Genomic DNA, 72,089 nt, shown 5'->3' with positions numbered 1-72,089 from the left:
CCTAATTCTAGCAATCCAAACGTATTGCTTGAAATCTTCACAACACTATTCTTGATACTAGGAGGAAATTGGAAAAAGAGTTTTACAACACGGGTAGGAAGTTATGGAGAGAGGAGGAACTCTCAAGGGACTGAAGTCCTGAGTAAATGGGTGCTATTGACGTGGACATCACCATGGAAGTGGGAAAGCTCCCCCAGATAGGGCTCAGGAATCAGGAAAGTTTCCTTGGGTTCAAATGTTGATGATGTGTGTAGAAAATGCCTACCAGTGTTTCTTCCTTCTGAATAATTAAATGCAAGATATAAAATGAGAGACATTCGTCACAAGCAATCCCTAACTCTAAAGGCAAACTCTCTGCATTTGAGTCAGCTCCACCTCTTAATGCTTCTATTCCTCTGGGAACTCACTGAACTCTGTGCCCTGGTTTTCTTATACATGAAAAAAAGTGTAAAAATAAGTAATTAATCTCAAAGGACTATAGTTATCTGATGTGTTTATTTCCCTCATCGCTCTCTTACACACACACACACACACACACACACACACACACACACACACACATTTGTTGGAATAAAGCCTAGAAATTTCTATTGTGTTTCTTGCCTGTACACCTTCTCTGAATTCCAAAGAATCATACAAACTTTGGAATACTCATTTCTATTTGCATGTCTGGCAGGTACTGTATTACTTTTAGTTTCCTTCTACCATTACAAATCAAAACTTGTAATTTAAAAGACCTTCAAATGGTTAGCTTATAATTCTTTATAAATTGGATGGTTAGCACAGGCCTCAGAAGAATAAAATCAAAGTGATGATAGAATGGATTCAGTTTCTTGGGGGCTCAAGACAAAAATCTGTTTTCTTGCTTTCTCTAGCCTCTAGCCTCTAGTCATTTCGTGGGTCACAAACCCCTCTTCATCTGCCACCTCATCTCTTACTCTGACTCTCTTCTATCTCCCCACCTCACTTTTTAAAAATAATTTAAGCTCCAATTCACATACCATAAAATTAGTCTATTTACAGTTGTCCAAGCATTATTGTAACCCAATTCTAGAATGATTCCATCATCTCAAAAGAACAGCCTATTCCCCATGTTGCCCATTCCCCATGTTTCCATTCCCTAGTCTTTGGCAACCGTGAATCTACTTTTTGTCCCTACAAATATGGTCATTTAAGACAGTTCACTCATGAGGTAACATAAGTTGTGTTTACAACTGGTTTCTTTTAGTAGCAAAATGCTTTTAGAGTTTGTTTATCAACGTAGTATGAATCAATATCTCATTACTTTTTATTGCAGAATAATATTTCATTTTATGGATACACTACATTTTGCTCACTTGGGTTGATGGGCACATAGATTCTTTCCATGTTTGGGCAACTATGAACATTCATATTTAAGTTTTGTGAGAATATCTTTTCAATACCTTGTGTATCCACTTAGTAGATCCATATGACAACACTATCCTTAACTGTGTTTATGAACTGTCAAACTATATAAAATTTACACTCCCACCAATAGTGTATAAGGACTACAATTTCTTCATTAGATTTTTGTTTTGTTTGATGTCATTGTGTCACTTTTTGAGATAGAGGGTCACCATGCATCCCAGGCTGGCTGGTCCTCTTCCTTTCTCTCCCAAGTGTTGAAGTTGTACACTACCGTACTTGTTACTTATTTCTTTAGTTTTTTCCTGCGTACATGTACATAGGTATATGTGCACATGTATACATGTGCAGATCAGCGATCATCATCAGGTGTCTTCCTTGTTCATTCTCTGCCTTATTTTTGGAGTCAGGGTCTCTCACTGAGTCTGGGACTCATCCCTTCAGCTGGACTGGCTAGCCAGTGAGCCCCGGGGATCCTGCATTTCCCCAGAGCTGATTACCCTGTGGCCATCACATGCAGCTTTAAATGGGTCTGGGATAGAATTCAGGTCCTCATGCTTGGCACTTGGCTGACAGAGCCATCTTCCCAGCCCTTGAGAAAAATGTTATAGCCATTCTAGTAACTGTGAAGAGGCATCCCATCATGGCTTTGATAGGCATGTACGTTATACAATGCTGAGTGCCTTTTCACACAATATTGGCCATTTATATAATTTAGTTGTTTTTGTTTGTTTGTTTGTTTGTTTTTTCGAGACAGGGTTTCTCTGTGTAGCTTTGGAGCCTATCCTGGCACTCGCTCTGGAGACCAGGCTGGCCTCGAACTCACAGAGATCCACCTGCCTCTGCTCCCGAGTGCTGGGATTAAAGGCGTGCGCCACCAATGCCTGACTATAATTTAGTTTTTATACAACTGTCCCAAACCAAACAAGACTTTCTCATCTTGAGTTTTGTAATTATTTTCATAACCTGAATTTTGGAGCCTTCTCAGATAGATGAAGTGGAAATATTTTCTCTCAGACGACAGGTTGTCTTTTCACTTTTTAAATGGTGTCTTTTGACGTGCAAATGCTTTATTTCAACAAAGTTCAATTTATCTATACACTGTGCTTTTGGCGTCTTATCTAAGATGAGTCAAGGGGCATGAAGATTCCCACTGGTTTTCTTCTAAGAATTTTATAATTTTGACTCTTGCATTTAATTATCTGACCTACGCTGAGGTAGGTTTCACATATGGTGTGAGGAAGCTTCTGTCACAGGGGTTTCAAGTTACTTCGGCAGCATTCATCCTTGCAACTGTTTCTTCCTCATTTAGATGGTGTCTCCAGACTAGCTGACCACATATCATGGTTTTCTTTATTGAATATTGTTCTACATAACACCGTGTTAATAACACGGTTCTGTTATTGTCGCTTTTAAGAGACCACGAGAGTTACTGTTCCTCAGGAGAGCTTGAAATTAGGAAGTTTGATCCCTCAAACTTATTGCTGCCTGGGGACCAGCCTTCAGCAGCACAAAGCTGAAAGGGAATTCATGGAGTTGGCTTACTATGACTTTTCTGGCTGAAGGGGTTAGGGGCAAGACACTCACACACTCTCTTGATGGTTTCCTTCAGATCTTTATTCTTCTTTTGTATTGAGAGTCTGTATTCTGTTTTCTCTTTTCTAATCTCTATCCAGAAATGTCCCTTCTGTCTCTCTTGATGCTTTCCTTCTACATCTCCTGAAGTTTTCCATCTAACTGTCTCACCCATGGTGTTTTTCTTCTAACTCATTTTAACTCTCTCATTCTTGATGTTTTCCTTCTAACTCATTTTTACTCTATCTTTATTCTTTCCCTTACAGCTTATATACCCTAGCAAAATCTTTCAGACAATATAAAAATTACAATGTGGTTACATTCTGTTTTTCAAATGAATTATTACAATGAACACAAGTAAAAAACAGCATGTTCCCCATATCCCTTAACATGATTAAGCATTTTACATATGACAGGTGAAAAAATTGTACCAAGAACCCATATGCATTCATACCTAAGTAACTTGTTATACATTAACAGTGTAGGCAAGTAATTCTTTTACTGTCACCCTGCATTTTGAGGTTACAAAGAAAGTACCAGTCACTTTATTACTTATCTTGAAAGATAATCTTATAAGGAATTTTAAAGGAATCACAAACTTATCCTTTTATGCATGGAAAACAGTTAGCTCTACTTTAAATCTTTAGGGTACATACCTAATCATCATTTTTTTATATATATCAGGAGGTTGAGGGCACAAATGGGTATAAAGACTTAATCATCACCTTTGGTCATCAACCAATTCTAGCAAGAAAGGTATGTCAGCTAATAATAATTGGGCTGCTTTGTTTTTGTTTCCTGACCTTAACGAGTTCCTCATTCAACTATGGGCCTTTCTGAAACTTTAGTTTGTCTTCTGGGGTTTTTCACCTCAAAGCCATTTGACAAAAACACCTTAGTCAAACTTTAAATTATTTTCAAAGCTTTGTTTCAGCTCTAATGCACTCTGAAACCTGTGAACCCATCTCCCAACATTAAGATTAAAAGAATTTAAACTGGCTAGGCTACTGGGACTCAATTGTTTTTCTTAATCATTAACCTGAGCCACCTTCTACATCAAGCTCTCAACCTGGGAGCCTTCGAAGGTATTCAGGTCTTTGACTTCTTTCAGCATAGGTCTTGCATATCCCTTGGTAATTTGTTTCTAAGTATTTTATTTTTTTCATTCTATTGTTAGGTTGTTTTCTTAATATTGTGTCTGCATAGCTAAGATATGTCAGTATCTTAGTTTTTGTTTTTTTTTTTACTTTTTTAAAATTTAAATTAGAAAAAAGCTTGTTTTGCATGTCAATCCCAGTTCCCTCTCCCTCACCTCCTCCCCTGCCTCCCACCAACCCCCTATCCCTCCCCTTTCTGCTCCCCAGGGAGGGTGAGGACTTCGGTGGGGGATCTTCAAAGTCTGTCATATCATTTAGAACAGGGCCTAGGCCGTCCCCCATGTTTCTAGGCTGAGAGAGTATCCCTCTATGTGGAATGGGCTCCCAAAGTCCATATGTATACTAGGGATAAATACTGATCCACTACCAGAGGCCCCATAAACTGCCCAGGCCTCCTAACTGACACCCATGTCAGGGGATCTGGGTCGGTCCTATGCTGGTTTCCCAGTTATCAGTCTAGGGTCCATGAGCGCCCCATTGTTCAGGTCAGCTGTTTCTGTGGGTTTCACCAGCCTGGTCTTGACCCCTTTGCTCATCACTCCCTGCTCTCTGCAACTGGATTGCAGGACTTCGGCTCAGTATTTAGCTGTGGGTGTCTGCGTTTGCTTCCATCAGCTACTGGATGAAGGCTCTAGGATGGCATATAAGGTAGTCATTAATCTCACTATCGGAGAAGGGTATTTCATTAGGAGAAGGGTATTTAAGGTAGCCTCTTCACTATTGCTTAGATTGTTAGTTGGGGTCATCCTTGTAGATCTCTGGACATTTCCCTAGTGCCAGATTTCTCTTTAAACCTATAATGGCTCCCTGTATTATGGTATCTCTTTTCTTGCTCTCTTCTGTTCTACACCTGACTCAAACTTCCTGCTCCCTCATGTCCTTCTCTCCCCTCCTCTTCTCCCCTTCTCTTTCTCCTAACTCCCTCTCCCCTGCCCCATGCTCCCAATTAACTCAGGAGATCTTGTCCCTTTCCCCTTCTTCAGGGGACCATGTATGTCTCTTTTAGGGTCCTCCTTGTTTATTAGCTTCTCTGGTGGTGTGGATTGTAGGCTAGTAATCCTTTGCGCTATGTCTAAAATCCATATATGAGTGAGTAAATACCGTGTTTGTCTTTTTGTGACTGGGTTGCCTCATTCAGGATGGTTTCTTCTAGTTCCATCCATTTGCCTTCGAATTTCAAGATTCCATTGTTTTTTCCACTGAGTAGTACTCCATTGTGTAAATGTACCACATTTTCTTGATCCATTCTTCAGTTGAGGGGCATCTAGGTTGCTCCAGGTTCTGGCTATTACAAATAATGCTGCTATGAACACAGTTGAACAGATGTCCTTGTTGTATGAATATGCATCTTTTAGGTACATGCCTAAGAGTGGAATTGCTGGATCTTATGGTAGCCTGATTCCCATTTTCCTGAGGAATCGCCATACAGATTTCCAAAGTGGCTAGACAAGTTGGCACTCCCACCAGCAGTGGAGGAGTGTTCCCCTTTCTCCACATCCTCTCCAGCATAATCTGTCATTGGTGTTTATGATTTTAGCCATTCAGACAGGTGTAAGATGGTATCTCAGAGTTGTTTTGATTTGCATTTCCCTGATGGCTAGGAATGTTGAACACTTTCTTATGTGTCTTTCAGCCATTTTAGATTCCTCTATTGAGAATTCTCTATTTTGTTCTGACCCTACTTTTTAATTGGATTATTTAGTGTATCTTAGTTTTCATATTGGCCTTTCAAATGTGTTAAATTTGTTAGTTTGAATAGTTCTTGTGGGATCTTTAGGGCCTTCTGTATATAAGGCCATGCTATCTCCAGTTGGAAATTGTTCACTTCTTCATTTCTTATTGAGCAGAAATGGTGATGGCTAACACACTTGGCTTTCTTAGGAGAAAGCTTTCAGGTGGTCATCATACACATAATGTTAGCTGTGAGTTTTTCATATATTCCCTTCCTCAGTTTGAGGAGGCTTTCATCTATCTCTACTTTCCTGAGTATTTTTGTCATCAAACTCGGCTGCATGTGGTTAAATGATGCTTACGCATCTGTTGAGAGGACCATACAGTGTCTTTTCTTTTGTCCTCTAAAATGCTCTAGAAAGACTCATTTTTGTCTGTTGAACCAACCTTGGATTCCTGGAATAAATCTCTCTTATATTGCCTATAATCAATGACAGATGGAAATGGGTTCTGGTGAATAGGTTCCATTGTAAATTCATAAAGGTATTGATAACTACTTTTCTTGTGATGTTCAGTCTGGAATTTGTCAGGATGATAGAGGCTTTACAGAATAAGTTAAGCAACGCTTGATTCTGATATTTGGAAGAGTTTTTGAGGCTCGGCACAAATTGCTCATTGGTTGTTTGTTGAAATTCATCAGGGAAGCCATCTGATCCTGGCATTTTCTTTGTTAGGAAATTTTTAGTTACTGGGTAAACTTTCTTATTTGTTTCAGCCAAGTCAGATATTCCATTTCTTTTTGAAATATAAGGTTCTTTGTATCTTTCTAAGAACCTGTGAATACTATTTAAATAATCTAACTTACTGACAAACTATTACTTATTTCATTAGAATCCTTTTGATTTCTGTAACGTTGATAGTAACACATATGTTACACGTACAACACGTACAACACACACATAGTTCTTTCCCAAATTTAGTAATTTAAGTCTTCTTTCTATTATAGCTCATCTAACATTTTGTAAATTTTATTGCTATCTTTAGAAAGATTTTCTGAATTATTCTTCTTTTCTGTATTTTATTATATATTCTATAACTGTATTCCAGTTAAAACATTATTTATTTCTGTTTGGTTTGGATTCAGTTTGCTCTTAATTTGTCTTGTTTCTGAAGGTGGAAGTTTTGGTTAGTTATTGGAACAATTTTTTCTTTAAAAGATAGCTATGTAGTATAAGTTGCCCTCTGATTGTTCCTTTCACTGGCTACCATATATGTTTAGCATATTGTGTGTTCACCTTCATTCACCCTAAAGCATTTTTTAATTTCCTTTGTGGCTTTTCCTTGATTCATTGGTTCTTTAGATGTATGTTGCTTAATTTCTGCAATGTGTAAATTTTCTAAATTTCCTTCTGTTTCTGATTTTCAGTTTCATTTCATTGTGGTCAAAAGGACATACTTTGTATGGTTTCAATCCTTTGAAAGCTGTACTTGTTTAATGGCCTAACATATGGTCTATCTTTGTGAATTTTCACCGAGTGCTTGTGAAGAATATTTACACTGCTATTGTTGGAAGAAGTGTTCTACAGATCTCTGTGGTGTATGGTTTGTATATAGTGCTTTTTTTCCCCAAGATCACTTTCCTGCCAATATTTATTTATGTACTATATGGACATTAGAGCTCAAATCCCTATGTATTATTAAATTGTCTGGACTTTTTTTGCTGTTATTGTTCTTGTTGAATTTTGTCATCTTTTGCTTCAAATATACTGCACCTCTGTTTGCATATATGTGTATAGGCATCCATGTCTAAATTTGTTGTAGCTTCCTTGTAGATTGACCTTTGATCACCAGAAAATTCTTGTTTCTGTCTACAATCGCAGTTTTTGATTTAAAGACCGTCTTGACAACTCTTTGGAAAACCACTGCAGATAAGTACTCTCTCTCCATCTCTCCTTCTTAGCCTTAACATACAAGGTAATAAACTTCACTATAGGATTTCCACACATATATGTCATTAAGCTTTGGCTTTTAAAAATAATTTATTTAACTTTATTAAATGTGCATTGATATGAAGGTATCAGATCCCCTGGAACTGGAGTTACAGACAGCTGTAAGCTGCCATGTGGGTGCTGGGAGTTAAACCTGCATTCTCTGGAAGAGCAGGAGTGCTCTTAACCTCTGAGCCATTTCTCCAGGCCGAAGCTTTGTTTTTACTCATCCCACTCCTCGTTGCCTTTCCTCAACTACCTACACCACTCTACCTGCCCCCTTCCTTCCCAACTGCTTCTTCATTCTGCTTTTACATCGCTTTCATTTTTCTCTATTCCCTTTCTTGAGATATTTTTCTCTCTACAGTGGTCTCCATTCTATTTTCTTTTTAGTTATGGCCATGCATGCATGCATGCAAGTACACACACACACACACACACACACACACACACACACACACACACTAAAATTGAGAGCGTAAATTAGAGAAGTTTGTTTTCCAGAGTCTAGCTTATTTTACTTAACATAATGATTTCTAATTTCAAGACGTTTTCCTACAAATGCCATGATTTTCTTTTTCTTTCTTTATGAATGAATACAACTTCACGTATTACATTTTAATCCATTCATCTGTGGATGGACATCTAGGTCAATTCCATCTCTTATTTGTTGTGAATGGAGCAGTCATCAACCTGGACAGTACTTGAGGTATCTCTTTTTCATTCTTTTACTTTAGTCTTCTTGGTACTGTTGGATCTAAAGAGATTCATACAAGCAGTATGTAATCAAATGAAAACTGAAAAAAAAAATAGACCTGTCAATCTCTGTCTTTTAAATGGAAAACCTAAGCCATTGGCATATTTTAGTATTGATAACATAAGATGTACATTTGTTGTTGGTTTTGAACTCACAGAGATCCGCCTGTCTCTGCCTCCTGAGTGCTGGGATTAAAGGTGTGTGCCACCACCGCCCAGCTTTGTTATTTTGTTTTTATATACCATGTTTTTGTTTACAAAGGCCTTCCTTTGGGTTAAGTAAATATTTGTGGTATACAATTTTAATTGTCTTTTAGCTCTTATTATCTACTTTATATTTCTGAACTTTCATCATTAACATTAATATATTCTTTTCTTTTTTATTTTTTAAGAAAGTGTCATACTACATAGCCAAGTTGGCCTGGAACTAACTATCCTCCTGCCTCAGTCACCAGAGTGATGGGATCACAGGTGTATTCTACCACATCCAGCTACAATTGGTATCCTAAGATATCAATTTAACAACCTTAATTCTGTCTATAACCTTAATGCCTCATTGGAATTACTTTTGCAAAATAAGTTTATCTATAGACTCTAAAGATTGGATTGGCATTGTAAATGGCCAATAATAACTAAAAGTAATTACCTCTAAGACCATTTTATTAGGTATGTGCAGTTAAACACATGAATAGACCCCTCAAAGTAAACAAATGAATCTTAAGGTTCTGGTGTTTTTCCTGTGCTCTCATCTGGCTGGAAGAGTCATCAATGTGTAGCAAGACCTAGGAGTCATGAACAACACCTTCCTCTCTCACCTTCCAAACTTTATTACCAGCTCCTAGTGATTTACTCTCCCAACTTGTCCACAATCCACTCTCTGTTCTGCATGTCTGTTTCCAAAACCCTAACCTATCTATCTCTTCATTATCATTTCATATAAAGCCTAAGGAATACCTTTTCCATCCACAAAATATTAATATTATGAACATACTATGTGGCTGTAATCCATGCATAAAAGAGTAAATATAAGACTTGCTCTTTTATTCAGTGAAGGATTAAGAATGGCTAAGTACAATCTCAATTAAAAGGTAAGTCAAAGGCCTGCAAGATGGTTGGCTCAGTGGGTAAAGGCAAGGCAAACCTGATGACTTGAGTTCAATAGCCAGAGCACACGTGAGGTGGAAAAAAAGAAATAAGTTCACAAAGTTGTTCTCTGACCTGAACATGCATATCATGGTACCTGTGATCCCCAACATCATGCATACATAAATAAGTAAATAAGTATTTTTAATAAGTTATTTATTTTTATTTTATGCACATGGGTGTTTTACGTGCATGTATGTCTGTATAAGGAACAGGAGTCACAGACAGCTGTGAGCTGCCATGTGGGTGCTGGGAATTGAACCTGGGTCCTCTAAAAGAGCAGTCAGTACTCTTAACCTCTGATCCATCACTCCTGGTGTGTTTTTTTTAATATATATAAATTAAAAACGACTGTTGGAGATGTAGCTCAATACTCGCTTATACCCAGCATGTGAAAGGCTCTATATTCAATCTTTGGTGCCATACTAATAATAATAGTAATAATAATAATAACCCTCATCATTTAACTTAACTTTAAAACTATTATATTTTGGTTGAGTGTGGTGGCACACACCTACAATCCCAGCACTTGCAAAGTAGAGGCAGGAGGATCAGAAAATTAAGGTCACTTCAGTTACATATAGAGTTTGAAGCCAGACTTAGCTACATAAACCCTATCTCAAGAATCCAAAACTAAAACAGAAACTTATTATGTACTAACTTTGAAAACAATTTATATGCTTATAAAAAACTTTAATGTATCAAATTAAATATGTGAGCAATCATACTAATATGTTATTTTTAAAAGTCATCCATGATAATTTGAGTCATTCAAACTGTAGTCTCTACAAAAGTACAAGTATTTAAAAATTAACTTCTTGAAAATTACTATGATTACTTTTAGTGAGCTTAACTTTTGATTTTTGCTTTATATGAGAAAATCTAACATATTTAGCAGCTAGAAATCTATTGTTATTGTTAACATTTTAAACATTTGTCAAAACAATGAGTCAGCTTTAACAAATTAAATATTATATATAAAACATGTCATTTTAATTCCCAAAGCCCAGTGTAAAAGTATGGGGATTGTGCCGGCTAGTGTCTAGTCAGCTTGACACACACAACAGTCTTTTTGGGCAGGGGGAACCTCAATTAAGAAAATGTTCCCACCAGAATGGCCTCCGAGCTACCTTGTGGAGCATTTTCATAATTAATGATAAATGTGGTGGGCTCAGATCACTGAAGGGTGATGGTCCTAGATGGCATAAGAAAGCAGGCTGAAATAAAAAAGGTATCTTGATAGATGGAGCCATTTGGGGGTTCCGGAGAAATCTGGTGCAAGAGAAATTCTTAGAAATCCACAAGGATGACACCAGCAAAGACTCCTAGCAATAGTGGAGAGGGTATCTGAATGGACCTTCCCCTTTAATCAGATTAGTGACTACACTAATTGTCATCATAAAACCTACATCCAGTAACTGATTATAAGCAGATGCGGTGACCCACAGCCAAGCACTGGGCTGAGCTCCTGGAGTTCAGTTGAAGACAGGGAGGAGGGATCATATGAACAAAGGGTTGGGTCAAGACCATGATGGGGAAAACCACAGAGACAGCTGACCCAAGCTAGTGGGATCTCATGGACTATGAACCTGCATGGGAACCTGCATGGGACCAAACTAGACCCTCTGAATGTGGATGACAGTTATGTGACTTGATCTGTTGGGGGGCCCCTGGCATTAGGACCAAGATCTAACCCTAATGTATAAACTGGCTTTTTGGAGCCCATTCCCTATGGTGGGATACCTTGCTCAGCCTTTATATACAGGGAGAGGAGCTTGGTTCTGCCTCAACTTGGTACTCCAGACTTTGTTGACTCCCCAAGGAAGGCCTTACCCACTGTGAGGAGTAGAAGGGGGGTGAGAAGGGGAGGGAGGGAGAACTGGGGTTGATATGTAAAATAAAAAATACAATTTTTAAATAAAAAAAAGAAAAAAAGAAAGCAGGTTAAGAAAGTCAGGAGGAACAAGCCAATAAACAGCACCCCTCCATGGCCTCTGCTTCAGTTCTTGCCTCCAGGTTACAGCCCTGTTTGAGTTCCTGCCTTGACTTCCCTCAGTGATGGAGTACAACCTGAGAGCTGTAAGGTGAAATAAATCCTTTTTTTCCCAAGTTGTTTTAGTCATGGAATTGTGCCACAGCCATAGAAACCATAAAACAGGATTCATACAAAAGTATGAGGATCAAAACTAAACCCTCAGAGCCCCATAGTAGCCATAGCCAAGGCCAACTCTGCAGGAGGATTTCATGCATCGTTCTAGCACATGTGAGTCCCCTAATTCAGTCCCCAGAACTTGAGGGAAAAGAGTTAAATACTAAGGAGTGATATCTTATCAATTATGACCAAGAGAGCATTGGATGACAATAAAATACTCTACTAGCTAAGTTTGTTGTTGTTTGGTTGGTTAGTTTTTTGCCCTGTTGGTGACATCATTCCTACCAAGAATTGATGGTTTACAGTCATCTTAATCATGTGTTTTCCTAAAATGATCATCTCATAGTCCTCCACACTTCCTTGTACCTCTGATTTGCTCACAATGCTGTTCAGGATTTCCCAGAACAAACCCAGCCATTCACTCCCCTCCTTCAGTGCTTTCACCCATTCTTAAAATAAAACAAAAGTCACACTGTTGAACCATCCTCAACCTGGTCCTTATGTTGGTGTCATCACCTGGACCATCTTCCAGCCCTCTTTACAGCTCAGATGCACAGATCTCCCCTACACAGAACTCCGCTGAGCCACAAGGATGCTGTGCATGCTGTCCTGCTTGAGTACTTCTCTGCTTTCCCGCTTACTTTAAAGCACCTCCTTTAGGCTTTTGCTTAATTAAATTTGCCTTTAATAAGCTGATATGAACATAAGCTCCCTTCAGCAGCACTCATCACCACTGGAATTTAATATTTATTTGTGCCGTTTATTCATTCATCCATTCACTCTCAGACAGGGTCTCTTGATGAAGCCCTGGCTGGTCTTGAATCCACAATGCTCTTGCTCCTACCTTTTAAGTTCTGGATCTCATAGCACTCAGCTGTACTACAGAAAGATATAAACTCAATTCTTTTACTCACCAATATCGCTTCATTCTCTGTCAAAGATTGGCATGTAGGACTTGTCTACTAAATTTGCTGAATAAAGGCAAAACTGGCTCATTGCATTTTAAAGTGTTTGCTAATTAAAAGACATACAATGTCAGTGGCAGTCATACCATAGCAACCAGAATAATAAACTGTAACAGTCAGTAATACAACTAGACATTGCGTTTTCCTTAAACTGCATTCCATTAATCTTAAAGGTCAATCTAACAAATTGCATTTGACTGAAAGCTACCACACTGTCACCTCAGGATGCTATCATATGTAGGCAATGACAAAGCTGATATATATATATATATATATATTATATATAATATATATTATATTATATATATAATTCTCTTTGATATTTCATATCACATCCTGGGAACTCTCAACCCCTTAGGGACACCATTGTGAATCATACTTAATCATGGTACAATTCAGAGGTCTCAGACAACACAGGATTACTTGTCAGGTGAGGGGGGGTCTGCAAAAAGTGCTGCACCTGCAATTTGCTTCCCAGCCTTCTGCTGTGCTATAGGCTGTAGATAATACACCAGCACACAAGCATGCAGGCAGAAGCAGATTCCACAAGCACAGGGTGTGAAAACAACCTCTAACCTCTATCCTTGGTAAGTTCAACTGTTTCATGTTGCCCACGCTGAGGGCTGCACAAAATGCTGTAGACTATTACAGGTTTCATCCAAAAAAATTGGGGCTTAACCCTGCTTCCATCATGAAATAATTGCATGATTTCAGAAAATGCATTTGCCATCCATCTTTAGGCTAGAATGGACGAATGGGATTTGAAGGGTTTCACCCTTGGTTAGGATATGAGTATGTAGCATAAGAATACAAGAACATGCAAAAATATATATGGCCAAAACGTGATATGATGGCACATTGGCTGAGATGGCTAGCTTATTAACTTTCTATTACTTCAATAATAAATTCCCTTAGGGGTGGGGGCTTACAGCCACAAAAGGGAATTGTCTTTCAATTCTGCTGGTCAGAAGTTCAATATGGTTCTGCTTAGGCTAAAATTAAGCTACTGGCTATACTGATGCACTTTCTGGCGATTCCAGAGAAATCTGTTTCCTTGCCTCTTTTGGTTTCGAAGGGTCACCCCTGTTCCTAGGCTTATGGTCTCCTTTCTGCACAAATGACTTTCATTCTCACATGACATTGTCTCTCTCTCTCTCTCTCTCTCTCTCTCTCTCTCTCTCTCTCTCTCTCTCTCTCTCTCTGTCCCACTTATCTAAGGAGTTGATGCTTTCAGCCAAATGTAATCCTCTCAGATACATGGCTGCAATGAAGTCAACACACTAAAATACAGAGAGCAAGATGAACGGAGGGGGAATGAGAAGAGACTTGGGATCTCCCCAGGCTTATACCAGTTAATAAGGAGAAGCCATGGACTTGGACATGGCCACATACATGGCCTCAAGAAAGGTGTGACTGGGCAGGATAGATACACAAGGAATATGTAACAGGGCTCACATTTATCAGCCTTTTCCACAAGGGAGGCTCTAGCATGCTCTTTTCCACAAACATTAGAAAACCAAGCTTCAATTTAAAAAATGAAAATATTATTTTCACTGAAGATAAAACAGGCTCCCCCCAAATCTCAATGACTTAAAATAACAGAGTCTTATTTTTCACTCATCCTACACATACCTCTTGGGTAAGAAGTGATCTGTGACATTTCAATCGTGCAGGAAAATGTTCATCTTAGTAGGTGCTTCCTTGATCATGGTAGCAGCCAATAGGAAGTAGAGTATAGTAGTTTGAATGAGAGATGTCCCCCATAGGCTCAGGCACTTGGCTTCTTGGTCCCCAGTTGAAGAGGTTTTGGAAAAATACAGCCTTGCTCAAGGAAATATGTCACTTGAGTGGGATTTAAGAGTTCCTAGCCTCAGCCCACTGCGTTTGTTCTCTCTGCTTTGTGCTTGTAGTTGAAGACATGAGCTCTCAGCCACCATTCCTGCCACTTGCTGCCAGGCTTCCCTGACATAATGGACTTTATCACTCTGGAACCACAGGCAAAATAAATTCTTTCTTGCATAAGTTGCTTTTGGTCATTTGCCACAGCAACGGGAAAGTAACAAAAATATACAGTAAATTGTATGCTGGATCTCAGAGATCATGTCATTCAAGCTGTGTTGTTCATAATAGTGAAGAACTAGAAACACCCCAAAAGTCTATTCCTGGATGAGTAGATAAGTAATATGTGACAAATTTCTATAACAGAATATTATTCAACCTCAAATAAGAAGTAAACCCCATGATGCAGGAAACCTTGAACAAAAGTGTTGTGCTAAGTAAAATAAGATGGGGGTGGAGACAAATAAATGCTATATGGCTAATTTACATGGTGACCTAGAGTAGTATAATTTATAGAGAAAACTGGTGGTTACCAAGTGGAAAGAATGGCGATTACAAGGGACTGGAAAGTGGGGTGGCGTCAGGAGCTGTTTGGCGCCTCAGGTTTCCATTTTTGCAAGATGAAAATACTATGGAGATTTCTTTCTTGAAAGCATAAATCAGGGATATTTGGTGAATGCTAATCACGATTACCAGCCTTCTCCTCTGGGTACAAATATATTTTTCTCTCTTCTTCTAGTACATAAAGTATTTCCAAAAGACTCCTCTTACTGGGAAAGAGAACTCACAAATCCCACACATAGAAGAATGTGAACAAAGCTTCTACAACAGGCCTATGCATACCTTCTCCCGTTGACCCACAGTCCAATATCTGACTGGCTAGGAGTTATAGAATGCCTACCTTGGAGTTGAGAAATGGTTCTTAAATATTTCACATGAGCTCTTAGGAAGGACTCGTCAACTGACCTCCAGTATTCTAGGATTCTCCCTTCATCAAGTTTTACTCTGCCCTTGCCTAAGATTGTCATTGAGAATTAAGAATATGCCTGCCTTAAACGTTGGACAGCTTACCCAACCTACTTCTTGCCTATATGTGTTGAGATGCTGAGTGTTACTTCAAGTCTCAGAGAACCATGGTCACATGTAGTCAAAATTGGAACCTTCTAATGATGAAACTGTCCTACAAACTTATGCTTCCTTAACTCCCTACCTACTTTCTAGATATATATTTGTAATTTTTTTTGCCCCAGTGTCTGTCTTTAGTTCTATTATGCTCCACCCACTTAAACTCTCTTTCCTTTTATTAGCAATGGTACTTTCCTGAACCATTTTAAGTCATTTTGAGTCATCTGGTCCAACTGTATAGCATCACAGGATACCACAGTCCATGTGGCCATGGATCTGTTTTTGCTAGGTTTTATCAGCTTTTGTTGCCCAAGCATTAATTTTATCTTTCATCACTTGGGGTGAGAGGCAGTTCAGTTTTCTAACATTATGAAGTCCCTGAATTTGCAGAGTCTTTCACTTATCCTTACAAACTAATTCTTCTCTGAATACATACATCTTTTTTACTTACAATAGGTTATCAAGTGCAATTTGTAGCAACCAATAAACAATTAATATCTTATCTCAATCTTTAACCTAAAGTCAGTTATGCCATTTGGTTTTTCTAATTTGTTGCAGACAAAAAGTTTTACCAAATGTGCCAACACTAGGATATGTGGAACTCTATTCTTCTAGCCCTCAGTAGTAGTTTTCTGATTCCCTTGGAAAAGCCATTAAATCAAAGCAACATACTTTAAAGTTTACCATTAAAGGTATACCCCACTCTTAGGTTATGAGTTCTATGTCATTTCAGGGTAAGTTATAATTCAGAAGCAACACATTTTCTAAAGTTCCAGAAGCTTAAACAAGACATTTATTTTCTTAGCTGCACCCATTGGAGTGTGGTGCTATCTAGTTTTATGTCAACTTAACACAAGCTAGAGTTATTTGGGAAGAGAGAACCTCAACTGAGAAAATGTCCACATCAGATTGGTTTGTGGGCAAGCCTATGATACATTTTCTTAATTTGTGATGTATGTATGAGGACCCAGCCCACGGTGGGTAGTGGTCCTGGGGTATATAAGAAAGATGGTTGAGCAAGCCTTGGGAAGCAAGCCAGTAAGCAGAAATCCTCCATGGCCTCTGCATCATTTTCCCCCTGGAGTTCCTCCTGTCTTGACTTTCCTGGATGATGGACTGCAAGCTGTAAAATGAAATAAACCCCTTCCTCCCCAAAGGTTTATTTCCTCCCCCATTGCTTTCGGTAACAGTATTTTACAAAAGCAACAGAAACCTTAACTCAAACAAGTGTTTCTAAAGGCTCTGTTTACCACATATACTCAAAGACACACAAAGATAGTGGATCTCTCTCCATGTTCTCCCCCAGGCTTACCTTCAGTGGGAAGGAGTGCAACTCGTAAAGCTGTGAATAATCAATAAGTTCTATAAGCTGTGATTTGTCTGCAAGGACACACTCTACCCAATGTAAGGGAAGAGAGACTCGATGTTTAGTGGTTTGGAAAATAGCTGGAAGAACTAAAGAAACAGATTCTACATTAGAAAAAAGCAAAACTAAAGAAACAGATTCTACGTAGCTGGAAAGTCACTCCTCAGATCTGGTTATCAAAGGAAGCCACACCTCTTCTACTATCAAAACACTCTGCAAATCAAAACTGTCTCAATCAAGAAGACACTATCTCTGGTGTATAATAGGCCTGCTATGCGTGTAGAGTGGATGCTGGGAGAACCACAAGGCTAGTGCTTAGGATCTTTACTGACACAGAAATGATGGGGGATGTCCTTTTGTATATATGTTTCTCTTATCAGTTGATGAATAAAACACTGTTTGGCCAATAAAGGCAGGAAGCTAGGCAGGACTAGGAGACAAGGATAATTCTGGGAAAGGTAGGCAGAGAGAGACCTCGAAGAGATGCCATGTAGAGACCAGGATAGGACGTGCCAGGTGTTCTCTGATAAGATAAGGCCATGTAGAAATACATAAATCAGTAGTTATGAGTTAGTAATTAAGACAGAGCTAGCCAATAAGAAGCTCTAGTCACTGGCCAACAGTTTAATAATGATATAAGTCTTTGTGCTTATTTGGGGCTGAAAGGTGGCTGCGGAACCTAGCTGGAAGGAAACTCAGCAACACAGAAAAGCAAGAAGCAGTCCCCATATAGATGGAGCAAGTGCAGTTGCCTATAACCTCCATTTTCTATTTCTTATGTAAGCCTGTCTGATTATCTATATGCAAATCACACATGGAACCTGAGTTACAATAGAGACCCAGCATCTGTGGCAGGAAAAATATGACATAGAACAACTCTCCAAACTTCTATCATTTAAAACAGAGCACTAGGTCATGATGTGGTACAGCTATAAAATACCTGTTTGTCATTTTACCCTCATCTACTCCGACTTTAAAAGAGTCCTATCCCCCAGGGATGCAAGGATGGTTCAACTTACGAAAATCCATCAATGTAATCCACCATATAAACAGACTGAAGAAAAAAATCACATGATCATCTCACTAGATGCCGAAAAAGCCTTTGACAAAATCCAACACCCCTTCATGATAAAGGTCCTGGAGAAATCAGGGATAACAGGAACATACCTCAACATAATAAAAGCAATATACAGCAAGCCAACAGCCAACATCAAATTAAATGGAGAGAAACTCAATGCAATTCCTCTAAAATCAGGAACAAGACAAGGCTATCCAGTCTCTCCATACCCCTTCAATATTTTCCTTGAAATTCTAGCTAGAGCAATAAGACAACAAAAGGAGATCAAGGGAATACAAATCGGAAAGGAAGAAGTCAAACTCTCACTATTTTCAGATGATATGATAGTCTACATAAGTGACCAGAAAAACTCTACCAGGGAACTCTTACAGCTGATAAACACCTTCAGCAAAGTGGCAGGATACAAGATTAACTCAAAAAAATCTGTAGCCCTACTATATACGGATGACACATTGGTGGAGAAAGAAATCAGAGAAGCATCACCCTTTACAGTTGCCACAAACAACATAAAATACCTTGGAGTAACACTAACCAAAAAAGTGAAAGACCTGTATCATAAGAATTTTGAGTCTCTAAAGAAAGAAATTAAAGAAGATACCAGAAAATGGAAAGATCTCCCATGCTCTTGGATAGGCAGGCTCAACATAGTAAAAATGGCAATCTTTCCAAAAGCAATCTACAGATTCAATGCAATCCCCATCAAAATCCCAACACAATTCTTCACTGACCTTGAAAGAACAATTCTCAACTTTATATGGAGAAACAAAAGACCCAGCATAGCCAAAACAAACCTGTAAAATAGAAGAACTTCTGGAGGCATCACCATCCCTACCTTTAAGCTCTATTATGGAGCTATAGTCCTGAAAACAGCTTGGTATTGGCAAAAAAATAGACAGGTAGACAACTCAATGGAGTAGAGTTGAAAACCCTGATATTACAAACACCTGATTTTTGACAAACAATCCAAATATATACGCTGGAACAAAGAGAACATCTTCAACAAATGGTGCTGGCATAACTGGATGCAAACATGTAAAAGACTACAGATAGACCCAAGCCTTTTGCCCTGCACAAAACTTAAGTCAAAATGGATCAAAGACCTCAACACAAACCCGGCCACACTGAACCTAATAAAAGATAAAGTGGGAAATTGGTACAGGAGACAGCTTCCTGAACATAACACCAGTAGCAAAGACACTGAGATCAACAATTAATAAGTGGGACCTCCTGCAACTGAGAAGCTTCTGTAAAGCAAAGGATACAGTCAGCAAGACAAAACAACAGCCCACAGACTGGGAAAATATATTCACCAACCCCACATCTGACAGAGGGCTGATCTCCAAAATATACAAAGAACTAAAGAAGCTAATCTTCAAAACACCAAACAATCCAATTAAAAATGGGGTACAGAACTAAATAGACAATTCTCAATACAGGAATCTAAAATGGCTGAAAGACACATAAGAAAGTGTTCAACATCCTTAGCCATCAGGGAAATGCAAATCAAAACAACTCTGAGATACCATCTTACTCCTGTCAGAATGGCCAAAATAAAAAACACAAATGACAATTCATGCTGGAGAGGATGTGGAGAGAGAGGAACACTTCTCCACTGCTGGTGGGAGTGCCAACTTGTACAGCCACTTTGGAAATCAGTATGGAGACTCCTCAAGAAAATGGGAATCAGGCTATCACAAGATCCAGCAATTCCACTCCTAGGCATATACCCCCAAAAAGCACATTTATACAACAAGGACATCTGTTCAACCATGTTCATAGCAGTATTATGTGTAATAGCCAGAAACTGGAAGCAGCCTAGATGCCCCTCAGCCGAAGAATGGATAGAGAAAATGTGGTACATTTATACAATGGAGTACTACTCAGCAGAAAAAAAAACAATGGAATCTTGAAATTTGCAGAAAAAATGGATGGAACTCGAAGAAACCATTCTGAGCAAGGTAACCCAATCACAAAAAGACAAACATGATATGTACTCAATCATATGTGGATTTTAGACATAGAATGAGGGATTACCATCCTACAATCCACACTGCCAAAGATACTAGTAAACAAGGAAGACCCTAAAAGAGACAAACTTTGTCCCCTGGAGAAGGGGAAAGGGTCACCATCCCCTGAGCAAATTGAGAACATGGGAAGAGGAGGGAGGAAGCTATGAGAGTGAGAAGGGAAGAAAAGGAAGGATGCAGAGGTCATGAGGAAGCAGAAATTTTGAGTCAGGTGTAGATTAGAAGAAAGGACATATGACAGGTAGCATTTTAGTTGGGGGGTGGTATAGGAGGAAGGGAGGGAGAAGGGAACTGGGATTGTCATGTAATTCAATCTTATTTGTTATTCAAATTATACACACACACACACACACATATATATATATATTATATATATATAATATATATATATGAGTCCTATCTAATATATAAAAATAGGCTCTTGGGGCCTTGGGTCCAACTTCCACCTGCCCACTCTGGGAACTTCTGCCCTGGTGTCTGCAGGCAGGTCAACTCCACCCCTGAGGACCAAGCAACCCAGAGTCTGCTGACATCTCTTCCGTAGAACTGTTCTCACCCACCTAGAGACCAACCCATCAGAGTATGGGAGCCAATTGCACCCACCGGACGAGAACCTTAGACCCATACATACCAGGAAAGGAAGAGACACCACCTGCACCCACTGGAAGAAGAGATGGGAAGAAGGCAATATAAGAACACATCCAACAAGGAAATTTCTAAGGAAATACAATTAAACAGCTGAAAGAAACAGTTCAGGACCTGAAAACTGAAATAGAGACAATAAAGAAAATACAAACTGAGGGAATGCTAAAAGTGGAAAAGCTGAGTAAACAATCAGTAACCACAGATGCAAGCATAACCAACAAAATATAAGAATCTCAGATGCTGAAGATAAACTAGAGGAAATAAATTCATCAAGCAAAGAAAATCTTAAGTCCAACAAATCCTTAACACAAAATATCCAGAAAATATGGGATACCATGAAAAGACCAAACCTAAGGATAATAGGTATAGAAGAAGGTGAAGAAACCCAACTCAAAGGTGCAGAAAACATATTCAACAAAATCATAGAAGAAAACTTTCCCAACCTAAAGAAAGACATGTTAATGAAAGTACAAGAAGCCTACAGAACACCAAATAGAGTGGACCACAAAAGAAAGTCCCCTCATCACATAATAATTAAAACACCAAACATACAGAATAAAGAAAGAATATTAAGAGCAGCAAAGACAAAAGGCCAAGTAACATATAAAGGCAAACCTATCAGAATTACACCGGATTTCTCCATGGAAACTCTGAAAGCCAGAAGGACCTGGATAGATATTCTACCAACTCTAAGAAAACATGGATGCCAGCCCAGACTACTATACCCAGCAAAGCTTTCAATCACTATAAATGGAGAAAACAAGATATTCCATGACAAAACCAGATTTAAACAATATGTAACCATTAATTCAGCCTTACAGAAAGTGCTGGAAGAAAACTCCAACCTAAGGAAATTAACTACACTCACAAAAGCATAGGCAATAGATAATCACACTTTACCAAAACCCCAAAGAAAAAGCAGGGTAAATCCACATACAATACCACTACCAACAACAAATAAAAAACAAACAAGAATAAGCACTCAATGGTCCTTAATTTCCCTCATTATTAATGGTCTTAACTTGCCTATAAAAAGACACTGGCTAACAGAGTGGATATGAAGACAGAATCCATCCTTCCGCTGCCTACAAGAAATACACCTCAACTTCAAAGACAGACATTACCTCAGAGTAAAGGGTTGGGATAAGATAGTCCAATCAAATGGACCCAAAAAATGAGCTGGAGTTGCTATCCTAGTATCTAATAAATTAGACTTCAAACTAAAATCAATTAAAAGAGATGAAGAAGGTTATTTCATGTTCATCACAGGAAAAATCCATCAGTAAGAAGTCTCAATTCTAAACATCTATGCCCCAAATATGAAGGGACCAACATTCATAAAAGAAACATTATTAAAACTCAAATCTCAAATAAGACCTCACACAGTTATAGTGGGAGACTTCAACACCCCACTCTCACCACTGGACAAGCCACCAGACAGAAACTTAACAAAGAGACAAAGAAATTAACAGAAGTTATGACCCAATTGGGATTAACAGACATCTATAGAACTTAACATCCAAACACAAAAGAATATACCTTCTTTTCAACATCACATGGAACCTTCTCTAAAATCGACCACATACTACTCCACAACATAGCAAACCTCAACAGGTACAAAAAAATTGGAATAATCCCCTGTGTCTTATCAGACCACCACACCTTAAAGCTAGAATTCAAAAAACAACACAAATTGCAGAAAATCTACCAACTCATAGAAATTGAACAACATGCAATTGGACCATTCCTGGGTCAAGGAAGAAATAAAGAAAGAAATTAAATACTTCCTAGAATTCAATGAAAACGAAGACACAACATACCCAAACTTATGGGACACTTTGAAAGCAGTACTAAGAGGAAAGTTCATAGCTCTAAGTGCTCACATGAAGAAACTAGAGAATAGTCACACCAGAGAGGTGACACCACAGCTGAAAACTCTAGAACAAATGGAAGCAAATTAACTCCCCTGGAGGGGTAGATGCCAGGAAATAATCAAACTGAGGGCAGAAATCAATAAAGTCGAAACAAAGAAAACAATTCAAAGAATCAATGTAACAAAGAGTTGGTTCTTCAAGAAAATCAACAAGATAGACAGACCTTTATCTAAACTAACCAAAAGGCAGAGAGAGAACATGCAAATTAACCAAATAAGAAATGAAAGGGGAACATAACAATGGACATGAGGAAATTCAGAGAATCTTCAGGTCATTATTTGAAAACCTGTACTCCACAAAATTGGAGAATTTAAAGGAAATGGATGGTTTTCTGGACAGATATCACCTGCCAAAACTGAATCAAGAACAGATAAGCAACTTAAACAGACCTAGAACCTCTAAGGAAATAGAAGTAGTCATCAAAAATCTCCCAACCAAAAAAAAAGACCAAGGATCACATGGCTTCAGTGCAGAATTCTACCAGAAATTCAAAGAAGAGGGAATACCAATACTCCTCAAATTGTTCCACACAATAGAAGCAGAAGGTTCTTTTTGCCAAACTCTTTTTACGAGGCTACAATTACCTTGGTACCCAAGCCACACAATGACACAACAAAGAAAGAGAACTACAGACCAATATCCCTCATGAACATAGATGTAAAAATACTCAATAAAATACTGGCGAAACGAATCCAAGAACATATCAGAAAAATCATCCACCATGATCAAGTAGGCTTCATCCCCGGAATGCAGGGTTGGATCAACATTCCAAAATCTATCAATGTAATCCACCATATTAACCAACTGAAGAAGAAAAACCACATGATCATCTCACTAGATGCTGAAAAAGCCTTTGACAAAATCCAAAACCCCTTCATGATAAAGGTCCTGGAGAGATCAGGAATAACAGGAACATACCTCAACATAATAAAAACAATATACAGTAAGCTAACAGCCAACATCAAACTAAATGGAAAGAAACTCAAAGCTATTCCTCTAAAACCAGGAACAAGACAAGGCTGTCCAGTCTCTCCATATCTCTTCAATATTGTCCTTGAAGTTCTAGCTAGAGCAATAAGACAACAAAAGGAGATCAAGGGGATACAAATTGGTAAAGGAAGAATTTAAGCTTTCACTGTTTGCAGATGATATAATAGTCTACATAAGTGAACCAAAAAACTCTACCAGGGAACTCCTACAGCTGATAAACACGTTCAGCAAAGTAGCAGGATACAAGATTAACTCAAAAAAATCTGTAGCCCTTCTATATATGGATAATAAATATGCTGAGAAAGAAATCAGAGGAACATCACCTTTTACAATTGCCACAAACAACATAAAATATCTTGGGGGTAATTCTAACCAAAAAAGTGAAAGACCTGTATCATAAGAATTTTGAGTCTTTAAAGAAAGAAATTAAAGAAGATACCAGAAAATGGAAGGATCACCCAAGTTCTTGGATAGGTAGGATCAACATAGAAAAAAGGCAATCTTTCCAAAAGCAATCTACAGATTCAATGCAATCCCCATCAAAATCCCAGCACAATTCTTCACAGACCTTGAAAAATTAATTCTCAACTTTTATGGAAAAACAAAAGATCCAGGATAGCCAAAACAACCCTTTACAATAAAAGAACTTCCAGAGGCATCACCATTCCTTATTTCAAGCTCTATTATAGAGCTATAGTCCTGAAAACAGCTTGGTATGGGCACATAAATAGACAGGTAGACCAATGGAATCTAGTTGAAAACCCTGATATTAACCCACACATCTATGAACACCTGATTTGGACAAAGAAGCTAAAACTATACAATGGAATAAAGAAAGCATCTCCAACAAATGGTGCTGGCATAACTGGATGCTGGCATGTAGAAGACTGCAAATAGATCCATGTCTATCACCATGCACAAAACTGAAGTCCAAATGGATCAAAGATCTCAACATAAACCTAGCCACACTGAACTTATTAGAAGAGAAAGTAGGAAATACCCTTGAATGAATTGGTACAGGAGACAGCTTCCTGAACATAGCACCAGTAGCAAAGACACTGAGATCAACAATTAATAAATGGGACCTCCTGAAACTGAGAAGCTTCTGTAAGGAAAAGGACACAGTCAACAAGAAAAAATGGCAGCCCACAGAAAGGGAAAATGCATTTACCAACCCCACATCCGACAGAGGGCTGATCTCCAAAATTTACAAAGAACTCAAGACGATAGTCTCCAAAACACCAAACAATCCAATTAAAAAGTGGAGTACAGAACAAATTAGACAATTATCAATAGAGGAATCAAAATGGCTGAAAGACACATAAGAAAGTGTTCAACATCCTTAGCCATCAGGGAAAATGCAAATTAAAACAACTCTGAGATATCATCTTACTCCTGTCTGAATGGCTAAAATCAAAACACCAATGACAGTTTATGCTGGAGAGGATGTGGAGAGAGGGGAACACTTCTCCACTGCTGGTGGGAGTGCCAACTAGTACAGCCAATTTGGAAATCTGTATGGCGATTCCTCAGGAAAATGGGAATCAGTCTACCACAAGATCCAGCAATTCCACTCTTAGGCATATACCCAAAAGAAGCACATTCATACAAGGACATCTGTTCAATGATGTTCATCGAAGCATTATTTGTAATAGCCAGAATCTGGAAACAACCTAGATGACCCTCAACTGAAGAATGGATAAAGAAAATGTGGTACATTTACACAATGGAGTACTACTCAGCAGAAAAAAAAAAATGGAAACTTGAAATTTGCAGGAAAATGGATGGAACTCGAAGAAACCATCCTGAGTGAGGTAACCCAATCACAAAAAGACAAACATGATATGTCCTCACTCATATATGGATTTTAGACATAGAGTAAAGGATTACCATCCTACAATCCACACCACCAGAGAAGTTAGTAAACAAGAAGGACCCTAAGAGAGACACACATGGTCCCCTGGAGAAGGGGAAAGGGACTAGATCTCCTGAGCAAATTGGGAGCATGGGGGGAGGGGAGAGGGAGCTAGGAGAATGAGAAGGGGAGAAGAGGAGGGGTGAGGAAGACATGATGAGTCAGGGAGGTTGAGTTGTGGGAAGAATAGAAGAGAGCAAGATAAGAGATAATATAATAGAGGGAGACATTATAGGTTTAAAGAGAAATCAGGCAATGGAGAAATGTCTGGAGATCTACAAAGATGACACCAACTAACAATCTAAGCAACAGAGGAGAGGCTACCTTAAATGCCCTCCCCTGATAATGAAATTGATGACTAATTCATCTGCCATCATATAGCCTTCATCAGCAGCTGGTGGAAGTAGAAGCAGACACCCACAGCTAAACCTTGAACTGAACTGAAATCCAGTTGCAGAGAAGGAGGAGTGATGAGCAAAGGGTCCATAACAGGTTGGTGAAATCCACAGAAACAGCTGACCTGAACAACGGGGAGCTCTTGGTCCCCAGACTGATAGCTGGGAAACCAGCATGGGACTGATCCAGACCCCCTGGCTGTGGGTGTCAGTGAGGAGACCTTGGAAATCTATGGGGCCTCTTGTAGTGGACCACTACTTATCCCTAGCATAGGAATGGACTTTGGGAGCCCATCCCACATGGAGGGATACTCCCTGAGCCTTGACACAAGGGTGTTGGCCTAGGCACTTTTCCAAAGAATATGACAGACTTTGAAGACTCCCTATGGAAGGCCTCACCCTCCCTGGGGAGCAGAAAGGTATGGGATAGGTAGGGTGTTAGTTGGGGGGGGGCAGGGGAGGAGGGGAGAGAGAGAGACCTGGGACTGACATGTAAAATAATTTTCTTTCTAATTAAATGCACACACACACACACACACACACACACACACACACACACACACACACACACGCATATATATATATATGGCTCTTGGAAATTCAGGAAAAAATTAAAAGCTTCTGGTGTTTTTATAATCTAAGAAGAAATATACTTTTTTCAAACAAAATATGTAAAGCACTATGTTTCAGGCAAACGTATATGACCATAATTCAGGAGACAATCACTTTGTTTTTCCTATGCAGTACAGTGTCATCTAAGGACTGTTTTCAGATGCACTTCACAGGCACCATCTGCACGCGGCATCTTTGATCAAATAGGTGTATAGTTTTTGTATACAGGAAGCGGTGTGCTGCTGGGTAATCCAGAGCCAGGGCAGAGACTCAGAAGCCAAGCTTCTAGAACTTGCACCCTTAACTTGAAGCCCTTGTCTATCTGGACATCAGATGACTCTTGCTACTTTAAGACATTGTTAGCAGCGCCCAGGACTACAGTAGGTGCCACAGAACTAAGGTTAAAGACTAGCTAATGGCAGGTGGTGTTTACACTAAGGCCCTGTGGCTTTTTGCATGCATTTCATTACCACAAGCCTAGTCACTTAGCAACCTGTATTTGCAGTGGAGCTAGGGAACAAAAGTCTTTGTTCTGTTTTGGCTAGAACTATTCCCAAATCTAAATTTGGTTAGAAAAGAAGTTTATGGTGGTATTCCCTTGTGATAAACAATTTTCTTCAGTTTGCAAAATAAATAGTTTTCAAAGCACCATGGAGAATGCCCAGCCCAACCCTTGCCCTGGTCTCTCGGGAATCTTCTACAACTTCCTCCAACCATATATGAACAACACCAGCTCATATATGAGATGGGTACAGACTGCCTGAGATGCAGGAAGGCCTTTAAGCTTACAACAAGTTCAGACCTGCGTATAAAAAAAGACTTTTTACTGAAGGAAAGGCCCTGAAGAATGTCTTTTTTTAAAAAAAATAGTTTATAGTAAGAGTTTGTACCCTGGTGTGTGTGTGTGTGTGTGTGTGTGTGTGTGTGTGTGTGTGTGTGTGTAATATATACTGTTCAAACATCCACCTCTGAGAAAGTTAATCCTTTAGTCTAATTTTGGTCCATCTCAATTGTATCGACATAATTTTAGTTGGCTTTTAACTTTTTTTTGTCCACAAATAGCTCAATATGCCTTGGTAATTTGTTTTTGTTCAGGAAACTGAACCAGTTATTAAGATAATGTCAAACACAATGTTCTTCACTGCCACTTGGAAGCTTAGATTAGCTCCTAAGAGCTGCCTCTGTTTTGGCATTGCTTCGAGGTCCACTTAGGTTCCAAGATATTAACTAATATGATCTTAGCTCAGTGAGCTCGGACTTGAATTCACAACTATGACTGCAGCTCATAAGACTTTTGGTAAGCTTTTGCTAAAGCTGCAAGATGGTTCTTATCAAGCAAAGAAGTGAATTATTGAGATAAAGCAGACTATGAAAAACCCTTTTCAAATTGTGTGTGTGTGTGTGTGTGTGTGTGTGTGTTGTAAGGGTCTTTTAAGGGGTCTTCCTTCCCCAGTTTTGGGTTCCTTAGTTTCAACAAAGACAAAATAGGTGACTAGCTCACAACTGTCTTGAACTTGGCTAGCCAGTTCCTACTGACAGGAGAAAAAGCCAGACCTGGGTATCATATGGGGAGTGTGAGAAAAAGCCAGCCATCTTGGAAGTTCACCATCTCTGTTATCTCATCAGGTACCCCTCCCCCCACCCCCGTATCAGGGAATCTATCTAACTCCTACTCACTCACATGGCAAGATATAGGCTAGATTTTTTTTTTCTGAATGGTGTTTTTAATTTTTTTTAAATTTTAATGGTGTTTTAAATTTTCATTTAAATCTTCATAGTAAAGATTTAGTTATAAAATAAATGAAAACTAAAAGGCAAAAAACTTTAAAAAGAACCTTAAGAAATTTCAGGCTACCCTTCACTGCTGGTTACAAATGCATGTATGTATTGTCTCATTGCTAGAATTTACTCTAACCTGCAAACTCATGTTGTTGTCTGGCTCAACTCTTACCTATCAATTCACAGTTAGAAAAGGTACTAACCAAGCCACCCTGAGCATCATCCCCAGAAACTTTATGATATTTAGGGAATAATTTCTTTAATTCTCAGGCCCTTAAGCTTCAGTTTTCATTCATCCTTTAACTTTAATTTAGGCTTCTTTGCTTATATTAAGAAAAGGAAAATGGTAGGTTCTATTTGAAAGACAAGTTTACTGTGAGCAAGGACAGGGATGGGCTGTTTAATGGCTCTTGCCAACTCCTGGGGATTCTGGTATTTGAAGAAATGCAGGTATCATCTGAAATGGTAAGACCTACCAACTTATTGGATAGGGTGTGGTCCCATTTGAGAGTGGGCTGGCAATGACAGCAGCCTCCAAGAATGTGTAACCCTGCCAGAGGGCTTGGCAGCAACTCTTACCTGGCCTTTGGTACCTTGTACTCTTTTCCCTGTGGGAATGGGAGTCATCTTCACGTGGCTGTCTTCATCACACACCTTGGGGGCTCCCTTCCACTCAGTTTCTCCTTTTTTAACCAACTGTCCCTTTGCATGGGACATGTAGAAAGAGATGACTAAAAGACTGTAACCCAGTCCCTAGACCTAGCTACCAAGTATGTCTAATTTATCCTCACATAGTCATTTTGGAGCTACAATGAGAGAATTACGTTCCTGTGAGTTCAAGCACCATCAGAATCAAGGAAATGCAAATACACAGAGGATGGACCTAAAAGGACTTGGAGATGGGAGAGATGTATAAAACACACTGGAAGCAAATTACCTGTGTATGGGTTAAATTGGACTGAAGTTGGGAAAAAATTTCCTTTCAGAAGGTCACAGAGAACCATGGCCTCTCTTGCTACTAATAGATACAGGTGTTTGTACAATTGTTAACATAGTAACACTATGAAAAGCTATGGCTTGCAGGAGTTTGGGGTTAGGAACCCTTTGAGGATATGGGGTGTGGAGATGCCGTGAATGGTTAATGAGAAGAGAGAAGTGCTTTAATCTGGATGTGTACAAGGTTAATTTCTCTTCCAGTGTCTCAAAGCTAAGGAAAGGAAGAGTGTGGAAAAAAAAATCAGTACCAAAGCAAGCTAGAAAATGGAAGGCAAGGTGAGGTCTACAGGGACAACTTCACTCACAGGATTGCGCTCCCACTTTGCAGAAACATTGAAGTCAAGAGGATTTGATGTGCACTTCTTTACTACTTATAATATCCTAAACCATCCCCCCAGAGCAGCTATCTTCAGAGTGTCCATGTTGTATTAGTTTCAAGGACTTATCTAGAAATGACTTAGTGTATACAAGATGAGACACAAGTTCATAGAGATGACTTAGTATATACCAGATGAGACTCCATTTCATAGAGATGACAGTGTATACCAGACTAGACTCCATTTCATAGAAAAAACTGAGTGTATACCAGATGAGACACCGTTTCATAAAGAAACATTCATGGCTGCTGTATCATGGTCATGGAATGAGGAACAACTGTCCTAGCATTTGGTAAATATGTTTTGAGAACATAGACCTAGCCTAGAATTCTTAAATTATAGAGCTAGAACATAGGAAGTTTATCTGAAACGCAGACTCCCAGGCCCAGTTGTAAGACTGAGTTAGCGTGTTGAGGAATCTGTACTGTTTGCAACCTACTCATTTGATTTAGGGTAAGTGGTTCTTAGAATACCCCAGCTGCTTTAGTCTCTCCCAAAGTTAGCATGTCAACAAATTAGGGGCTTTACCAGTAAGACACAAACAGAATAGAACATTCTTATTTGTCACGTCATATCAGTATTTATGTATGGTTCCCTTGAAGTCAGAGAAGTGTATTGGATACCCTGGCTCTGGAGTTGTGAATGGTTGTGGACCTCCCACCACGTGGGTGCTGGGAATCAAACCTGGGCCCTCCTTGAGAGCAACTGGAGCCCTTAACGGCTGAGCCATCTCTCCAGCCCCACAGTCAGCTTTCTTTATCCAGCCAGCAAGCTTCAATTTCTTCACAACTACTTTATTGCGTGCACTAAATAGTGATCGTAATTTTGTTTGCTCCTCTCACCTTAGTATGTGGTCTTAAAAAAGATCAGTGAAAGAAACCTTCTTTATGAGTCACTTTTCAATACCAGACGGTTTGGAAAGTCACCTTACACCTAACACTGTCATCCTTAAATTTCCATAAAGAAAAACAACAGGGCTGGGAATGCAGCTCAGTGACAAGGTACTTGCCAAAAGCAAAAGCCACTTCAACCCAGATTACATTCGTACACTACCCAGCACCTTTCCCACACATCTTACTAAAAATATCTTCCCTGGCATTTTTTTTTCTTCTTCAACCACCAAGCACTTGGCAAATTAACTCTCTTCCAAGACATGTTCACTTATAAATATTTGTTTAGTGGTAAAATTATGAACCTCTAGGTTTTCTCGCAGCTGTGAAGCAATGAATCGGTCTTACCTTAGTGGATATGTCATCCACTGAGTTTCTGAGAGTAAGGCATCCAACAAAGACAACTGGGACCATGTCCAAAGGAAGACTCTCTTTGACTGAAGATGGAAATCTATGAGCACCAAGAAAATAAAAGCAGCAGGACCTTGGAAGCACGCCAGGTAGTGACAGAAAAAGACCAAGCTACACCACGGGTTTGTGAAGACTCACCAAAAAAGGAAGTCATTCATTCTGAGTTTGCAAGGCTTCTGACTCATTCGTTCTGAAAATTAATAAGGAAAAGGTGAAGCAGATACTAAAATGAATCGTCTGGTAACTTTATTTCGTACTTCCATGCAGCTTCTGTGCAAGCAAGGTAGGTTTCATCCTATGTAGTGTAAGGCTTCAGTGAAGTTTCCTACAGTGAGACTTTTGTCTTGTGAATGATTCTGAGGCCAGCTTTGATTAGTTTGCCTTTCCTGTAATTTTGTATAAATGAAATCACTCGTTGTAGTGTCTTGTATTGACTTTCACTTTGCATTTTGCTTTTGCTACTCATCTGAGCAGGGGCAGCTCATTATAGCAGATAATATTCCATTGTACAAATTTATCACAATTTGCTCACACATTCACTAGCATTTTTCCTGCAGCTGTTAAGATGATCACGTTCCTTATTTATTATAGTAATGTGCTCATTACACTGATTGATTTTCAGATGTTGAACAAATTCTGTGTTACCAGGGCCAACTTCCCTGGTTATGTATTATCTTCTTAATGGTGTTGAATTTGACTGTCACAAATTTTGTCCGTGTCTTTGTGCCTATGTTTATAAAGAGCGTTGACCTAAAATTGTCCCCCAGTCCCACCACCCAGGTCTTTCTCCAGGATAAAACTGGTCTTATAAAATAAGTTCAGAAATGCATTTTTGCAATTCTTTGTAGAACTTTGAGAAACATTGCACTATACGTGAAAGGTAAGTTGGCAAATGCTGTTTAAATGTACCTAAAATATAAATTTGTTCCTACCTTTCTCGATTTCTTCCTAATTCCCACAACTCTATCCATTTTCACACAGAGGTGACGAATTGACTGAATTCGTTTGTGACTTGTAATCACAGATTAAAATAATAAATAATAATTAAAAACGACAATTAGATCGAGGCATTTTTGTATTTGCTAGAGGTGGGACTGAGAGCCTTAGAAACTGTAAGACTTCCTGAGTAGAGGACCTTCCTACCCTGTACAGATCTGCACCGTGAACACCCACTACAAGCTCTTATGAGTAACAAGTGTACGGGGTGCCCCGTGTCCCTATTTACATTATAAAGTTAACATGTAAATACTTAACGCTTCTTTTCTATGAAGGTGCACACTGCTCTAATTCACAGAAGGCGCGTTGAAACAATGAAACTCCTGGATAGTGGCCTGAAGGCTACTAGTTGAACTGGGCATGCTCAGTCGGCAAGCAGAATTTTTTTTTTTTTTTTCCCAGTGAAGTAGAAACTACAACTGCGCGTACCGGGTGAGCTGGGGTGGGCGTGCCCTCGTGGAATTTAGAACGTTCCCTCAACCAATGGGGCCTCGCGGCCGGCTGGCGGGGCTCGCCATTGGGGGACCGGGATGCGAGCGAGTGTAGCGCCGGGGGAGGAAGCGGAGGTGCAGGTCGAAGAGGCCGGGCTAGCCGAGCCCATTGCGGGAGCAACTGCAGCAGCTAGGCAGCATCCAGTGGCGTGCCAGGCGGCCCAGACCGTTGCTTTACTTTTTGCTGCACCAACGTAGTCATTATGCCGAAGAGAAAGGTAAGTCCTGCTGAAAAATATTGCTCGCAGGCCCTCGAGTGTGCTCGGAGCAAGCCCCCCCGGCGCTGCGATGGACGCAGCGATGCGCGTAGTAACTCAGGCACTGGGCACCACTGCTGCCAGCTCCTTTTGCAGATGCCTGTTGCAGACTTCGCTGGCCCCGCACCGAGCTCCGAGTGTTACTTTCCCTCCAGGGACGTGCCCTCCCTCTCCATCAACTCCGGGCTGGAATGGTTTCCACCTCTTGCCAGCAGCAACCAGGGCGGGTGTCCATCCCCCTAGCAGGAGTTTCCTCTTGGCAAACTCCAGGTTGTTCTCAGGGTGGAGGGAAAGCAACGTGAAGAGTCTCCCAGGCCAGGGAAATCAAAAACCGTGGAAACAGGCAGAGGAGCCAGGCGGGGTCGAGGGTGTCCCCCGGGCCATGCCCAGGGCGGGCGTGATGCGGGCGGAAGGCCGGGAGAGGGAAAGCCATGTTTCCCTACGCCAGCCCTGCTGCGCCGCCGTGGACCCGTATGTACCCACTCCGGTGTCAATCACCGGCCTCGAGGGCGGGCGGGGCAGTGCGCAGCGCCCGGTAGGCGGCGAAGAAGGGGACTAGTGCCAAACACACCGACCCTGGCCAAGGTCAGGGGCCACCAAACCCTGGCCGCTTGATCCACCCACCACCCGAAGCTTGGAAGGAAGGGAGCCGGGGTCATTTTAGTCTCTCTTATTCCCCTTGTGGGTTGTGTCCCCTTACGCGCAGGGACATCACGAGCCACACGTGGGGTCACACAGCTTCTCAGGGTGGGGCTTCGACTTGTCATTGGAAGGGCAGGTTTTATTTTATTTTATTTTACCCTTCTCTGAAAGAGCTGATGTGTGAGGAGCGATTCCTGAGGGGGGGAAAAACAAAACAAAACAAAAACCTTCTAGCCACCTGCCCAAAGGATCCAAGTCAAGCAGCGTGGCCATTAAAGTTGGGACTTGATTCAGATAATGCCCCCGCTTTTTCCCAAGAATGTGCACTGATTTGTGTGTGTGTGGTTGCATTATTTACAGCTATCGAAGCTTTACATTTTTAGAAGCTTTTGCTTTCTTATATGTCATCACTGGAATTTGGTTGCAAACACTTCCACTCCTTTTAAATTTATTTTTATTACGTTTATTTATTTTGTGTGTGCAGGGGAGGCACCGGCACCCGCATAACTGTAGTAGGTTCTCTCCTGCCATGTGGGTTGTGGGAATCGACAGGAAACGTCTTTACTCCTTGAGCCATCTCCCCAGCCCAGGCATCTCCATTCTTTAAAAGAAAATCAACCATACTAATGAGACGGTTTTTCTTAGAGTTTAATGAGAACCTACTCTGTGTCTTATGCTGGGTGGAGTCCGATGTCCATTATCTCATTTAATCCTCGTAACCACAGAACTATTTTAGACCCATTGAGCAGGGTCTTAAGCCGGATTGCCCAACATTTCATTAGCCATTGGTTTATAGTGGAGCTGCCATTGATCTAAAGGCCTTACTTGCCACCATTGTTAACTCTTTCTCTTCATTTAGACATGGGTAGGGACAAGGAGAATTTAGGAAATTCAGAGCCTTGTAGTTGGATAAGCTTGTGGCATGTTAAGAGTAGGAGCTCTTGAAACTCACTGTTCAAGCATCCTTTGATGGCAGCATTGTTTTTCCAGTACTATCATATTAGAATGATGTCACTGTTTGCAGCCTTTTATCTGAGGTCAGTGACAAACTGGGAATTCTAGCAGAAGCAGAGGAACTAATTATTGAGACATGAGTTACAGAGGTAGTATAGGCTAACTCTTTTCCTGGGAATTACTGACATGTTAGGTAAGCAGCAGGTCACATGCACCCTTTATGAATAATGGCTCCTGGTTTGGTGGAGTGTTTCCTTGATCAAGGGCCACTGCTGGTGAAACAGTCACTCATATTACTGCCACTGTCCATCTCTAATGGAGAAGGGAAGAGAAGAATGGAGGAGAAACTGGCTTTGTGTTTTACTTCTTTGAAAGGCAGGAACCCTCTGTGGAGTTAGCTAATAGTCCTTCAACTAGGGGCAAACAGGGTCTTTGATTAACAGAAGTCTTTAATGCTATCTGGAGGCCAAGCCTTAGAGCTAGCTGGTGGAGTCTTGTAGTTCCTTGGAACTGACATTAGAAACCACTGTCCCCAGGTGAAGTCTGCACACTATGCAAGAAAGAAACCTGAGACAATCTATGCATAGGCCTTAGAGGTCTATAAAGCCAAGTAATTGCCGAAGGATATGCATACTATATCACTGCATTTCCTTTACTGAAGAACTACCCGTTCTGCTTTATAAATTAAATTGTATGTCTGCACAAAGGTACAAGCCTGTGAGTACACACATACACACACACACAAGGCATGGACACATGGGGCATGGGTGGAAGTCAGAGCTCAAAGCTGGCTGTCTACCTCTCTTGCTCTCTACCTGAGATAGGATCACTTACTGAGCCTAGAACATGTTGATTTGGCTAGACTGACTCTCACTTACCTCTCCAGCACTAGGATTATGGACACACAAGAATCTGGCTTTGTATGGGCGCTGGGGATCAAACTCGGGTCTTCATGCTTGAGGGCCAAGCACTTTACCCACTGAGCCATCTCCCCAACCTGGTAATCAGCTTTAAAAGTCCCATATCATCTTCCATCTCTGCCCCATGTTTTACTGTTTCATAGAAATGTTATTTAATGGACTTCCAAGTTCTGCAGATCAAGAAGTGGTACTAATAAAATCACCGAAAACATCCGAAGACCTAGCACTGTTTAAATATTGTAGGGACACACAGTTTGTTCTCTGGGAGCTTATATTTAACTCAATGAAATGGTAAGATTAGCAGACAAAACAAGAGTTGACTGACATTTGGGCGTATATAGGTTACAGAATGTGCTGTTCAGATTCAAAGACCAGAGGATAGATAAGAACACAGGTTGAATTTGGGCTGGTTGGTCTTTAAAGTGTGGGTAGGACTCAAGGTAATATTCAGCATCATTTTCTGTTAGCAGGGGTTTGGCTGCCTTTTCTTATTATATTCTAATACGATTAGACCTCAGCTACACAACTTCAAGGCCACAATATCATCTATATTATTATAAACTATTCTTTTTTTTTCTGAGACAGGATTTCTCTGTGTAGCTTTGGAGCCTATCCTGGCACTCACTCTAGAGACCAGACTGGCCTCGAACTCAGAGATCCGCCTGCCTCTGCCTCTGCCTCCTGAGTGCTGGGATTAAAGGCATGTGCCACCAACGCCCGGCTTATAAACTATTCTTAAGACATATGTTTGTAAGTTTTACACAACACACATATGTTTGTTTATTAGTGGCATTAAAGCAATATTTAAATGACTGCTGTTTATTTTAAGCAATGCAACACTTAACATTGTAGTGTCTTTGTAAGATTTAAATAAAGTTGGCTTTTCTGTATTATATAATGGGTGGTGAGTGAGCAAAACCTCACGGACTCAGGTGGTGGTGGGACAATGACTGACTGAGTTCTAGACTCTTCTGCTCTAACAGCCAGCAGCAGTCATGTTGTGATCTCATGTTCTATATAGAAGCATTACCAGCAAAGCCTGGATTCAGTCCTGGCCTCATCAACACACACATTTTCACATCCTTTTTGTTTCCAATTGCTATGGAATTGCTATGTCTGGAATATTATGCCAGAAATTGTCTAGTACAGCAATGTATACAAAGTAGATATGGTGTGCATAGTGATCTCTTTCCATTTAGAGACTCAAGAAAGAAAAGTCTGCCTATTCCTTTACCAGCTGTCGGAGTTCCCTAGTGGCCTTTTTGGGGCCACTTATGTATACTGTCATATCATATGCAAATAATGATACTTTGACTTCTTTCTTTTCAACTGGTATCCCCTGGATCTCCTTCAGTCATCTTATTGCTCTAGCTAGAACGTCAAGTCTGTATTGAATAGATAAAGAGAAAATGAACAACTGTCTGCTGGTGGAATTGCTTTGAGTTTCTCCCCATTTGTTTTGATCTTAGCTATAGGCTAGCCTTTACCTTTATTATGTTTATGCTTGTCTCTTGAACCCAGAATCTCTCCAGGACTTTTATCATGAATAGGTGCTTGATTTTGTCAAATGCCTTTTCTGCATCTAATGAGATGATCATGTGGTTTCTGTCTTTCAGTTTATTGATATGGCGGATTGCCTGACTGATTTTTGTATGTTGTGTACAGATCCCTGCATCTCTAAGATAAAGCCTACTTGATCATGATGAATGGTCTTTTAGATGTGTTCTTGGATTCAGTTTTCAAGTATTTTATTGAGTATTTTTGCTCCTGTGTTCATAAGAGAAACTGTAATTTTCTTAGTTGAGTCTGTATGTGGTTTGGGCATCAGGGTAACTGTGGCATCATAAAAAAAAAATTGGGTAATGTTCTTTTGGTTCCTCTTTTTGGAATAATTTGAGGAGTATTGGTGTTAACTCTTCTTTAAAAAGTCTGGTTGAACTCTGCTAAAACCATCTCGTCCTGGGCTTGCTTGATTTCTTTCTTTCTTTCTTTCTTTCTTTCTTTCTTTCTTTCTTTCTTTCTTTTTTGGTTGGGAGACTTTTAATAATGCTTCTGCTTCACTAGGGGTTATAGGTCTATTTAAATTGTTTATCTGATCATTATTTAACTTTGGTAAGTAGCACCTATTAAGAAAAGTATCCATTTCTTTTAAAGTTTCCCATTTTGTGGAATACAAGTTTTTAAATTATGTCCTTATGATTCTCTGGATTTCCTTTGTGTCTATTGTTGTGTTCCCCTTTTTGTTTCTGATTTTAATTTGGACATTCTTTCTCTGCCTTTTGGTCAGTTTGGATAAGAGTTTGTTTATCTTGTTGATTTTTCTCAAAGAACTATTCTTTGTTTCATTGATTATTTGTATTTTGTTGGGTTCAGCCCTCTGTTTCCTTACTTCTTGCCATCTACTCTTCTTGGGTGAACTTGCATCTTTTTGTTCTAGAGCTTTTAGGTGTGCTATTATGTTGCTTGTATGACATCTCTCCATTTCTTATGTAAGCACGTAATGCTATGAACTTTACTCTTAGCACTGCTTTCATTGTGTCCCTTAAGTTTTGGCATGCTATGTATTCATTTTCATTGAATTCTAGAAAGTCTTTGATTTCTTTATTTTTGTCTTATTTTTTATTCAGTAGAGATTTGTTCAGTTTCCATGAGTTTGTAAGCTTTCTGTTGTTGATGATATCCAGCTTTTTGTTGTTGTTTGTTTGTTTTTTAAGACAGGGTTTCTCTGGGTAGATTTGGAGCCTGTCCTGGAACTCGCTCTGTAGACCAGGCTAGCCTTGCAGTCACAGAGTTCCTCCTGACTCTGCCTCCTGAGTGCTGGGATCAAAGGCGTGCACCAGAGCCCAGAAATATCCAGCTTTAACACTTGGTAGTCTGATAGGATGCAGAGGGTTATTTCAATTTTCCTGTATCACTGAGACTTGTCCAAGTATGTGGTCAGTTTTGAAGAGAATTTTGAGAAGAAGGTATATTCTTTTGTGTTTGGGTGAAGTGCTCTATAAATAACTGTTAGATCCATTTGGTTTATAACATCTGTAGCCTCTAGTATTTCTCTATTTAGTTTTTGTCTAGATGACCTGTCCATTGGTGAGAGTGGATATTGAAGTCTCCCGATATCAGTGTGTGAGGGTCAGTATGCTATTTTAGCTGTAGTAGAGTTTCTTTTGTGAAAATGGATACCCTTGTAATTGGGGCATAGATGATAATTGTAATGTCTTCTTGGTTGATTCTTTCCTTTGATGAGTATGAATGTCCCTCCTTATTATTTTTATTAGTTTTGGTTTAAAGTCTATTTTGTTAGATATTAAATGACTACACCAGCTTGCTTCTTAGGTTCATTTGCATGGAATATTTTTTCCAACCCTTTATCCTTAGGTAATGTATATCCTTGATATTGAATTGTGTTTCTTTTTTGTAGCAGAAACATGGATCCTGTTTTTGCATCCATTCTGTTAGTCTGTGTCTTTTTATTGGATACTTGAGACCATAGATACTAAGAGATATCAATAACCAATGATTGTTAATTTCATTTAATTTGTTGTTATTGTTGTTGTTGTTGTTGTTGGTGGTGGTGGTGGTGGTGGTGTGTGTGTGTGGTGTGTGTGTGTTGTGTGTTGTGTGTGTGTGTGTGTGTGTGTGTGCGTGCTTCTCTTCTTTTGATTCTGTAGTGTAAGATTATTTCCTGTGTTCTCATGGGTGTAGTTAACCTCCTTGGGTTAGAGTTTTTCTTCTAGAACCTTCTGTAAGGCTGTAATTGTAGACAGATAGTGTTTAAATTGGACTTTGTCATGGAATATCTTGTTTTCTCTACCTATGGTGATTGAGTTTTGCTGGCTATAGTAGTGTAGGCTGGCATATGTGGTCTCTTAAGAATCTTCAGCACATCTGTGTAGGCTCTTCTGACATTTTTAAGAGTCTCCATTGAGAAGTAGAGTGTAATTGTAATAGGTCTGCCTTTATATGTTACTTCTCTTTTTCTTGCAGCTTTTAATGTTCTTTCTTCTGTATGTTTAGTGTTTTGATTATTATGAGGAAAGGGACTTTCTTTTCTGGTCCAGTCTATCTGGTGTTCTAAATGCTTCTTATACCTTTATAGGCATCTCCTTCTTTAGGTTAGGAACATTTTCTTCTATGATTTTGTTGAAAATATTTCCTAGGCCTTTGAGCTAGGAATCTTCTCCTTCCTCTATTTTTATTATTCTTAGGTTTGGTCTTTTCATAGTGTCCCAGATTCTTGGATGCTTTGTGTTAGGAATATTTTAGATTTAACATTTTCTTTGATTGATGTATCCATTTCTTCTATTGTGTCTTCAATGTCTGAGATTCTCTCCTTCCATCTCTTGTATTCTCTTGGTGAAGCTTGCCTCTGTAGTTCCTGTCCACTTACCTAGATTTTCCATTTCCAGAATTCCCTGTTTGTATTTTCTTTATTGCTTCTATTTCCATTTTCAGGTCTTCAACAGTTTTATTCATTTCTTTCAACTGTTTGACTTTTATTTCTTGGCTTCTTAAGGGATTTATTCACTTCCTCCAGTTATTTTGTCTTTCTTTAAGAAATTTATTCATTTTCTCAAATTGTTTATGTTTTCCTGTATTTCCTCTCTTTTCTTTTTTGTTTTTGTTTATTTGTTTGTTTTGAGAAAGTGTTTCTCTGTGGAGCTTTGTAGACAGTCTAGCCTTGAACTCGCAGCAATCCACCTGCCTCTGCCTCCCAAGTGCTGGGATCAAAGGTGTGGGCCAACACCGTTCACCATGTTTTCCTTTATTTCTTTTTTTTCACTCATTTATTTAGCTCATAAATAAAGTCATGCACAATTATGATACACAATACAGTATGTTAACAATGGCATGGCTAAATTAAACCAATTAACATGTTATATCACACATATTCATCATTTTTGTTTTGAGAACACTTAAAGTATACTATCTCACAACTTTTAAAATATAGCATATTGTTATCAACCATATTTATCATGCTCTCAGTAGACCTCAAGACTTCACAGAGTCCATGCCTCTTGTCCAACTGCAGTTTTATATCCTTAAACCAATCGTTTCCCCATTGTTAAAAGAACCACATTGAAGCCTAATAGCCACAATTCTGCTCTCTGTTCCCATAAGTTCATCATTTCTAGGTTACACATAAAATTGAAATTGTGTGACATTTGTCTTCCAGTGTGTCATTTATTTTTTTTTTTTGGCAAGCATATAACTTTACTACTTACTAAAGATGAAATAAAATTTGCATGCACAGGTGAGCACTCACTGAAACACCTTGGATTCATCACATATTTGAGTTTCAATTAGTATATATATATATATATATATATATATATATATATACCAATAATGGCAATATGTTATGCATCAATAGCAGCAACAGCTTTTCCAGGTTCTGCAGTCATTTGAACAAAATTGTAGAGACATCCAGCACACTCCATTTAAAAAAAAAAAAAAACAAAAAACAAACAAACAAACAAACAAACAACAACAAAAAAGTAAAAAACAAAATCCCAGAAAACAGCGCAGTTCTGTTACTCTTGTGGTACTTGGCACCATTTTTTTTTTTAATTAGCTTCTCAGTCATCATCTGGGAGGAAACCATTCTGAGCAACATCATTAAAAACAGCTCTGATAAAGCATGGTCACTACTATGTATCATAAAGCAGGTCCACATATGAGTGAGTAGATATCATGTTTGTCTTTTTGTGATTGGGTTACCTCGCTCAGAATGGTTTCTTCAAGTTCCATCCATTTTCCTGCAAATTTCAAGTTTCCATTGTTTTTTTTCTGCTGAGTAGTACTCCATTGTGTGAATGTACCACATTTTCTCTATCCATTCTTCGGTTGAGGGGCATCTAGGCTGCTTCCAGTTTCTGGCTATTACAAATAATGCTGTTATGAACATTGTTGAACATATGTCCTTGTTATATGATATTTCTTTAAGGGACTTATTCATTTCCTCTTTAAGGACCTCTGTCCTATTCTTATAGTTGGTTTTAAGGTCTTTTTCTTGTGTTTCAGCTACATTGGAATATTCAGGGCCTACTATGGTAGGAGAAGTGGGCTCTAGTGGAGACATTGCATTTGGCTATTATCCATTGTATTCTTACACTGGCATCAAGGTGTCTGGGTTTGGGGTGATTATAGGTCTAGGTGCTCATTTCTGGGTTTGTCTTTGTTGGATGGGTGTTTCCCCCCCCCTTTGGTTTCTGTTTCCTCTCTGGATTTTTGGCTATGTGTTGCCAGTTTTACTGGCCTGCTAGGCTGGTGTGTTATTCCCTGTGGTGTTGGAGGATGGGGTGCAAGGATGAGTGGGTGGAAGGGAAATCAGGAGGGGATGGTCTGTGGTCTATGGTCTGTGGATCCACATGAGGTGTGGACAGGGCAGAAGGGAGGCTGCAGCTGGTATTTTGTTGAAGTGCTAGGGAAGACCCTAAAGATTGTGTTGGGGGGAACAGAGAGTTGAGAAGGTCACCTGTCAATCCCCCTGGTTTTCTGGAAAGCATGGCCTGTGGTTGAGCAGGGGATGTCCACCCAAGTTGGGGGCTGGGACACAGCTGAGAGTGGTGGGGAGGTCAGGAAGGGATGGTCTGTGGGATCCTTGGGAGGTGTGTGTTGCTGGGGGGGGGGTTGCTGCAGCTGGTGGTCTACTGCAGTACTCCGGATGACCCTGAGGATTGGGTCTGGGGTAACAGAGAGCTACTTTGAGATTTTTAAATTGAGGGCTTTTGTTTGGGGTTGTTTGTTTGTTTGTTTGTTTGTTTGTTTCTTTAATGGGAGGGCCCGGTAGCATTGGGTTTGTAATGAGAGAGGCATAATTAACAGTACTCAAGGTTTCAAAATGGATCTTTCAAAAGACTATCACTTGTTATAACACCAAAGATGGAGACTGTAGATGGAAAATGTGTGTAAATTTGGCTACATAACGATCAATACTTCCATGTGGGAAAATGCCTAAAAATTTAAAATTTGTGAAAAAAAAAAAAAAACAGGAAAAATATTGTACCAAGTAGCACTGAGAGAGGTTTGCTGTTTAAAAAGAAAGTATCTCATGTGTCTTATAGAGACAATAGGTGTTGTTATAGGAAAAACAGGCTTAAATAAAAGTATTCACTCTGGGGGCTGATCAGCAGTTAAGATAACTGCTCTTGCAGAGAACCTAAGTTCGGTTCATAGCACCAGTGTCTGGCAGCTCACAATCACCTGTAACTCCAGGAGATCTGATGTCCTCCATGGGCATCTGGACTCAATATTCACGTAAACTAGAGCTTGTGAGTGCACACACGTACCCACAGCTTAAAAAATAAGTCTTCAAAATATTTGCATTTACTAGAAATCAGAGATACGTGTATGTTTGCAATTTGACAAAATGCAGTTTTCTTTAAATAATCTGACTTTTAAAAGTATGATTGCCTACTGCTGAAGCATTACAGATTCCTTATACAAAGGTTTATTGAAAGTGGTTCCCCTACCATTCATCTAGAGTGCACAACTCGGTGATTTTTCAGTAAATTACAGAGCTGTGCAATCATTCCCATTATGCAGTTTCAAAGCTCAAAAGGATAACCTACAAAAAGCATGCTAACTCCCACTATCACTAGGCTGCCGGGTTTTTTGTTGTTGTTGTTCTATAGTTGCCTTTTCTGGAAATTTCATATAAAAGAGACTTTCCGTCGTGTCTAGTGTTTTGTTTCTGATTTGTTTTGTATTCTTGAGGTTCCTGTATGTGGTAGTACATGTCACGACTTCATTGTTTCATTGTCTATTCATACTTTTGTATGAATACATTGCCTTTTTGCTCATCTCTTCAAAAGTTGAAAAACATTAGGATTGCCTCAACTTTTATCCACTATAGTTGATTCTGCATATATTTGTGTATAAGTCATTGCATGATACATACTTTTTGTTTGTTTGTTTGTTTTTTGAGACAGGGTTTCTCTGTGTAGCTTTGGAGCCTATCCTGGCACTCGCTCTGGAGACCAGGCTGGCCTCCAACTCACAGAGATCCCCCTGCCTCTGCCTCCTCAGTGCTGGGATTAAAGGCGTGCACCACCAACACCCAGCTTGATACATACTTTTTAATTGTAATTTTTATCTTGGTAATATTTCAAAGAATAGAAATGGAGGGTTCCTTCATGCACATACTTTGTATTGTGTGGGTATTTACTTATGAACATCTTAATTAGTTTTAATTTACATTTCTATAGCCAGAGAACATGAATATCTTTTCATGTGTGTGAGTGGGGGGAGTGTTGCAGATCAAAACTAGGGCCTTGTATATGGTAGCATTCTGCTCTGAACAACAATGCCTGTTCAGATATTTTTGCCCATTTTTAAATTGGGTTGTGTCTTCATTTGCTTTTTATTACTATGATAAAGCACCATGACCAAAAACAACTTTAGGGGGAGGGTTATTTGGTTTACAGGTTGTGGTCCTTCATCAGGGTAAGACAAGACAGGAACTCAGGCAGGGGCTGAAGCAGAGACCACTGAGGAATTACTACCTTGCTTCTCACAGCTTGCTCAGCTTGCTTTTTTATACATCCCAAGACCACACACACACACACACACACACACACACACACACACACACAAGCGTGTGTAAGTTCAAGTTGTTTGTCATCTTATTGACTTGTAAGAATTTTTATATTCAAGTTCAATTTTTGTTTTGTTTTGTTTTTTTCAGACAGGGTTTCTCTGTGTAGCCTTGGCTGTTCTAGAACTCTTTCCATAGATGAGGTGGCCTCAAACTCACAGAGATCTGCCTGCCTCTGCCTCCTGAGTGCTGGGATGAAAGGCAAGTGCCACCACTGCCTGACTAAGAATTTTTTATATATTCAAAATATAAGGTCTTTATCAGGTGTGTGAGCCTTAGATATTTGCTGCCACCTCAGGTTGAAGGCTTGACAGCTGGTGCCTTTACCCTTGACCTGTCTGTGTAACCCTGCCCTCTTACTTTTTAAAGGTTGTTGTCTAGCACCTTCTATCTAAATCAGCACAGTTATTTGACTGATTATGTTTTTAAATTAACTTTGTTTTGAAATCCTTCTAATTTTACAGAGCCATTAAATCTCTTATTCCCCCAGAGATCCTGAATATAGTTGAAGGTTTCTCATCCTGCCTGTCAGTTCTCAAATAACCACTCTAAGGCTTAATATTATTTATAATTGTTTGGTCAATGGCTCAGGCATATTACTGATGGCTCTCACAATTAAATTAACCCATATTTACTAATCTGTATTTCACCACATGGCCGAGGCTTACTGGTAGTGTTCTGGCATCTTACCCCTTCAGCGGCTACATGGCATCTGCCTGACTCTGCCTTCTTTTTTTCCATAACTCTGTTTGGATTTCCCACCTAGCTATATTTTGCCTGGCCACTGTCCAAAACAGCTTTAGTCATCAACCAATAAGAGCAAGGCATGTTCGCAGCATACAGAAGGACATCCTACATCAGGTACTTAACCTGTTTCTTGAACAAGTTGATCAATTAATTGTTTTTAAAAGAGGAAAATAGTTGGATTTAATCATTTCAGACTTTATGGGGAAGATGTCTAACGTGATGCTTGTATTCATTATTTACCGGCCATATGATTTGGTGCAGTTTTCCTAGCCCTCCTTAGCATCTTCATTTTTATCATTTTCTAGGACTCCGTTTCCTCGTATGTAAATCCAGGATAGTAGTGTTTTGCCTCACTGGGAATTAATTGAGATAGAGAGTATTTAGCATGGTACTGGCTTGGGGGTGGCAGTCATTACTGAAATGGTGAGAGTACTTAGCTCAGTGTCAGAATGGGAGGGAACAGTCGTCACTGAGATGGTGAGAGTACTTAGCACAATCCTGGCATAGACAGAAGACTCAAACATGGGTATCATTAAAATGATGAAATTTTTAATTATTAAGAGAACAATAATGAAATAATGGGCTTGTCATCGACCCCAGGCGTCCACTGGGGGTTGGAGGGAGCGAATGGCAGCTGCAGTCGATAGGAACAAGCAGTCCTCATCGTGGACAGCTAATTAACTGCAGTTAGTGGTGGATGTACAATAATCAAATCACAAATGTATTGTTCCCAGAACATCAGCTTTAATCTCGGACATTCTTCAGTGGCTGCCTTTTTTTTTTTTTTACAGAAGACAATTTTCAAAATATCTCTATATAATATTAAAATTCCCCTAGTAAACCAGCTAAGTAACCCTTTCCCCTTCATATTTCTCCCCTAAAACGCTGTGTTTGTTGACACCAAAGTTAAATATATTCCACTTTCCTGTAGGGTGCAATTTGGCAGTGGTGACGGAAATAAATGCCATTTGAAGCGTCTGTTTTTGCAGTACCTAGTGTGTTGAAAGACGATGTTGGTCTCCTGAGTAATTTAAAAATCAGTATCGAAGATAAACCAAATCAAAATGTTGAATTCTTTTCTTCACCAGCTACTTATGTATTGCACATTTTGCTGTCTCGGCAGAATTCAGTCAGCTCTCTCGGTATTTGCTAGTGAAGATGCTTATTGAGTCCTGTGATGGGCATGGTCAGGAGCAGCCCTCAAGGTGTGCCCAAGGGAAATGCATGCTTAGCCTCATTTATGGCAAGTGATGCCTACATTCAGAAGTGGGGAATCAGAGAAAACGGCTTCTATCTTCAAAACAGGTCCCAACATTTAATGTTTTAGGAGGGATTGTTATCAGTAATTAATTAACATGCATCGTTTTTGTTCAGATTTAAATAACATCACTGAGTGTTATATGTCTGCTCATTCTAGATTTGAGCTATGTGTTTTATGTTCTTTGGACTCTTTAGCTGTGAACCTTTGTTGTTAGAAGTAAATACATAGAAGAGGTGCTGTAATGCAATTTCATGAACAACACACGTTTACTGTGACTGAGTCATTCTGGGGACTTACTATGAGTGAGATCTTTTCTTAACTATCTTTTTTTTTTTTTGGAAAATGAATCCCCTCAACCACCCAATCAGGTCACCGAAGCACCAGAGGTTGACATTTCCCTAAGGTCCGTGTGAGCCGTGTCTTCATTCCTAGAGAGCTGCTCCAGAGCCTGTGACCTCAACCGTGGGAAGGGAACATCAGGATTCAGTGAGATGAGGGTGTGTCCTATGGGTCACACAGCAAGACAGTGAGAGGACCAACATTTTAACCCGGAATTTTCCTTTTGACCATTACACCATCTATTTTCTCAGATCCATTTATTTCTAATAACGTCAGTTTAAATGGAAACTTAAACTAAGGCACCTAAAAATGAAATAATCATTAAGTTACATAAGTAAGTTACTGCTTGTTTGTTTGAAATATTGTATTTATTAAAATCCAGGCTGTTTATATTTATTAAAATCCAGGCTGTTGCCATCACTTCTAGGCAACAGTCATAGAAAGTTACCAGCCAAGTTGTGATTGACTCTGCATGAGCCAAAGGCTTGCTTCAGAGTCCAGGCCTGAGCTTGAGAGGGAAACTCATCATCACCAAACCTGATGTTCCATAAATAGAGCTATACACAAGATACACACACACACACACACACACACACACACACACACACTTCCCCACCAGAGTATTGATCTCTTTGAATTTGGAAAACCTAAGTCTTTTTATTTTCTCATATCCCACAGTAAACTTTTGATTTTGTGTGTCTAAGATACATTGCTTGTTCCTTAATTTATTATATGTAGCAATAGAGGTATTTCTCTATGGCTAGAAACATGAAAGTACACTTGATTACTTTACATTAGAGCAAGAGATTACAGTGTAAATACCAAACCACCATTACTTAGACATTGGATTTAGGAAATGGAAAGGTATTTTTGCTTTTAGAATGCACCACATAAGAGTGAAATAGGTTAATCTTTATCAAAAATCCATTAGTCCTAGAACTGGATGGATTTTTTTATTCTAGTTTTCTAGATTACCATTGCATTAATAACAAACATAAATTTAAAAATAGACAAAGTAATACTGCTTTTAAATTATGTTATTAAATGACTCCCCTCCACACACACACACAAAGAAATACAAACTTTATGCTGAAATATGTTGTTTTTTTAATATCATTCTTTCTTTCCTTTTGAGTTGTAAGCTGTACTTTCAGGGGAAAAAAAAACACTTCATTTTATTACTAATGTTATGATTGGGACATGCCACAACCTGGGTGTTGATCTCAGAGAACAATTTCATGGAGTTGGTTCTTTCCACCTTTACGTGTGCTCCGGGATCAAATTCACATCCTCAGGCTAGCCAGTTAAGCACCTTTACCCACTGAGCCATCTTGCAGGCTCTAGCTTTTTGCTGATAATGATGTTGCTGCTGAGGCTGGTGATGCTGGTGGTGATGATGGTGATGTTGCCACCTCTGCTTTTGCTGTTTCTTTCTCCACCTCTTCTTCTCTTCCGCCTCCTCTTCCTATTGCTTCTTTTTCTTCTTTGAATTCTTCCTTTTAGGCACAATTATTTAAATTCTGTAGGAAGCCATGACTACTACACCTCATTTCTCATTTATGTACTAAATAGGAGATTAAATGCCCTAGAGACCTGAGGTGTGATCAAAATGTTTTAGAGACCGCCTTTTGGATGAGCGTGGCAGCACCCATCCGTGTTGCCAGCACTCTGGAGACAGATGCATAAGGCCATCAAGCTCAAGACCTGCTGGGGCTTTATTGAAACAAGAGCTCAAAAAACAACAAAGCCCTCAACAAAGCCCCTGTTTCCATTTCCCAGTTCTGTGTGTACTCAACATGGAGAGTCTTTAAACCACATGTTGCAGTCTCGTTTGGCTTTATTACCTCCCAATGACAAACACATTTAATTTTATAATTGCCCCTTAGCAATCATGTAGGGATTTCATCGTAGCTAGCTGCTTGGTTTTCTTTTTTTTTTTTTTCTAAAAAAAATAAATAAATCAATGGAAGATCTTAACTGCTTACTATTTTCTAGAAGTTGGTGAATATCCATGCAAAGGAGAAAATAGAGTTGACTATTCGCATCTCTGAGAGCCCTGGTTTAAGAGTTCAAAGAAATGTTCTAATTGGTTATTATGTCTTCCTGGTTTTCAAACATAAAATGCTGGCCTGACAAGATTAAAAAAAAAGAGAGACAGAGAGTTCAAAGATTGCCACTCTACCTGGACGAGGCTGTTTGACCTCTTTGAACCTCGAGTCAGCTTTAAAATGAAAATGGTGAGGCTGCCCCTGATTAGTTGACAGTATTGGGAGGATCAAATGTAACAACAGTGCAAAAGCACAGGAAAACTGTGAAGTGAGGCAACGTGATGGAACCGTGCTGGGGATGTGGCTCAGTTAGCAGGTGGCTTACCTGGTGTGCATGAAGCCCTGCATTCAGTCCCCAGCACTGCATTAACTAGACATGGTGGCACATGTCTGTTGTCCCAGCACTCTGGAAGGCAGAAGGGTTGAAAGCTCAATGTCATCCTCAGCTACGTAGGAGTTCAAGGCCAGCATTAGATATAGCAGAGCCTGCCTCAAAACAAAACAAAAAAGAAAAAAAGAAAAGAAAAAGAAAAAAAGAAAAGAAAAAAGAAAAACTTACTATCTGTGCATATGATCATTAAATCTGCACATTCGGAAGGTGGGCCCAGGAACACCAATAGTTCAGGGCCAGCCTGAGAGTCTCAAACAAAAACAAAACTATGCACCTCAACATATATGCATGCTTCAATGGGGCAGTGTTTGTTGTTATTTCAAGATGCTTGTGCGTGGAGGGTAGATGGAACGGCCCACGGTACATCATGTGTTCCTTGGTTAAGCTACATTTGAGTTGTTTCCGTAACTGACAGCTCTTTGCTGTCTTTGTCTCAGATAGGCAGCCATTTTGAAAACCAAGAGGGCTGACACAGCTGCTTGGAACAGTATACTGTTAAGAATATGAGATCTTTGAAGAATAGAAGAAAGGGTATGTGATAGGTAGGGCGGGTGGTAGGGGAGGAAGGGAGGGAGAAGGGAACTGGGATTGTCATGTAAATCAATCTTGTTTCTAATTCAAATTAAAAAATGATTAAAAAAAAAGAGTTGTAATAGTCATGGCATCTCTTCACAGTAATAGAAAACCTAACTAAAACACAGAAAAAAACAAAAGAATATGTGATCTGAGTCAGTCTGCCTGTGTCTTGGTCCCAGCTGTTTTACTTGCCAGCAAGATTCCCAAACAGAAGCATCTTGAACAAGTTATTATGTATCCCCTCTGGCCTCAAATTCTCACCTTTAAAATGTCTACAGTACTGTTTTGCCAGCCTTGTTAGATTGCAGAGAGACATTTGGTCATTTTTGGACTTTACTCTTACCATTACTATTTATGTTTCTGCCATCCCTCTGCATTACTTTCCTCAACCTTTGCCATGTGCCTAGTACCCTATGATGTGTAGAACTTTTCTGCAGTGTCAGCAGTAAGTGAGCAGCTAAGTCAGGCGAAATACTCATCTCTCTCTTTGTTGTACTAGTGAAAAAAAATGCATACTCAGACAGCATTAAGGTGAGAAAGACTAGAATACAGACTTCTGCTTTAGCCAGAAGCTTTCGCCATCATCCCATAGCGCAGAACTAGAATACATCAGAAAAGGGAACCTTGGACAAAGAGACCACAAATGAAAACGGTGTAGAATATTCTGTTACTTTGATCTTTTAGACTGGGTTCTACATGTATAATTAAACTAATGAAATTGTACTATGCATACATGAAGAAGGTTTTTTGGGGTTTTTTTTGTTTTAATTTATGTTTAATTATTGACAAAATGTTTTTACCTTTAAATGAAGCTGAGTGTTTATTTGAGTTCATCCAGGCTTCTGAATAGATAAACAGAATTCTTTCTCAGTTACTTTGTTCTTAACAGTACATTTAGGGAAGACATGCCAGCCTGCTGTGACCTTACTCGCTGTGGATAGTTGGAGCACAAGCAGGGGACGAAGTGACAAAACTTGATGTGGGTTTCATCATTAATAATGTGAACGTGATCCCTCAGTCCGAGTGCAGAGTGTCTAACAGTGACTTTACGAAGTGGTTCAGTGCAGGACTGGAAAGATAGCTCAGTTAAAAACTGCTTGCCCTACAAGAATAAGACACATCCCTAGGAGCCACAAAAAGCCAGGCACAGCATTGTGTGCCTGCAGTCCTAGTGTTCCTAGGGAGAGATGGAGTCAGAAATGGGACAATCCCTAGCGGCCAGGCACAGGCAGCACAAACAACAGACCCTGTCTAAAACCAGGGAGAAAGCAAGGTCCAACCCCTGAGGGTGTCCATTGACTTCCATGTGTGCACCATGACATATGACATATGTGCCCACATTCCCACATATAAGACAAGCTCACATGAATACACATGCACACTCACATGAACACACACATACACACGAAAGAGAGAGAGAGAGAGAGAGAGAGAGAGAGAGATGAAAAATAAAATTAAAAGCATTTAACTTGGGGGTATCTTAACTTAGAGCTATAGAATGAACAAAAACAAGCACGATAACATTAAAGTCGTGTGGGTTTGAACAAGACTTCAGTGTATTTTATGTCTTAGAAAATCTTTTCAGTTTTAGGAATTTCCTTGTTGTTTAAGAAGTTTTGTCCCAGTTTTGTGGCTGGCACCCTCATTTGTGGAGGAAGTGACCTGGTATCAATCAGTCTATGTGTAAATTCTTGCTGAGGAGAACAAGCTGAGACAGGTGCATTCCAGCCTGTGTCTTCATCAATTATTATAGTTTGAAGGCTCCAGGATGGTTTTCCATTGAAGTCAAGCTCACTGTTAGCCTTATTTCCCCCTCAGCTTTGAATTTAACACAGAAATGCAAGTTAATCTATATAGAAAACTGGAATAATGAAATATATTTAAAGTGCTGACCAGTAAGCTGGAGAGAAGTCACTCCATATAGTCTGTAGGTGAGAAGTGATTAGTGACCAGCTTCTACTCATATCTCCTCTCAGCTTAACACACTGGCACAGACAGCCCAGGGTTGTTTAAAAAAGAAAAGACCAGAGTTGGGAAGATGGCTTGGCACATGAAGTACTTGCTGTTCAAGTGTGAGGACCTGAGTTCTGATCCTTAGCAGCAATGTAAAAGCCAGCATGGAATCACAGATTTGTAATCCCATAGCTGGGAGAAGCAGGGGGTGGCATGGAGATCTGTCTAGCTATCTGCTGAGCTCCAGGTTCAGTGGGGAAAAGTGGTCTCAAAAATGAGGTATGAGCAATACAGAAAGACACCTGTCATCAGTCTCTAGCTCTGTGGGTGCCTGTTCGAGCACACACACACACATACACACACACACACACACACACACACACAGAGAGAGAGAGAGAGAGAGAGAGAGAGAGAGAGAGAATACACACATACACACACACAGAGAGAGAAATACACACACAGAGAGAGAGAGAAGATACACACATACACACACACAGAGAGAAATATACACAGAGAGGAGACGAGAGAGAGAGAGAATTACCACACACACACACACAACACACACACACACACACACACACACACACACACACACATTCCACAATCCCTGATGAGAATTCTTAGCCTTCCTCCTCCAAGTGACTCATGATCCTGCACCGGGAAACACAGACCTTATTCTCTGTAGCTTCTTGCCACACCCTCAGGGACTTTCTCTGAATCACAGTTCCTCACTCTGATGCCGTCTTCAGCAAATGATGGATGGGGAAAGAGTCCGCTACCTGTTGGAGAGGTGGTCTGCGCACTAGAAGCACAAAGTTTCTTCTCTTGGTTTTTCTGCTGAAAGGACTTAGGGATGCACAGTGTGCTTGACTGATGGCAGGTCAGGACCCAGACTTCTTTGGAGAACCCTTGGTCAGTGACTGAAGGTGGCCGTGCTCCCTCTGCCAGCTCCTCATACCCTGGCTGGAGAGGAATTCTAACTCTAGACCTCTGCGTTTCCGCAAGTGGAGAAATGATACACGTTGACTAGAAAAGCAGAAGTGTGTGAACCAGACCGGTAGCACGTGGAAGAAATACAGAAAATGTTGGCTGACACCAGGGAATTTGTGTCAGGGAAAAAGCATGGCATTGTTCAATGGGACTTAATACAGCAAATTGGCTTTAATTTTTCTTCCCAATATGAGTGGCATTTTTTTTTATTTAGAAACATTTAAAAGCAGGAATCCAGGAAACGATAGAACATACTGACTTATTCACAGACCAGATTTCACAAATTAGAATATTTTGCCTGTTTGCTTCAGGTCCTCCTCCTTGAAAAGTAAGCCCACGTGGAGAAAAATTTCTTTTAAAATCCTTTTATGGCCCTGGTCCTGTGGACCTCCCTAGAGGCAGCCACTACCATGAGTTGGTGGTACACTCCTCCTGTAATGTGTTATGCTTTTACCATTCATTCATATCTGCACTCCCAGTATTAGTCTCTTCATGCTGTAACAGTTTCAAAGTGGGTATACTTAACTACATCGTGGTTAGTAATGTATTGAACTTTTCCTAATGACGTGGTGTGTGTTTTCTGTTTATCGTGTGATTTTGATTTTTTTTTTCTTTTCTCTTCTGCCTTAGCAGTCAGATTTGCCTCATTCATCTTGATTTGGGTGTTCATAGAGTGATATTTTTAAAATAACAATCATTACATCTTATTATAAGAGAGTCATACATATTTTAGTGTCTCTTATCTTCCAAATCAAAGCCAGGCCCCCAGCTGACTGAATTCTTATCTATCTCCCCTTCTCTTTAGGTTGTTATTGCCCAGAGACACCCCCAACTGCTTCCCACCCCAACCCCTGTCCTGTATGGTGGCTACAGGTGGTTACGGAACATGTCAAAAAAGAAAAGTACCTGAATTTCCAGTTTGGGTTAAGTGTAATCAGCTTACACTTGAAAACTGACAAGATCCCATTATTGGAAAATTTTAAGTGTTTTTGGAATAATCTAGTTAAAAGTGTAATTTATGAATTCTAGATACACATCAGGTATTTGCAATGAAAATTTAGTGTTTGGTAGAGCTGGTCTGTTCAGTGTAAAATACACAACAAATTTAAAGGATTTAATACAAAAAAATGTGCATTACCACATTAATAATTTATATATTGGCTGCATAGTAAAAGTGCATAATTTTATACATTCAGTTGACTAAAACATCATGCATAGCCCCTACCTGTTTCTTTTTGCTTTGTTAACGTGGCCCTCTCAAAATCTAAAATTACTGCTGCCATATGTAACGTGATACGGGTTGGCACTGATCCCAGATTTCCTTTAAGACATTTTAAAACAAAACAAATAGTGGGTATTATCTGTACACAATAATTACATTTACCAAGACACTTCTTTTCATTTTTTTTCTTACCTGCCTGCCTTCCATGTAGATTCATTTTTCCTGTTTCTGAATTTGACCCTTCAGTAACAGAGCCATGCTGAAAGAAAGGCTTTGTTGGTGGCAAACTCTATGTTTGTAATCTGAACCTGCTCGGGAATGGTAACATGGTGTGGAATTCTAGGTCAACACTGTGCCTAGATTCTGTGGACAATATTGACTGATATTTATACTTGCTAGCGGGGAGAAACCCTTTGCAGGTAGCCTACCTTTTAACTCCGATAACAGTTAAGTTTTTCTTGCAGTTTTTCTTGCTTTACTGTATTTTTGTTATGGTATGTCTTGTCCTCAGCCAGTTCGTCTTTGCTGTGTACTTGGCACCCTTCTTTCTGCTTCTGAACTGTCTCAAAGAGATTTCAAGTTTCTCAAGTAGCCGCTTGTCTCTTCTCCCCTCCCTCCATTTCTCCCTCCCCCTCCCTCTCTCCCTATTGTCTGTTTCTTTATTGCTCTTTGTTGCATTCTGGGATGACTGCTCAGTGGCAATCAGTCATTTCTCTTGTTGACCCTCACTTAGAATTTATTTATGGTTTGGTTTCCTTTTTTTTTTTTTCTTCAGAATCTGTGAGCTGTTTTTCTTTTTCAAAATTTGTAATTGAAAGAAAATAAGATTTGTTTTTCCTTCTTGTCTGTCTGGCCTAGAACTTCGTATAGTTTTACAAATCAAAGACACTTTAATATAGAATATTTGAGTATCTATCTATCTATCTATCTATCTATCTATCCATCCATCCAATTTAATTTAAATAAAAATAGTAAGCCAGTGTGGTCAGCATCCATTTTATGAAGAACAACATTTGCCAGTGAGTTTATTTTCCCACTTTTCACCCCAAAGTAACCTGGCTTGGGTTTGTGATTTTCTTTGCTGTTAAGTGTGGTTAAGCATTTACATGTAGTTTCAAACTTTGCTTCAAATCATTTGATACCTTTTTTAAGTTCACCACTGCTGTGAGATTTACGCATGATGATATGCCTACCCATTCTTTTCAGTGCTACATATTGTTTTACTTTGTACTGTTATGTATTCTAGTTCCTTCCTGGTGCAGGTTCACTCTAGTTTCTAATTAATCGTAGAAATGTATTTGTTTATTCTTTCATTGTTGGTGCAGAAAATCAAACCTGTTCAGGGACATGGAGTTATATTCAAGTTATATTCATCCATTATTTTCATGCTTTCTGTATTCTTAGATTCTTTGGCATTTATCGTTTTGGAGGGGGTGGTATTCAAATCTACGTAAGTGTTAACTACATCTAAATTGTTTATTTTATTATTTCTAAGCCTTTAAATCTGACTGAGCAAGCAAGCATTGCTCCCCTGGCCTTACCCCATTTGTTTTCCTTCTTGAGAAATGATAGAGGTTCCTGGGCTAGCCTGGGTCAAAAGCATAGAGGTGCTATCTTTACATACACAGTTACTAAAACACACAAGAAGCTAACAGCCTTTGCAGAGAAGAAGAAGTGCGTCCGTGCGTGCGTGCGCGCGCACACACACACACACACACACACACACTGGATTGCCTACGTTGGCCTTAGCACTGAGTGTTGGGGGAAAAGATGTTTCAGCCCTGACATGTGGTCATATAGTACACCATTGCTGTCCTGACAAATTGTAACCCTGGGCTCTAACAGTAGCACAAGGGTGCAGTAATTTATCTTGGCATAGCACATCAGCTATTGAGGAAGCCTGTCTTCAGCCCTCTTACTGTAAGGCATGAGAGCCTCCTGTGACATTTGCTGTTTGGATCCCTTAGAACTTCCTTAGGGCATGAAACAAATGTATAAACCCTAGGATTAGCATAGCTCTGAGGTACATGGTGGTGCTCATCAAATTCCTACCCAGCTCATCCTGTAGAGGGCAATGCTGTCAGCTCCAGGCCTACAGCCAAGTAACTGGCTTATCTCCAGCCTGCTCTTTTAAGGCACCTATTGGTGCCTTGACCTGTCAGACCTTCTGTTGTACTCACCTATTGGCTGTCCTGCGTATCTCCAACTTTCCTTGCTAGTTCTTGGCAGATGGGAGTCGAAGGAGCCTAGTGGATATGCATGAGGCCTTTGTTTGCCCATGGTTCTCATTCTCTTGGGTGTTCTTGATTCTCACCAGATTCCTATAAGTCTGGTATACTCCATCCAGGCAGTGAGGCAAGAACCTATTTGCTTGGCATTCCTTGTAGCCACTGAAATGCTCCAACCCCTGCACCTCAGCCCACTAAAAGCCACCTGACTATGCCTCTAGTCCTCCGTCTCCTCCTTTCTTTGTCCTTATTTCACGTAATCCCCTGGTGTAATCTGCATCGATTCCTTCACAGTATACCTTCCTCCTTCTTGATCCAGCCTGGCAGCCAAGTTACAGTGCTGAGGCATGCAATAAGACATCTGGTAATGATGGTCTTCCCAAAACAGTGTTCCTGGTCATTGTGAGCAACAAGATGCTGGCCAGTTGCAGAAAATCTGCATAAAGGAAACGTGTGTGACTTTAAGGCTCCGTTGCATGATCACCTGCACCTTTTATTGTATAACATCTGCATAGTAGTCGAGTTCCTGAGCTGCTTTCCCTAACCTCTGGCTAAGGCATTATAAGTGTGACCCTTTAAGTTAGATGTCATTAAGTCACTCATTGATGTAGAGATTGAGCCTGTGACCAAGTTTCTGGGCACAGTTCTAGGAGCCAGGATTCAAGACAGTTTTGAGCCTACAGCTTGTATTCAGGCCACGGAAGCATGTTGACCCCAGAGAAAACATCAGGTGCTCCTAACTGGAACTGTGTCTGAGCTTGATAATACAAACCCCTGTGGAGAGACTACCAAAGCAACCAGCCTTGCCTAGAGTGTACTCTGTCTCATCTATAATCATACAGTTTACTCATCAGAAAGCATTAGCATTTTCATTCTTCATGCCTTTTGAATGCAGTGTCTTTTGTTGCATCTAATATAAACATCATTAGATCTGTGTTTAAAGATTGATGTCTTGATAATATTGCCTGCTACTAATCCATGGCATATAACACTGAAAGTAATATTATTAATATTGATTTTATAACACACACACAGATATATATATATATATATATATGTATATATATATATATATTCGATCAGGGTTTCAGCTGCTGTGATTAGCACCCTGACCAAAAGTAAGTTGGGGAGGAAAAGGTTTATTTTACCTTACAGTTCTCAGATCACCTCCTTACTGAGAGAAGTCTGGGCCAGGGTGGGAACCTGAAGGCAGGAACTGAAGGTAGAGGCCATGAAAAGAACACTACTGCTGGCTTCCTCCACAGGGCTTGCTCAGCCTGCTTTCTTATAAACTCAGGACCAGTTCCCCTGGTTAGCACTCCCCAAAATGGGGTGGGGTGGGGTGGGCCCTCCCACATCAATCATTAATCACATTAATGGAGAAAATATTCCACAGGCTTACACATAGGATAATCTGACAGGAGCATTTTCTCAGCTGAGGTTTCCTCTTTTATCTTACCTGCGACAAGTTGAAAAACTAAGCAGGATATGTTTATATACAATACACAGTTATAGAATACCAGCATAATGCTTTCTTAGCTATTTGTCAGTTACAAGTAGAGGCATCCCTGGGTGATAGCTACTGAAAGTCTGGGTGGACAAAAGCTTTGAGTTTGTGACCTAGAGAGTCGGGAGGACCAGGGGCCCCTGTGGAAACTGCTGTGTGCTCAGACTAGCCAAGATGTTGCTGTCTAGAACTCAGCTAAGGGACGCAGCACCAGGGCTGTGAAGCTGGCGATCCTGTACAAGAATGGAGAACAGGAAAGAGAACAGGAGTTTCCCTTCAGGACAGGAGAGGTTCTGTTTGGAGAGCAATCAATCAACTGTGGGAAAGGGGCTAGAACCTTGTAGGCAATGGAGCTGCTAGGAAATGGGAACTGGTGAGCCATATGCAACATAGATCAGGGGACAGAGAGGATTCCTGTGACCTTTGGCTGGAAATGTTTTGTTTTCCCCAAAGACTACTATGCAGTTCCTACATTTTACTCACTATTTTATTACCGATTTTTTGTTTGTTTTTGTTTTTTTGAGACAGGGTTTCTCTGTATTGTTTTGGAGCCTGTCCTGCAACTCGCTCTGTACACCAAGCTGGCCTCGAACTCACAGAGATCTGCCTGCCTCTGCCTCCGGAGTGCTGGGATGAAAGGCGTGCACCACCAATGCCCAGCTTATTACCTAATTTTTTAAAATTTGATCATTAATTTATGTAGATATTTACTCTTTTATTTTAAGCCTATTTTAATCTCACTGTATTAATAGTTATAGTTCATTTTGAGATTTTATTACTTATTTGTATGTCTTAAATGAGTATTTATACACATGTGTGTGTGTACCTGTGGAGGCCAGAAGAGGACATTGGATCCCCTGGAACAGGAATGATGGCCGAGCCATCCAACATGGGTGCTGGAAAGTGAACATAGGCCCTTTGGAATAGCAGCAAGTGCTCTTAACCACCAAGTTATCTCCCTAGCCCCAGTTACATAGTTTAAATAGCTCTCAGTTATTTGTTGAACATGCATGTCATTTCCAACTATGCCATATTATGTATAGTAGAAATACAACAATATATTTTTGCAAAGAATTACTAGATCATCCCCTTGTTACCTCTCAGCTTTTTGCTTTTTGTTCTTTGAGAAGCCGATATTAAGTTACAGTGTTACCAGCCCCACTAAGTGGCAGTTTTATGGTCCTGTTAATTTTGTTCTCATTTTTTCAGATGAGGCATGAATATAGCTGTTTCATTGTGCTATGCCAAATCTGGTGATAAATGTCAGCTTGCTGTTTTTGTGGGATTTTTTCTTTAATTTTTGTTTATTATTTGTGTGTGTACATAAGTATGTATGTGTGTGCATGCATGTGTACATGTGCACAGATGTGTGCCATGGTGCTTGCATGAAGATGAGAGTGTGACTTTCAAGGCTTGGTTCTCTTTACTGTAGGTTCAGAGAATCTAACCGGTTGTTAGATTGAATGACAAGTGTTTTTCACCCCCTGAGCCATCTCACTGAGCCAATTTGGGTACTTTCTAATAGTACTCCAGTCATTTGGACCACCTATTTGTGCCATAGTTTTTAGCCTTCGAATTTTACAGAGTGGTAAAATATATTAACTTGTTCAATTTCCTAATGAGTCTTTTGTTTTTTTAAGATTTATATTATTTTTTATGTCTCGCTGTGTGCATGTCTCATTGTGGTTTTGTGAACATGAATGTAGATGACCATGTAGGTCAGAAAAGGGCTTCAGATCCCCTGCTAAGTCTAGTTAGTTTTGCTCATATATTTAATGTGTTTAGGTATTTGATAACCTACCAAGGAGTTTAAACCTGGGGAAGAATGCATCTCTAACTCTTGGCAGTCATTAATTGCCTGTAGCTTTTCATCTAGGGGTGTGCAGGGCTTTGTGTGCTCTCTTCCATGTTGACATGTTGACTGGTGTTGTCATTGTGCTGGCCTTCTTTAGGCAACTGTGTTGTTGAGATTTCAAAGGTGCAGCTTCCTTATCATATGTAGATACACTGATGAACAACAGACATCCTCGATCTCAGACTCTTACCGTCTTTTTGCCTTCTCTTCCACAGTCTTCCCTGAGGTTTCGTCATAGAGGTTGTAATATATCAGTGGAGTTGGGCACCCTACATTCAGTCATTCTCTGCATTTTGACCAGTTGTGGCTTTTTATAATGGTCTTCATCTGCTGCAAAAAGCACTGCTTTGGTGAGGGCTCAGAACAACACTTATCTAGGTGAAAGGATAACTGTATTTGTACTCTACAATACAGTTAGAATACTGATTTATGAATGTGGCAGTAGGTTCTCCTATACAGTCCATAACCTTTTTAACCATGGGAAGTTGGCTAGGTTTCCAGTACCAGGCATGGCTTCCCTCCTGTTGATTAGGGCTTAAGTCCAATTAAGCAACTATTGGTTGCTACCAAGATATGTATTATGACACTGTTGCACCTTTATGGATATCTTGCCATGCAGGTCATTGCAATGTTGTGGCTCCTATGTGTCATAGCTGGGTAGGACTATAATTGTTTTTCTCCCTTAACAGCCTACTTAGCACCATCAGACACTATAAGAGCCATCTCTCGGGGAGGAAGCTTCCAGGTCACTTCCAGAAGGATTCCTTCCAGTCTCGTGCCAGAATTATATTGTATCTTCAGCAATAAGATCTTGCCTCCAAGTTCTGGAATGTAATCAAGAGCATTGGCAATAGCCTATATTGTTTTGGGAGTCTCTTGAACTCTCCTAATAACTCAAAGGGAGGTTTCTCATGCCTGGAACTGGGACTTTTGCTCAATATCTGTGGCTCTTGATTCAAGTCTTATTGCCTCAAGTGATGTCACCTTAGTGTGTGAATGTGTATATACATACGCTTTTATAATATCTGCATTTTAAAGTACACATAAAATAATGTTTCCCTGTAGCTTTTACAAACATCCTTGGTGTTACTTATCTTCCTCCCTCTTCCCCTTTATATTGCCCTCTGTCACCGCCCCAGTTATATGTGTGTGTGGGGGGGGGTATGTAAGTGGATATAGTGTTTGCTATGAAAATATGAAGACCTGAGTTTGGGTCACCAGCACCTACATAAAGCCAGGCACTGTGGCATATATCTGTATTCCCAGCTCTGGGGACAGATGTAGGCCATTCCAGAAGCTTACTGGGAAGTCAACCTGGCCAAACCAACTTGCCCTGAGTTCAATGAGGGACCCTGTCTCAAAAAATAATGTGAAAAGCAAAAGAGGAAGACATCCACTGTTGACCTCTGGCTTCCATATATGCACACAAGGGTGAGTAAAACACACACACACACACACACACACACACACACACACACACACACACACACACTACACTCTCTTGAAATACATACTTAACAAATGCATTTTCCCTGAAAATAATATATGGTTGTATCTGATCCTAGGAGTCATATTACCCATGTCTGTTTTAGTCATTTTTATTTGCTTTCAAACTTAAATGCAGTTCTCTGAAATGTTTTCTTTCTAGTCTCCAGAGAATACAGAGGGCAAAGATGGAACCAAACTAACCAAACAGGAGGTAAGCATACTTTTGACTTGCCTACATCGGTCTTACTATTGAAATGTTTCATGTTGTATACATGTGAAGGAAAGCTATTGCAAACAAGCCTGCTGAAGCTAAAAGCCAAAGATTACATGTAGCTCTGCTTGGCTTGGGCATATTTCATTGAGCACGTTGATGAGGTATTTTCCGAAGTTGTTTGTGTTTCTGCCTGTTGGTCCCACTGTCTGTCAAAGTGGATATTGAGAATTCCTTCTGGGCAGGGAGAAGATAATAGGTAAATTCATCAAGGAAAACAGAGCCGGCTTTTCATAACAAGAAAATGAAAGGTTGTTGATTTCATAAATTTTCTGCTCCAATGAGTGAATTATGAATTCCTTTTTTGATTCTGAGTATTTACCTAAGAGGATTCATCTCTAAAGACAAAACTATGGAAAGATTCATAATACAGCAAAATATTGAAGTTTCTTTTTTAATTAGGAAAATTCTTAAGTTATTCCGATAACTAATTAGCCCATGACTCAAAGAGGCTCTGTGTTAAAATAAAGAAGCCTGGAGAGGGGTTAAGAACTTGGAAGACATGCTTATGATGTCTCGATGGAGACACTGAAGGAGATGTCTTCAAAAGCTAGAAGTGAGATGTATCTGTGATGACAGCTTTTGGATAGAGCTTTCCAGTGTGTGGAAAACTTCAGCTCTTACACTTAAACTTATAAACTGAAAGGGGTCACAGGAGAGCACAAACAATATCCAGTTACAGACCCTTTGATGGTGTGATTCATATTATTGTTAATAATTCAGAGGAATTTGTCGTGATATCCAAACACCCACATAAGCTTTGTACATGGAAATTCATTCTGCCAAGGAGGAAATCTTTACCAGAAGCTGTAAAGATGTAATGTAAAAACAAAACCGCCTGCCCTTATCATCCATGTACCAACAATGAGCTGCTGGAGATAACATGAAACAGAAATCCACAGTCAAGTCACCGCACACATGCTAGACCAAAACAATGATAAACACATAGAGAATGGCAAAAGATAGTTTTTAGAAGAGTTGGTGAAGTGTAACCTCAGTGTTTTTGGATTTAGGTACCACAAGCATTTGGGTTTCTCTCTGGGGGTTGACATTTAACTTGATCACTCAGAAAGCCTTAAAACCATTGCTCAGTGGAGGCACTTGACTACAGAAAGCCTTCCCAGGCCCTCTGTGCCGGAAGCAGATCCTGCTGGCTGGGATAGACATAAAAGATAAGCATGAGTTTTGTGTATATCACTTAAGTATGTTAGCCCAAGGATTTTCATGCTTTTTGCTTTTCTGGTTGGTTATTTTCCATGTTATACTGCATATTTTTTATATTATTCCTAACAAAAGTATTTTATAGACAATGAAAAAAAAAACCTATCAAGCAAGCCAAGGCCAGATTAAAACTCATAAGGTGTCTTCAGGACATCAGCACAGTCATTTGAAAGTAAAAGTTCATCGGTTAGCTTGAGTGTTGACTAATGTTAAAAGCTGCTAGAAGTGTGCTGATTGATCTCTCCCCGCCCCCAGTGAATTGAAATTCAGTTCAAACTGAATTTTCCGGTTATGCCATTTTGTATGTCATCCAGGATGAACAGATACTGGTTACAAAGGGGACTTTCCTTTTGAAGATTTCCCACTATGGCTGTGGTATTTGGAAGGCATTGTACAGAGCCCCGCACTTCAGGAGACTGGACAATAAATGACCTAAACAGTGTACCATCATCATTACTCTCTGCCGTTTGCAAAGCCTTTTCGTTTCTAGTCTTTATCAGAGCTGTTCAATAACCCTAAGAAGCATTCCCTGCCCCCTCTCCTTGCTGTAGTGGAGATGGGACCCAGCACCTTGGAGAAACCTGTTATAGTACCATGCTACACCTGTGCCCCGAAAACATTCCTTATCAGCACTGTTCCAGGGTCCCACAGTGAAAAACAAACAAAACTTTGCCTTTCTAAGCCCTCTATTTTAGTGTGGAAGAGAGAGTAAAGTAAAGCAATAACACATTTGTATATATATATATATATATAATATATATAAAACAACTAGCCCGGAGAAGAAATAGCGACCATCAGAGCAGGGCTGCTTCTGATAGCAGACAGGCAGATGCAGTGATCCCTGTTTCATCTCAAGGAGAAGGGTTTTTAGAGAAACAATATGATTTTCTCCAAATGTCACAACTTGGAATTAGCAGAGTCAGGGAAAATACCTGAGGCCCCAATCCCCAATCGTTATTCGCCACCCACCTTTTGTACAGGGCTTCAGTTGAGTGAGCCAATGCCTGTTTCTTCTTCTTACCCATTGCCCAGCCAAGTCTGTCGTTCTGTCTTTCTCTGTCTCCCAGTTTTGAAAAGAAGGCTGCTTATAATGAACTTTTCGTTGGTCTGTTTGTTTTTGAGAATCAAAAGCAACCTGACTTTTAAGTTTTGCTGTAAAAGAACATGCTGAGACCCAGACGCAAGGTTTGAAGCAATAATCAGCAAAGTCTAGTAATTCTACTTGACTCTCTTTCCCGCCCCTCCCTTTGAACTGTGTGAGAGTACATGTATGTGCTGCATTTGCAGCCAGGATGTTGAAATAGACCCCAAGTCTTTCAGACGGGGGCTCTCTGTTAATCGCTAATGCTTACTGAATAACTCTAATGTCTCCAGGATCTAGAAACCACAGTGATCTGGTATCCTAAAACTCCCCATCCCTGTCTGAGAGCCATTCTTTTGACCACTTTTCCTCTGATTTCTCACTTAATCAACAAATTAAAAGAAATTCCTTAACAGCTCCCCTACCCAGTTCTACCAAGGCTGAGCCCGAAATGAATATTTCAAATGCTTTCAACATTTCAAAGAGGAATAAATAGCAGCCTAGTCTGTTTCGTATCCAATAAATTTAGACCAATCATTTATAGATGTTAAGGCTGTGGAAGCTGATGGAACTTTCCAGGAAGGCATCCACACTTGCATGCGTAAGCGGTACTGCTTACTGAGTGAAAGGTTAGCCTCAGCGTTCACTGCACTGAAAAAATATCCCTTATGGTGATTACTGGAAAGGAAGCTTTAAAAAGTCTTTTTTTATGACACAGAAGAGCTGGTAAATTTTAGGTAGGAGATCATAAAATAATTTTATGGCACGACATCTACTTTTTAGAGTCTGGCTGGGTTAGATAGCCGATAGAGACTGTTGTAGTAGCAATTTCCCAAGCCTTTCGTTTGGAACACTTATTCTGAACTTAAATTAAGTCTGTGGATCAGTCAGCTGGAGGCCCGCCCTGTAGAGCAAGCTCTGATGAGACCGTCCCTCCAGAAAACCTATTCTGGGTATTCAGATGTTGGCATGGAGAGGCAGGGTTTTGCAGTTGGGAAATCCTTCACATGATTTTTTACCTCTCTTTAACAAGATTTTGCCAACAGTAACTGATTGGGAAATGGACAGTTATGTATGATGGCTAATGCATTTGGCTCCTTCCCATAAGTGAGTTATATATGGTTTTCTGGAGCTTGCTTCTTCCATTTGCCTCAATACTTAACTCAGGGCCCTTGCTAGGCACCGACAATACTGAAATAGAAAAAAAAGATGGTGCTTTGTGCTAGGAGATACAGATGGGAGATGAACGAAGTCACTGGTGAAGTGAAGCCACCAGAATGCTTGCAGGTTGACAGCCAAGCAGGATGGAATTTGGGTAAGGTTCATTTGCTGCCCTTCAGCAAGGAGGCTGCCCCTCTTCCCTGTGATGAAGGTTGTTTTCCCTGTTGTACTTGTTAGATGGTGGGAATATGGTTGAGACCACACAAAACTTCAGAGCTTCACTCTACAGTAATGGGGGGTGGAGGTGCCCTTCTGTTCTCCGACATTTGGAAACCATGTTGAAGCATGGGACACACATGTTTTGCACAACTTAAGTGGGCATGTTGTCCTTTCTTTAACAATACTCAATGTGACTCACCATCCTGAGAAAGGCATGCAGGATTTGATCCTGACTCCCAGGGCCTTGTGGGTGTGATGTCACAAATGCACCCCAAGAGAATCCTAGCAGGCATCCTGGTGTTTTCGGCGGAGAATTTCTCCTGCATCCTTCTCTACTGACCACAGGCTGTGCGCTGACAGTTATGTCCTGTTCTGGGTAGTGACTGTGCCCCTGTCAGCATCTAACCCGGCTTCCTAGTCTGTGTATATCCCAACTCTGATTGTTCCTTGGGACCCCAAGGTTAAAACTATTCATGGAGGCTCTGGCCCTTGGTTTCCTTCTGTGGTTTAAAGAAAGGTGAGTTGAGCTCCACCTGTGGCTTTCAGCAAGGAAGGTTTTTAGATGTGGTGATGTAAAGAACTATTTCTTCCACTATGACCTGATCCACTGACCTCAGCATGGACTCGGGAATTTCTACAATTCTTCTCAATCATGACACGAGTTCCCACTGACCATTTTTGCTGACCCACTTAAGAAAAATTGTTTGGAAGCATGTGAGCTGTCATAATGAGTCAGTCTTACAAATCAGTGTGAGTCGGGAAAGCTTGAGTTCATTTATTCAGCAAATATTTTGGATGTGTTAGGTAGCATCGACTGTTCTACTGGAGAGAGAAAAGGTGAGTCAAATGGACAGAAAATATGGAGTAAAGCCTGCAGAGGAAGCCAATTTTAGTTTTAAAAAGTTAAATCCCCTTCCCCAGGAGAAGTAGGTTCTCCCGGGTAGCAAAGAGTGTCAACTTTGTACTCGGGATGCTTGTGTAATTTTGTATTTTCTTTGGGTGTCATTGGCTATTAACTGGTACAATCCTCAAAAGATTTTCTGAAAAAAAAATATTTAACCAAATTTTCTAAACTTTTGGAATCAAGCGATTAGTGAAACCTGTTTTTAGTAGATAATTGTGTTGATTTTGTTCTAGGTTTGAAAGAAAAAAATATCTTTCTTACCTGTATAAGATTTGCAGTCATTGTTTTTCTCGGGGTAGCAGAGATGGGAAAGTTCCCTATTGGTTTCTGTGTAATTACTTAAGGATTTGGGTTCTGTTTTAAAGAGACCATTTCTTAAGTGTTCCGATGTCAGTTTATCACAAAAGAAACGGTTGTGGGTAGAGTGGAGCTGGATTCCTCTCTTTCCCCTTCCTGCCAGCACTGTTAACTGGGAGAAGCCGCTTGATGGAAGGTGAGCTGTGTCTTGGAGCAGCGCTTTCTCTGGCTCACCCAGAGGACTTGGTGTGTTTCATTCTGCTGACCTGTAGAGGAGGATGGGTGGCATACCTCTTATTCATTCAACAAAGTAGAATGTATCACAAATGGATTTTTAAAACCAACCCAGATGTTTATAATCGCCAATCTTTCCCCCATTCCTTTGTAGCCCACACGACGGTCAGCCCGATTGTCAGCGGTAAGTACCTCAGAGCCCTCAATGTAGCTTCTTATGAATGAGTACTCCCTTTTGTCCAAAGCAAAAGGATGATTAGCTGGCATTTTCCTTGAGTTTATTTTCCTTTTGGAAAGTACTTGAGGTTTCAGTTTCTAGCAAATCCGACCTATGTTGCCAAGCAATTCACTTGATTATCTTTATCTATGTCAGTGAAAAACAGTGGCCAGGTCTGTTATCAAGAATATAAAGCCCGAGTAGATTGGAATAAATCCCTGGGACCAGCAAGTACTTTAGGCAAATCTTGGTCTCCAAATTCTACAGCTGTTAATATTGAAATGGATCCAGCATGTCCAATCTGTGCTCCAGCTTCTAGCCAGCCTGGACATGCGTCTCTCTGGCTCTGCTGCTCCTCCCTGGTAGTCTGCTTGTCTGTTCGTTCTTCCTCATTCTACCAACAAACAGACCGACCTGACTGGTGGAGGATTTTGCCCCAAATTCCTGTAGTCTGAGCTACTTTCTTAAAAAATGGGGGAAGGTTCACTGACAGCGGACCGTCCCCACACTGAATATCACAGGCGCTGCTGGAATGTGTGTGCAAGTGGATGCTAATACCACTTAGGAGTCCACAGAGCAGCAGTGTCAGTCCACAGAAAGACTGAAGAGCTGTTGCAAATCTCAAGCCGGTTAAGGGAATAACACTTAAAAGTCCAAGGAAGACTCAAATTTAAAAGAAAGCTTTTCATGAGCACCAGGAACTCCTTTCCCTGAGATCATGTCCTATGGGGCCAGCACAACCTTATCTGAAGCCAGCAGTGTTCCATACTATAAACCTCCTGAGGGCTGGGAAGATGGCTCACTGGGTAAGGAGTTTGCCATGCAATCGTGAGGACCTGTGTTTGGATTCCCAGCACCCACACAAGGAGCCAGGTGTAGCACTGTGTCCCTGTAATCCCAGCACTGGAAATCAGAGACAAGATGAGCCCTGGAACAAGCTTTCCAGCCAGCCTAGCCTATCACTGAACTCCAGCTCAATGAGAGCCCCTGACTCAATATATAAGGTGGAGACTGGATGAGAAACACTCTTGACATGAACTGTGTGTCTCAGCACGTAGATGACACCCCCCCCCCAGCACACACACGCATGCATGCCTTGTGCGCGCGCGCTCGCGCGCGCACACACACACACACACACACACACACACACACATTTCTTGGTGCTGTCAAAACACTGAATGCTGAAGCAAGATGAAAGGTCTATCTCACAGAAAGAAAAGTAGAAACAGTTGGCTAAAAAATCAAGACGACATATATACTAATCTGTCAAAACTTGCAATAACAAATTTTCAGGGTAAGACTTAGGAGCCCTGAAAGCTGTTTGGGAAGCAGACTGAAAGTTCAGAGGGATAACAACACAAATAAATACTCTTACTTTTCAAGCTCCACTCTTTTTTTAAAAAAATTTGATTCTAAAAGTCATTTTCTTCTTCTCTTTTTTAAAAAAATTATTATTATTACATTTGTTTACTTGTGTGTTGGGGAGTCAGGTCAACTTGCAAAAGTCAGTTCTCTCTTTGCACCCTGTGTGCTCCATGGGTTACCAGGTTTGGCAGCAAGCTCCTTCATCCACTGAGCCATCTCACTGGCCCTCCTTTTTGGATTTTTGAGCCTGTGTCTCACTCTGTAGCAGAGACTGGCCTCAAGCTGGCAGCCATCTCCTGCCTCAGTGTCCTAAGTGCTGAGGTTCCCAGAATTGGTCACCATGTCTATCTTTCTTTTTCTCCTAACAGCTGGTCTTTTGGAACTGAAATCTCTCTAATTAAATTTTACACATAAAGGCTATATTCAGTGTGAACTCCAGATCTTTTGCAGATGCTGGAGGGAAGCTCACATTTTCTTCACAGGGGACACCCTGGACAGTGTTTTCTATTTTTAAAACATTCTTTCAGTGCTCCGAGAGATGTACACATTTTAAACCTTAATTAGAGAAATATTTGACCTACAATACCCACAGGAAAAAAATCTTAACTTTTGATAGCCAGATGGGTTGCCATAGTTGTCTGCTTAATAAAAAGCTTTAGAAACAGAGGGACACAGTGGCTTGGTGTTAGCGTCGTCCCTTAAGCTGACATTGGAGAGGATCAAATAGGAAGTGGCCTGGCTACAGTACCTGAAATCTGTGTCGGGGGAAAGAGTTGGATGAGGCTTTGTAGAATGTCACAGGCCTCAGCCTTGGTGACCTATGGACAAGGCACTTTGCCTGTGGTGTGCTGGAATTTCTAGCCTGTTGGGAAGGCCGCTAAGAGTGAATTCATCCAGCCATTTAGCCAAGAGTCTCTCCTCTTACTGTGGTGTTGTGAAAAAAGAGGAAGTACAGAGATATCAGAAAGAGAAACTTAACTCTGCCCCAGAGAGCCCTACTGGACCAGAGCTTAATGAGTTAGTCTCCTTATCTGCCCATCACTTGCAAACCCAGGTTGGAGATAGTGCCCGATACTGAAAGAAAGGACCAAGTCAAAATGCATAGAGCCACAGTCAGAACCAGTGGTTATCTTTTCAACCCGTTTGCCTTCTTTTTTTTTGTTGATAATGGTGACAGTTTCAGTATTTGTATGATTTAAATTACTTCTGCAGAAACCTGTTCCGCCAAAACCCGAGCCTAAACCAAGAAAAACATCTGCTAAGGTAAGAGGCATTCCCCTCTCCCCTCCCTTGGCTTTCTAAACAATGAATATTTTACTCATTATAATTCCATGCCTAGAAATCATCCGAAGAGAGATCCTGTTTAATGAGGCAGGCAAAAATGTACAGACCGGAAAGTTGTCCCCAGCACATGGGCTTTTTTTAAAGACATGCAGCAACGTTTTGTGAGTTAGCAGGAATATGTTTTCCATTTGGTCAGTGAGGTGCAAAAAGCACACAGCAAGTTGCTCTGGGAAGCCTTGTGTGAGGAGGGGTCTGCCAGCTGGCTCAGAAAATGCACTCAGTCACGTGGTGGTCTGGTGGGGTTCGACCTGGCCCTGGACTCCACCGCTGCCACCAGCAGCAGAGGTCAGAGAGAGGCTCACAGCCTCATGCAACTACTAGTAAATGGTCATTCCCATGACCAGCAATAAAAATATGATCATTTCCTGTAGAAAGTAGTGTACACTAGCCTGACACTGTGTGAGACCCGTTCTGGGCGCTTTACTTAGTCACCCTCAGCAACGTCTGCTCTATTGAAATAGATATGAATACCATGTTTGGCAGATGAGGAAAAGTGACATGCATTAATGCCTATGAACTCAGCCACAGTGACTCTCCCGTGCTGTGGCCTCAAAGCACGCACACTGACTGAAATTGTGTGTGGTAGTGAATATGGATTTCCAAAGCAGGGCTCAGCACTGCGACTCAGTCAGAAAATTAGCAGCATTTCTTCCTCTGGGCCTTTATCTTCAGCACCTTCCTGGTTGTGTGAGATGTGTGGCTCCCCACGACTTGTCACGTTGGGGAGCAGCAGGAACAGCAGCCCCCAGTGGGTGGGTTTTTCCCCAGGGTTTTCCCCTTTCACCAGGTTCTGTGGCTGCCCTCTCCACAGCAAAGCCACTGGGCCACTCACCATTTTCCCACAGAACAGATGTGCTGGTGGTGGGCTCAGCAAGCAGCCTATTACAGTTTTATGGCAGTACAGTGTAGTTCAGGTAAAAGGGCAAAGTTGCTGCGTCCCCACTTTCGCCTAAGGCCACAATGGCAGCTGTCACTGTGTCTGGTTGGGTTCCAGCGGGGGGGGGGGGGGGGCTTTCTAACATCACTCTGTATCTAACTCGTTCTGTTTCCCTTTGCTTCGATCTATCAGAAAGAACCTGGAACAAAGATTAGCAGAGGTGCTAAAGGGAAGAAGGAAGAGAAGCAGGAAGCTGGAAAGGAAGGTACTGCCCCATCTGCAAATGGTGACACTAAAGCTGAAGAGGTACTTGCCACCACCACCTCCCACTGACCAAATCAGTGTCGTCAAAGAAATTGCTGGACCCTTCAGCTCTGGATAGCACGTTCATAATGTCTCTCTTTATCGCCTGTAATGTTATTGCAGATCCACATCTCTCGTTCAACTGTTAATGTCTCAGCCTGCAGAAGCCCCCCACCCAGCACACTGTCAGTAAAGGGGCAGATTGAAACAGTGAGAGTTAAGGGTACAGTAGACACTCTGCATGTTTGCAGTGACTAGAATCAGGTAGTAGCTTGCTGGTTGGTTTTTTTTTTATTATTATTATTACTATTATTATTATGTACACTGGAGCCCGCAGGTAAGGCTTCTGTGGTTGTTTTATAGCAGAAAGCAATAAGCGCCGCAACATGTTGGCATGATGCATTCCTGCCTTGTTTGTTTTCCACCCAGAGTTGAAGTGTGTTTTGGAGTAGACCTGGAAGGAAAACAAGAGGCCAAATGCTCAAAAGTGTGTTTCCTGGTGGGTGGGCTTTCCTTTGGTTGACTTGTTTTGGTGGTAACTATATTTTGTTTTCTTTCTTTCTTTTTTATTCACAGGCACAGAGAACTGAGTCTATAGATAATGAGGGAGAATGAATTGTCGTGGAAAACTGGGGTTGATTTCACGTACCTCTTGGGACAACTTTTAAAAGCTATTTTTACCACGTATTTTGTAAATGCTAATTTTTTAGGACTCTTATTAGTTGGCATAAAATATATATAAAGATGGACATTTTATCCTCTTATGGTGATGTTTTTTGGAAATTTCCATCATCCTTAAGTAAAATAAATACCAATTTAATATCGGAAGCTGCGTGTAAAATGGATTCAGCATTCCATGCCCTTGCTTTAAAAGTTTAGTCCTGTGCATACTGTGGTGTTTTTACTGTGCATATTTGAATTTTTCATGCAATTTTTCTAGAGCAATAATCAGTGGTGCTTTTGTGCCTAGGTTTTATGTGATTTTAATGAAATATGGATAGTTGTGGCCACCTGCTATTTGTGGTTTAAAATAAAACAGTTTTCATGTCTGCAAAATACGTACCTGTTTGTGTCTTTAATAAATTTAGGAAGTGATTCGTTTGATTATTGCAGATGATATAAAAGAATGTCCACAGTTAGTTCCATGATGTTATCACTTAGAAGTCAGACAGCACTGTTTCATAATATTTTTGGACTTTTAACATTATCATTTTAATAAAACATGTATGACTGCCAGGGTAGAAGAATTACAGGGCCCTCACTTTGTAACAGACATGACCAGTAATGGTTGTCATGTATAATAAAGTTTAATATAATACTGACATTTATAATGTCCTTAAAAACAAGCTAGAGTTCTGCTAAACCATAACTAGAAAAATAAATTAATTAATAAAAACAAGCTGGGTAGGGTAGCATTTGGGAGGAAGAAGCAGATGGATCTCTGTCGGTTTGAGGCCAATCTGGTCTACATAGCTAGTCCCAGGCCAGTCAGAACTACCAGTGAAACTTTGTCTTAAAAAAAAAAGAGGAGGAAGAGGGACAAGAGGAGGAGGAGGAAGAATTGGGGCTCATCTTTTAATGTCTCCCACTTTCAGAATAGCACCACATCAGAATTATATAGGAGTGCTTTGCCTCTGTGAGGACATTGGACATCGGGGCTGTGAATGCTCTTGGCCCCATGCAGTCACACTGCAGGCTGTGTGAGCCTGAGAGGAACACTGGCCACCATGTTATTAGAGTCTTTGGAGAGGAGGAAATGGAGTGTGTGACAACAATGAAATGGGAGAATCCAGTCTTGACTTACTGAGTTTTAAATAGTGTCTTTCTGTCCATGGAAGGGCATAGCAATGTCAGGGACAAAGGAGCTATTCTCAATGTAACTTATTGTTTTTGTTTATGGTCCCCAAATGTGAGTCCCACCCCCAGGAAGTTGAATGAACAAGATTCTGCTTAGATGGAAAC

General features: G+C 40.2%; 1 protein-coding gene across 7 annotated transcripts; it reads left to right on the top strand.

Moving 5' to 3' along the window:
• Positions 1 to 32,685: 32,685 nt before the first annotated feature.
• On the top strand, positions 32,686 to 71,185 carry Hmgn3 (high mobility group nucleosomal binding domain 3). 7 transcript variants are annotated; one of them, XR_003484544.2, is made up of 9 exons: positions 32,686 to 32,877; positions 60,794 to 60,844; positions 66,176 to 66,205; positions 68,816 to 68,866; positions 69,793 to 69,861; positions 70,017 to 70,130; positions 70,251 to 70,391; positions 70,557 to 70,614; positions 70,704 to 71,185. XR_003484544.2 is itself a non-coding variant. In XM_027411046.2 (8 exons), exons 1-7 carry the CDS (start codon positions 32,863 to 32,865, stop codon positions 70,383 to 70,385), a joined length of 465 nt encoding a protein of 154 aa, XP_027266847.1. In that variant the 5' UTR covers positions 32,686 to 32,862; the 3' UTR covers positions 70,386 to 70,391; positions 70,704 to 71,185. The 7 variants fall into 7 exon arrangements, 6 of the variants coding, with proteins under 6 accessions (XP_027266847.1, XP_035299717.1, XP_027266849.1 ...); XM_027411046.2 differs by lacking the exon at positions 70,557 to 70,614; XM_035443826.1 differs by lacking the exon at positions 70,704 to 71,185 and having other exon boundaries at positions 70,491 to 70,611.
• The last annotated feature ends 904 nt before the right edge of the window (positions 71,186 to 72,089 follow it).

The sequence above is a fragment of the Cricetulus griseus genome, chromosome 4, assembly GCF_003668045.3.
Source record: "Cricetulus griseus strain 17A/GY chromosome 4, alternate assembly CriGri-PICRH-1.0, whole genome shotgun sequence".
In the NCBI taxonomy this organism is placed as follows: Eukaryota; Metazoa; Chordata; class Mammalia; order Rodentia; family Cricetidae; genus Cricetulus; species Cricetulus griseus.
This window is presented reverse-complemented; position numbering and strand designations above follow the sequence as displayed.

Coding starts and splice junctions, on each gene's coding strand:
- Hmgn3 (XM_027411046.2), top strand. Junction 66,206..68,815: donor GGTCAGCCCGATTGTCAGCG/GTAAGTACCTCA, acceptor TTACTTCTGCAG/AAACCTGTTCCGCCAAAACC. Junction 68,867..69,792: donor CAAGAAAAACATCTGCTAAG/GTAAGAGGCATT, acceptor ATTTTCCCACAG/AACAGATGTGCTGGTGGTGG.